At 40.2% G+C, this 72,089-nt stretch overlaps 3 protein-coding genes across 5 annotated transcripts; 2 read left to right on the top strand and 1 right to left on the bottom strand.

Annotated features, from left to right (window-relative positions):
- Positions 1-5,448: 5,448 nt before the first annotated feature.
- Positions 5,449-21,351, top strand: porcn (porcupine O-acyltransferase). Of its 3 annotated transcripts, XM_060930851.1 has the most exons (14): positions 5,449-5,584; positions 7,579-7,774; positions 8,000-8,043; positions 9,123-9,304; positions 9,396-9,526; positions 9,809-9,829; positions 10,570-10,584; positions 10,703-10,828; positions 10,940-11,040; positions 11,163-11,239; positions 11,355-11,418; positions 16,192-16,277; positions 21,005-21,115; positions 21,250-21,351. In XM_060930851.1, exons 1-14 carry the CDS (start codon positions 5,449-5,451, stop codon positions 21,349-21,351), a joined length of 1,392 nt encoding a protein of 463 aa, XP_060786834.1. The 3 variants fall into 3 exon arrangements, with proteins under 3 accessions (XP_060786834.1, XP_060786835.1, XP_060786833.1); XM_060930852.1 differs by lacking the exons at positions 9,809-9,829; positions 10,570-10,584 and having other exon boundaries at positions 21,005-21,077; positions 21,236-21,351; XM_060930850.1 differs by lacking the exons at positions 9,809-9,829; positions 10,570-10,584.
- An 11,666-nt stretch (positions 21,352-33,017) lies between these two features.
- Positions 33,018-34,713, top strand: spryd4 (SPRY domain containing 4). Its single transcript, XM_060930849.1, has 2 exons — positions 33,018-33,171; positions 33,772-34,713. Exons 1-2 carry the CDS (start codon positions 33,030-33,032, stop codon positions 34,311-34,313), a joined length of 684 nt encoding a protein of 227 aa, XP_060786832.1. The 5' UTR covers positions 33,018-33,029; the 3' UTR covers positions 34,314-34,713.
- Positions 34,714-41,902: 7,189 nt separating this feature from the next.
- On the bottom strand, positions 41,903-69,701 carry gls2a (glutaminase 2a (liver, mitochondrial)). Its single transcript, XM_060930848.1, has 18 exons — positions 69,517-69,701; positions 67,837-67,924; positions 61,647-61,768; positions 60,017-60,146; positions 59,843-59,922; positions 59,577-59,740; positions 58,189-58,247; positions 55,576-55,608; positions 55,431-55,489; positions 55,235-55,301; positions 54,432-54,482; positions 54,156-54,332; positions 53,917-54,048; positions 53,112-53,204; positions 52,749-52,810; positions 42,338-42,414; positions 42,201-42,264; positions 41,903-42,113 (listed from the first exon to the last, which is right to left on the bottom strand). The coding sequence occupies exons 1-18, from the start codon at positions 69,699-69,701 to the stop codon at positions 41,924-41,926; spliced, it is 1,833 nt and encodes a 610-aa protein (XP_060786831.1). The 3' UTR covers positions 41,903-41,923.
- Positions 69,702-72,089: the final 2,388 nt, after the last annotated feature.

The raw sequence follows: 72,089 nt of genomic DNA, 5'->3' as shown, positions 1-72,089 counted from the left end.
GTCTAGAATATACAATGCGCAGTGAAAAGCGTACAGTATACAGACTACACATTTGTCATTGTTGTGTGAGGCCCATTTTTTCTATCGTAAAAGTCCCCCAGCGTTAACAGCAAATTACAGTTCTCGGTTAGAAGTATTATTTTCTACAAATGCAGTTAAAAAAATAAAAACAACCCCCCCCCCCCCCCGTTTTCAAAAATTTATATAGTTGAATTGGCACACAGTGCATTATTTACCTAAAATGTATATATACTTTAAATGTGTGTGTGTGTATATATATATATATATATATATATATATATATATATATATATATATATATATATATATATATATCATATCATCTCATTATCTGTAGCCGCTTTATCCTGTTCTACAGGGTCGCAGGCAAGCTGGAGCCTATCCCAGCTGACTACGGGCGAAACGCGGGGTACACCCTGGACAAGTCACCAGGTCATCGCAGGGCTGACACAGAGACAACCAACCATTCACACTCACGGTCAATTTAGAGCCACCAATTAACCTAACCTGCATGTCTTTGGACTGTGGGGGAAACCGGAGCACCCTGTATTTCATACAAAATTTTTTGAAAGATAATTTCAATGGTATACCCTTCATGCTCTTTATTAACACAACCGATTGTTATGTACTATAGGACGAGGAGGCGATTTATTGTAAGTAATGTAGCTTTTAACCATCTCATCTCATCTCATTATCTGTAGCCGCTTTATCCTTCTACAGGGTCGCAGGCAAGCTGGAGCCTATCCCAGCTGACTACGGGCGAAAGGCGGGGTACACCCTGGACAAGTCGCCAGGTCATCACAGGGCTGACACATAGACACAGACAACCATTCACACTCACATTCACACCTACGGTCAATTTAGAGTCACCAGTTAACCTAACCTGCATGTCTTTGGACTGTGGGGGAAACCGAAGCACCCGGAGGAAACCCACGCGGACACAGGGAGAACATGCAAACTCCGCACAGAAAGGCCCTTGCCGGCCACGGGGCTCAAACCCAGGACCTTCTTGCTGTGAGGCGACAGCGCTAACCACTACACCACCGTGCCGCCCCCATATATATATATATATATATATATATATATATATATATATATATATATCCCTAAACTGAATATGACTGTGGTGTGGCAGAGACAGCTGGAATCCTGCACCCTGTATTTCATACAAAATTTTTTGAAAGATAATTTCAATGGTATACCCTTCATGCTCTTTATTAACACAACCGATTGTTATGTACTATAGGACGAGGAGGCGATTTATTGTAAGTAATGTAGCTTTTAACCATATTGATTTTAATATTGGACATATTCTAATATTTTAGAAATGATTAGAATTGGGGTGCAAATATTTGGCAGTAATTATGGACAAGATACTACTCACTTAACAACAACGACAATAATAATAATAATAATAATAATAATAATAATAATGTGTGTGTCTGTGTTTGGTGTTCTTGTCGCTATATAATTCCTTGTACATGAAAATGCACTTCGTAAAGTGATCAGTAAAGTAAATATTATTATTATTATTATTATTATTATTATTATTATTATTATTATTATTAAGTATAACTCCTTTGCTTGGATGAAATCGGCTGGCCTGAAAAGTGAAACTGAAGGCTTTCTTTTTGCTGCTCAGGACCAGTCACTTCCCACCCAAAATTGCCAAACTGTGATTTTAAAGGAAAAATAGTAAATGTAGATTGTGCAATGAATTTAGTGAGACTGTCCAGCATCTTGTCAGTGGATGTCCTGCTTTGGCTCAAACTTCCTACCTCAAGAGGCACAATAGCATGGCCCGTGTTTTCTATTACCATCTTCGGCTTTGACTTTGAGGTCCATCCATGGTATGACCTGGAACATGTACAGGGTATCATGGAAAATGAGTGCTTTAAACTCTACTGGAATAGGCCCATATACAGCTTACAACATTTACAATCCAGCAAACCTGATCTTGTCTTATTTGACAAAACCAATGAAATTATTTTCATCATAGCATTCTCTGTCCCTTTTGACACCAGTGTGACTGACAAGATTTAGGACAAGCACTCAAAGTATGCAGACCTCGCATATACAATGTCTCACTTGTATCCCAGGTACAAAGTTGTCAGACTCCCCATTGTTCTCGGTGCTCTAGGTTTGGTACCTCCTGATCTCTTGACACAGATTAGGAGTGTGCCCGGGTTTTCCACCAGGAGCTCTTCTCACTCTGGACAATGCAGAAGGCTGCCATGTTGGGGAGTCTCCATATCCTTAGGAAAGTTCTTGGTGGGTTTGACTAGGCAGCACTTCCTGAGAGCTGGTCCCATTCACTGTCTGGGCTGTGTGTAGAGGGGGCAAGGGTCCCTGAGCTGATGATGTGCCTTACCAGTCTGATTTGCCAGGATCACCTGACCCCTCTCTGCTGCACTTTAATCTGTATAATAATAATAATAATAATAATAATAAATAATAATAATAGGTGGCATGGTGGTGTAGTGGTTAGCGCTGTCGCCTCACAGCAAGAAGGTCTGGGTTCGAGCCCCGTGGCCGGCGAGGGCCTTTCTGTGTGGAGTTTGCATGTTCTCCCCGTGTCCGTGTGGGTTTCCTCCGAGTGCTCCGGTTTCCCCCACAGTCCAAAGACATGCAGGTTAGGTTAACTGGTGACTCTAAATTGACCGTAGGTGTGAATGTGAGTGTGAATGGTTGTCTGTGTCTATGTGTCAGCCCTGTGATGACCTGGTGACTTGTCCAGGGTGTACCCCGCCTTTCACCCATAGTCAGCTGGGATAGGCTCCAGCTTGCCTGCGACCCTGTAGAACAGGATAAAGCGGCTAGAGATAATGAGATGAGACGAGATAATTATAATAATAATAAGGTGGTTTTGTTTTATCTGTTTCATTTTTAGGACGGTGAAAGTGTCTCTCTCTCACACACACACACACACACACACACACACACACACGGGGATGATTGAAGTGGAAGCTCGGCGTCTGCTCTGATTGGCTGAGTGATGAACAGCTCTGAAGCTGATTGGATGTTGGGTTTCTGAGATGCGGAGAGGTTCTGCAACTCATCGATGGAGACCAGGCACATCAGGAGAAGAGCATCATCTGGCTCTATGATTATATACAACTAGCTGAAACGGGACTGGAATTTCTCCATCAATTCGGCCAAATCAAACGGAGCGAGAAATCTGGGTAAGCAAAACTATGCCCCTTCTTCCAGACCAGACAGTGGTGTATTCGGGGGGAGTTGGGATGCTAATCCTCTGGTTTTCACCTCCCACTTTATCAGACATTACATTACGCTTACTGTACAAGCAGTTATACTTAATTTCATAGCATTTAAGGTTATTATTTCAGCAGAGTTGTTATTGTAAGCGCATTGTGTCTATACTGTTTGCTTTGGGGGAACAGAAACATTATTTAAACGAATCTCTGTGCAGTATATCGTGTCCTTGTATAACTATAAGCGGATTACATTGGTTATGAAGTGATGGTTTATGGTGCCCTGTATACAGTGTACTGTGTTACTGCACGCTTTGTAATGGTGTGTGTGTGTGTGTGTGTGTGTGTGTGTGTGTGTGTGTGTGTGTGTATAGGAGGAAGACTGCTGTTCTGGTAATTTGGAAAATGTGTCATTCATTCATTCATTCATTCATCTTTAGTAACCACTTTATCCTGGTCAGGGTCACAGGGTAAACTGGGTGTGAGGCAGGGACACACTTTAAAGTGCATATCACGGGTAAATTCAGGAGCAAGATCAATGTAATTCTCCTATTTTATATTAAACTTTGGTCAAATATCTGTAACATTCTGCATTTTGTGCACTTTTTTTACCTTGCGCAATACCAGAAAAATTCAGTTGAAATCAAGCCATTTGAGGCGAATTGGTCCGCCTCTGAAAAAACTTGGCATTTGCATTTCCTGGCAAACCGTGACGTCGCGTGCGGGACGCCTCCTTCTGAATCCTACGTCAGCGCTGGTTTGTTTATGAGAAAACGACCTGGTGGTTTTCTGCAAATTTCTTCAATGTTATCACGTAATTATTAAAATGGTTAACAGATGTATCGTAGGAGGGTGTAGCAACACCAGTCATGATGGGATTAGTACTCATCGTTTTCCAAAAGACCGGACAATGAGAGAGAAATGGGAGTGCTTGGTCTACACAGGCTGTGCACTGAAACCGTGCAAAGCTCACGCAGCCTGCTGGCGTTTCCGCAGGTGACATCACGAATCCGGCTCCAGACTCCCTTGGGGTTTTTCCAGATGCGTTTTATTTTATTTTTTTCTGCTGTAGACAGATGGCCTTGTGCAAAATTATCCTTCTGGATGAGCATGTAAAGGGACATTCTTTAATATTAAAAAAAAAAACGAAATTGGTCCAGGATATGCACTTTAATGGGACACCAGTCCATTGCACAATTTTATTCATCACACACTTGTGAAATTCCTCTCTGCATTTAACCCACGTGAGCAATGAGCACACACACATACCCAGAGCAGTGGGCAGCCATGCTAACAGCGCCTGGGGAGCAGTTGGGAGATAGGTGCCTCGCTCAAGGGCATCTCAGCCCAAGGCCATCCCATATTAACCTAACTGCATGTCTTTGGACTGTGGGGGAAACCGGAGCACCCGGAGGAAACCCACGCAGACACGGGGAGAACATGCAAACTCCACACAGAAAGGCCCCCGCTGGCCATGAACCCAGAACCTTCTTGCTGTGAGGCAACCGTGCTAATCACTTACACCACCGTGCACAGCACTATGTACACACACCTAGGACAATTTAGTATAGCTAATCCACCTAACAGAATGTTTTTGGGAGGAAACTGGAGAAACTCGCATGGACATGGGTAGAACATGCAGAACTCCACATCGAATAGGAACCTGAGCTCAGGATCAAACCAGAACCCTGCAGCTGTGAGGGTACAATTCTAGCCACTCTTGTGTTGCATTCATCCATCCATTATCTGTAGCCACTTATCCTGTCCTGCAGGGTTGCAGGCAAGCTGGAGCCTATCCCAGCTGACTATGGGCAAGAGGTGGGGTACACCCTGGACAAGTCGCCAGGCCATTGCAGGGCTGACACAGAAACAACCATTCACACTCACATTCACACCTACGGTCAATTTAGAGCCACCTGCATGTCTTTGGACTGTGGGGGAAACCGGAGCACCCGAAGGAAACCCACGCAGACACGGGGAGAACATGCAAACTCCACACAGAAAGGCCCTCGCCGGCCATTGGGCTCGAACCCAGGACCTTCTTGCTGTGAGGCGACAGTGCTAACCATTACACCACCGTGCCGCCCTGTGTTGCATTCAATCATATCAAATATTTTTTGTCCCACACTTCACAAATTCTCAGTGCACAACATCTAAAGGTAATTTAGTGATCACAACCTGACTTAATCTTTCTCTCAGAAGCTGAAGGACAGCCATGGGGGCTCTCAGTCGGCAGCAATTTTTTCAGGAGCTGCCTTTGGGGTGCTTGCTTCCGACTGCCCAACAGGGTCTGCTGCAAGTGTGGCAGCTGCTGATCATGTGTTTAGCCTGCAGACTGCTGTGGAGAATTGGTAAGATCAAGGAATGAGGTGGGCATGATTTGTAAAGGTAACAGCACCTATCTCAAGAAGTTGAATCAGGATTTAGGATATGGAGGAGTCTTACACCTTTACTTCTGTATAATTCAGTTTGTATGTTATGATGTGACTCTCACAACAGGGATATCATGGAAATCTATCTTGATATTTACAGTACCAGTCAAAAGTTTGGACACGCATTCTAATTTAATGGATTTTCTTTATTTTTATTCAGTAAACGACACTTCATGTCTTAAAAGTAGATGGCCTTTCGATTTCATAAAATCAGTGAAATTTAGTTCCCTCTGAAATTTGGTCATTGTGATAGGTTTATTTCTGTAATATCTGAAAAAAAAGACCAGGCCATTTTGTAGCTGGGAAGTTTTTTAATTTGAGGGAATTTCCTGGCAAATAATGTGCATAAAATTGCTCGCTTTGCACAGTCAAGTAGAGAGAGGAAGTCCGTGTGTGCATGCGCACGCTTACCTTCATGGTCTTCTTCATCTTTTGGGTTTTACGGCAGCTGGGATCCAGTGTTGCATTAATGCCATCTACAGGTTTACTTTGACCGTGCACTGACAGTTACATCATTCTGTCATTAAACAAACAGCTGATCACACCAGGGTGCTCGCTGACCGCTGATATTTATTATTTTGGTCCTGTGTTTCCTTTCTTTCGCAACATAATGCCTTTTCTTCTTGCTTTCCATTACTGTCGTCGGTCTTTCATGTTTCATGCACACGCCCTCCATTGTTCTCTACTGTTTCAAATTTGTATCCCACAATGCCTTGCGCGAACTGGGAAAATCCACCATGTGTTGCATGATGTAGTATCTTGTATTGCATCATGATGAACCAGGAAAAAATAGCGGAGAATTTAGGGCCATGTAGCCCTAAATTCATTAATTGTTCTATTAAAAAAAATCATAAAATTGGAAGTCTGTGATACGAATTCAGTAGCTTTCAGTCCATTGAACAAAAATAACTGGGTGTCAGGGAAAATTCTTTTTATGACCTAAAGTTGAAAAATCTGAAAGGCAGTCTACCTTTAAAGTAATGATGGATGTCATTTCTCTTTACTTAGTTGAGCAGTTCTTGACATAATATGGATTTCTACAGTTGTGGGAAAGGGCTATTTCCTGTATTTTTATTATTTACTGTTTGATCTCAAACGCACTAACAAGGCAAGAAACTGCACTAATTAACTTTTGATGAGGCACAGTTGTTAATTGAAAAGCATTCCAGTTGACTACCTCATGAAGCTGGTTAAGATAATGCCAATAGTGTACAAAGTGTCATCAAGGTAAATGGTGGCTACTTTGAAGAATCTAAAATATGAAACATATTTTGTTTTGGGTTTTTTTAAACACTTTTTTTGTTTACCACATAATTTCATATATGTTCCATATGTCATTTCATAGTTTTGATGTCTTCATTCTTGTCCTACAATGTAGAAAATGGCCAAAATACAGAAAAACCTATGAATGTGTAGGTGTGACCAAACTTTTGACTGGTACTGCATATTTTTCTCTCCTAAGGGTTTAATTTAATTAACCATGCCTAAGTGGCCAGACCTTAAGCATTCAGTATTATTTGCTTGTCAGTTTTGGCAACGTAATGATTGCAAAATAGCTTTTTCTTCACTGAATTTATTAAAAATATGTGCATATACAGCAGACAACAGTTGACCAAAAGAATACAATTTTGAGATGAATGCATTTCTCAATAAAGCAGTGTGAAATGTTGTACATTATTATTATCATCAACAGCATTAAACAATAGTCGTGAACCTCACTTCCTATTTCCAATTAATCCCCTGCCTATTTACACATTGGTTTATTACAAATGTGTGTAGTAGGGTTCTGGTGTTATTTTTTTTTAAAAAAGTGCTACTCACTGATTGTTGCTTATTTTCTAAAGTATAATTAATTTTTTAAAACAAACTATCTTGTTTGCTTGCCGTATGTGTGTTTTTCTCATCACTGACAGGTCGTCTGCCTGCATACATAAAGCACCTCAGCACAATTGCATGTGGCTTTTACACCCTCTACTTGTTCTTTGGGTTGCACATGGTGTGGGTCGTTCTGCTCAGTCTTCTCTGCTACCTCATCCTTTTCCTGTGCCGCCACTCCAGCACTCGTGGACCCTTCCTTTCTATCACAGTCCTCATCTACCTCCTGCTGGGGTGTGTGACTCTCTGTTAGAAGAAATGTACATTTTATGATAGATAAATGATGCTCCTTGTTGTACCGTAATAGCCTCTATACTTTTTCTATAGACAACACCATATGTTTGCAGGATGTTTATATATTATATATTTTCTTAGATAATTCTGCTTTGACCAGTAAATCACAGCTATGGTGCTCCCATATAAGCACATTGCCTAGCAGAAATCTGCACTCTTTTTCAGGGAGCTGCATATGATGGACACAAACAGCTGGCACAAAATTAGAGGTCAGTTTGCATTTTTTTTTTTTATCGTGCTTTTGTATGACAGTCAGAATGGCAAAATTGCATCCTTTTAACTTCTTGAAAGTTAGCCTTGAAGCAAACAATTTAAAAAAATAATTTGTGATGTTATAGGAATTGACAGTAATGAATCACATTTTGACTGCTAACGCTGTAGAAATAGAAATCTTAAAGGGGAACAGAGGGCAATATATAGAGTAAATATAACAATAAAACACACATTAACGAACCTTATTCAAGACTTACAAAAGTTTTTTGTTCTAAGGTTGGAAAGTTATAGTGTTTTGAAAGTAGCTCGAGCAAACTATTTCCGCAGTTTGAACAGCCCACCATGATATTAATTTTATCCAATCAGAATGCACGTTCATTTTCTCTGCATAACACTCATGACGTATGTATGTGCCCAGTTGTGTTGGCTCATTGAGGTTGGGAATAGCACGTGTGAAATACCTGTTTCTGCCTCTTGCGATGATTTCGCAAGTCCACGGGTGGCACCTATCTCATTGCAGCAAATAAATTCTGCTGGACTCGTGAGCAACTCCACGTTACATTTTCCGCACGAGCACCACGCTGTGTCACCTGCACGCAGACGCTCTGCCCCACGCTCACCATGCCCATGGTCAGCATCAGTCTCATCCTCGCCGTCATCCGAGCTTTCTTCTCTTATTTCATCACCGGAGTCGAGAGTACCTCTCCTAGGTTCAAACTGGTACCCTTCTAAGCCATAGCCTGCTTGCAGTGTGTCTTGCGGGATCTCTTCGTATGATTCGACAGAGCTGTCGCTTTCACTTGATGCGCCCGACGCCATGATTACACGCTTATCTCCTCTATTTCGGAGAGTTCCGCTAGTGCAGTGGGTAGCGCTGACATCACGGTCTTTTAAAAATGGCGACTCTTGTGCGGTTTAGCGTATAAAGTATTATATTTACAATTACCAAGATATTTCGTTGTTTTCTAGTATATAAATTTGATAGAATACTTAAGAATACATTACTTTGTCACATCAGCAACTGTATATATTATATTTGGTACCCCTTTAATTAAAGTCTGTCATGTGTACTTAGGTTCCCAGATGGTAGTTGCCATGAAGGCGATCTCTCTTGCCTTTGACTTGGACAAAGGCACAGTGGAAAATGTCCCTTCTCCTGTGGAGTTTATGGGCTATATTTACTTTGTGGGCACTGTCATATTTGGGCCTTGGATCAGCTTCAGCAGCTACAGGGAGGCAGTAGAAGGCAAAGAGTTTGTGAGTCACTGAATCACTGTAAAAGCCTTTCCTAACAGCGCCCAGTCTCTGTCCGAACACAGTTTGTAAAGCTTAAGCCTGTCTTCAACAGAGTGTCTCCTGGTTGGTGAAGGTAACCAGCAGCTGGATAAAGAGCCAGTTATGCCTGGTGATCTCCAACTGTGTCACTCCTTACCTCTTTCCCTACTTCATCCCAGTCTTTGGAGACAAACTACTAAAAAAGTGAGTAGATAGTAGATCTGCTCAAGGAGTGGGACATCAAAATTACAAAATGGACTAATGAAATGGAATTGTGTTGGTTTCATATCATGTAATACATGAAATCGGATTTATATTATATTATGGGGTTTTTTTTCCCTCCCAAGATAATGAAAGGTTATGGAGCAGTAAAACACACAGAGAGTGGGTTTAGCCATTAAACTGCAGTTACATTTTGTTACATATACATTTTGGTGCTTTTCATTTTGATATCATCTTATCTAATTATTACTGCTCTTCCCCCAGTAAGAAGACGCGAAAGAACAGGTAATCTTTCCTTATACTACTACATTACTTTACATTGCATATTTAATTGTGAACACTACAGTATCTGGAAATGCTGGTGAAAATTGTACAAGCATGGGTTGGCCATGGACTAAAGGTTAGAGAAACAGCCTTGGGCCCAAAGGGTCACTGGTTCAATTCCCTGGACTGGCAGGAAAATCCATGGCTAAAGTGCCATTGAGCAAGGCACCTAACCCCAAACTACTCTCCAGGCCCTGTGTGTGTGCATGTTGTACATTGCTGTGGATAAGAGTGTCTGCTAAATGCCTGTAATGTAAACAGATAGGTGAAGGTGAATGGCATGAGAATTTATTATGGTTACCGAGAAACCATTTGGTCTGCAGCAGCACTATACAGGATTTGCTTAAAATCATTCATGTTTTTTTTTTTTTAAGCGTAGATGTCCACAAATTATTAAGGTGTCCAATTCTATGTAAAGATATCAAACTGTAATGGTAACAAAATAAAGGTTTATCAAAATAAAAAAGATTTGGAAAGGGATCATATAATCTGTCTCTTGAGGCATAGTCCATGCTTAAATATATTCATAGCTGCTGAAATGAAACAAATGAATAATTCCAGTTTTATTTAGTCTGAGTTTCTGTTATGTGACAATACATAGTAAGTCTGTGAGTCTGATGTTTCTTAATGACAGCTTTTGTTTTAATGTTTTTCTTCGTTTCTCGTCATTTTTAATTTCCTTTCACTCTGCTGCTTCTTAGAGCTTTTATTGCAAGGTAGGTAACACATATTTAAGTATGATTCTGATTTGTTTCCTTTTTCTATTTTGATTTGAGTATCTCAGGTGACCATTGTTTCTCTCATGTCTTTGGGTCTTCCATTTTTCCCTGTCAGGTGGTTGATGGGCTATGAACACAGCATGGGCTTCCATTTTAGTAATTATTTTGTAAGCTATCTCAGCGAAACCACAACTATACTGTCAGGTGCAGGCTTCACAGAAGAGAAGGACCATCTCAAGTGGTTTGTACAAACACAACCTTCTATACACAGTAACACTGCGCCCTGTTTTCAGCTTAAGTGCACGCTGCTGTATATCTGTCCTAATTAATCACTGTGTTATTGATTCTGCAGGGATCTTACCATGGCTAACCCACTAAATGTTGAGTTTCCCAGGTCGATGTCAGAGGCTGTTATTTCCTGGAACCTGCCGATGTCTCAGTGGCTCAATATTTGTAAGTTTAACTTGGCAGTTGACGTTAGATTTTTCAGCTCATGGCATAATGTCATATTCGAGGCATTGTGTTTAACTGCAATTAGAGTTTTAACTTTAATAGGATTTTGTCTGTATATTCAGATGTGTTCAAGAAGGCTCTCAAATTTGGGACATTTCAGGCCATCATCATCACTTACACAACCAGCACTTTGCTGCATGTGAGTCTCTGCATCCTCTTTTTGCCATGTCACTATGAACAATCCTCAAAGAATTCCCAACATCAAGTTTTTCAAATTTTGTGACTTATCTGTTATTTTAATGTAATACCTTCAGGGATTAAGTTTTCACATCGCAGCCGTGTTATTTAGCCTCGCCTTCATGACATATATTGAGTATGGTGAGTATCAACAGTATATTTACCTATAGTTATATAGGATATCTGTTTAAATATATTTTACTGTACTGGTAATTTAAAATCAGATCAAATACACAATTTATTTGAACTAAATGTTCTTTTTTGTGTCTCGTGTGTATGTGTGTGTGTGTGTACATATACAGTACCAGTCAAATGTTTAGGCAGGCCTATTTAGACACACTAATTCATTGTTTTTTCTTGATGTTTATTAATTAAGACACTTTATGTATTAAAGCAATGATGGATTTTATTTTTTATTTTTTTACTTAGTTGAGCGGTTCTTGACATAATATGGATTTCTAAAGTTGTGGAATAGGGCTATTTACTGCATTTTTATTATTTACTATTTACTGTTTGATCTCACTAATTAACTTTTGACAAGGCACACCTGTTAATTGAAATATACCATGGGATAATCATATAAATATCTAATAAAATCCTGTAAACAGTCAAATTTCAGAGTAGTTTCACATTATTATGAAATACAAACTAGAATCTTCACTGGCTCATGGTCACATTAGAAATAAATCCAATACTCTTTAAATGGGCAAATACAGGCTTTTGAACTTGTATTTAAAAACACAGTATGATATGTGCTGTGGTTAGCTGTAAGATTTGTGTTTAACCTCTCTCCTTAAACACTAAACTGACTTCATACTAGATTTTTTAAATTCTCATACAAGTTGTAAACTAGCTGATGTTTGCACAAAATTGGCACATAAGTACTGATGATACTACAATACCGGTCAAAAGTTTGGACACACCTTCAAATTCAATGTTTTTTTCTTTATTTTTATTCATTAAAAGTCACTTCATGTCTTAAAGTAATGATGGATGTTGTTTCTCTTTACTTAGTTGAGCGCTTCTTGACGTGATATGGATTACTACAGTTGTGGAATCGGGCTATTTACAGTATTTTTATTATTTACTGTTTACTGTTTGATCTCAAAAGCATTAAGACGGCAAGAAACTGCACTAAATAACTTTTGACGAGGCATCTGTTAATTGAAAAGCATTCCAAGTGACTCCCTCATGAAGCTGGTTAAATTAATGCCAATAGTGTGCAAAACGTCATCAAGGTAAACACTGGCTACTTTGAAGACTCTAAAATATGAAAAAATTTTTAAACACTTTTTTTGTTTACCACATAATTCTCTATATGTTCTATATGTTACTTCACAGTTTTGATGTCTTCAGAATTGTTCTACAATGTAGAAAATAGTCAAAATACAGAAAAACCTATTCATGAATGAGTAGGTGTGTCCAAACTTTTACTGATATATATAAATGAGAATATTACATGGTTGTGAAAAGATATGAAGTTTCTTTGAGTAGTGAATGCATTTTTCAACATGAGAAGATAACCTTCATATCTTCACGCCACCATGTAATGTTCTTTATGTTACAGTGGGGCAAAAAGTATTTAGTCAGCCACCAATTGTGCAAGTTCTCCCACTTAAAAAGATGAGAGGCCTGTAATTTTCATCATAGGTACACTTCAACTATGAGAGACAGAATGGGGGGAAAGAATCCAGGAAATCACATTGTAGGATTTTTAATGAATTAATTGCTAAATTCCTCAGTAAAATAAGTATTTGGTCACCTACAAACAAGCAAGATTTCTGCCTCTCATAGACCTGTAACAACTTCTTTAAGAGGCTCCTCTGTCCTCCACTCGTTACCTGTATTAATGGCACCTGTTTGAACTCGTTATCAGTATAAAAGACACCTGTCCACAACCTCAAACAGTCACACTCCAAACTCCACTATGGCCAAGACCAAAGAGCTGTCAAAGGACACCAGAAACAAAACTGGAAACCTGCACCAGGCTGGGAAGACTGAATCTGCAATAGGTAAGCAGCTTGGTGTGAAGAAATCAACTGTGGGAGCAATTATTAGAAAATGGAAGACATACAAGACCACTGATAATCTCCCTCGATCTGGGGCTCCACGCAAGATCTCACCCCGTGGGGTCAAAATGATCACAAGGATGGTGAGCAAAAATCCCAGAACCACACGGGGGGACCTAGTGAATGACCTGCAGAGAGCTGGGACCAAAGTAACAAAGGATACCATCAGTAACATACTACGCCGCCAGGGACTCAAATCCTGCAGTGCCAGACGTGTCCCCCTGCTTATGCCAGTACATGTCCAGGCCTGTCTGAAGTTTGCTAGAGAGCATTTGGATGATCCAGAAGAGGATTAGGAGAATGTTATATGGTCAGATGAAACCAAAATAGAACTTCTTGGTAAAAACTCAACTTGTCGTGTTTGGAGGAGAAAGAATGCTGAGTTGCATCCAAAGAACACCATACCTACTGTGAAGCATGGGGGTGGAAACATCATGCTTTGGGGCTGTTTTTCTGCAAAGGGACCAGGACGACTGATCCGTGTAAAGAAAAGAATGAATGGGGCCATGTATCGTGAGATTTTGAGTGAAAACTTAATTCCATCAGCAAGGGCATTGAAGATGAAACGTGTCTGGGTCTTTCAGCATGACAATGATCCCAAACACACCGCCCGGGCAACGAAGGAGTGGCTTCGTAAGAAGCATTTCAAGGTCCTGGAGTGGCCTAGCCAGTCTCCAGATCTCAACCCCATAGAAAATCTTTGGAGGGAGTTGAAAGTCCGTGTTGTCCTCAGCGACAGCACCAAAACATCACTGCTGTAGAGGAGATCTGCATGGAGGAATGGGCCAAAATACCAGCAATAGTGTGTGAAAACCTTGTGAAGACTTACAGAAAACGTTTGACCTCTGTCATTGCCAACAAAGGGTATATAACAAAGTATTGAGATGAACTTTTGTTATTGACCAAATACTTATTTTCCACCATAATTTGCAAATAAATTCTTTAAAAATCAGACAATGTGATTTTCTGGATTTTTTTTTCTCATTTTGTCTCTCATAGTTGAGGTATACCTATGATGAAAATGACAGGCCTCTCTCATCTTTTTAAGTGGGAGAACTTGCACAATTGGTGACTGACTAAATACTTTTTTGCCCCACTGTATATGGACACATCCACAAAAAAAAGGAAGTTGATCAAACGAATTTTAATTCTGAACCAGTTCGCCATTTTGATAAAGCACGTCTAGTCAGTGGGAAAACACTGGGAGTGACGTAATCAGAGTGATATATCGGAAATTATTATACACACAGGGCACTTTTTAATGGAATAAAAACATTAATTTTTTTCGCAGTCCGGTTTCCATCAAATCCTGCGCTCTGATTGGCTGACGAGCGGGTCCGTATCCTACGATACGGACCCCAGTTACGGACCTCTGGCGACTCGCTCATTCACAACAACAACAACAACAAATATAGTAGCATTTTTTTGGTCAACATTTATCTTTTTTTTTATAAGATTTATTTATAAGATTATCAAAAATCTTATAAATTTTTGCCAGCATTTCTCAGGAGAATAGCATTAATTTTACAGCATGGATAATGATAACGACAGTGTTCACAGCGAAAGCGAGTTTTACTACCCTGAGGAAAAAGAAATAAAATAAAACATTTCCGGAGAAAGCTAAAAACCTGTAACTGCTGCTAATGCTGAGCAAAAACATGGCTGAATCCTGAATGACTCACTTTTGTATAAATAGGGGACTACATAGGCGGCAAAATGTAGTTTTTTTCCTGCCATGGAAGTGCACTTGTATACCGAGGAGGAAGCCATTTGCATTACAGCCGTGAATGAGGATTCAAAATGGCGGCTTGGTTTTCCCTTTTGGGCGCTCTCGTTTTCTGTTAGAATTTGGTAAAGAAAAAAATTAATATATTATTTACCAGCTTAAGGTCGGTCTGTATGGTGAAATACCGTGACCTCGGCCTTGAATACTGACCTCGGCCCAGAGGGCCTCGCTCAGTACTTTCAAGATCTCTGTCACGGTATTTCACGATGCGGACCTCCCAGCTGGTAAATAACATATATGTATTCTATTCCCTTCTAGCATGTTTCATTCATTTGATTTGATAGCATGCGATATTGTTAGCATATCGCTTATGCTACATGTATTATGTCACTCTACCCAATGGAGAATGAACGTTGAATATGGTTTATGATATTGCATGGTTGTCAAGACAACATGACGTCACATGTCGAAGACATAAAACTTCCATGCTAGCAAGCGACTGTGACAATTTGTAAACAAACATAGCCACCAGGTTTGCTTCATTACATACAGAAGAGTTTGAGAGAATTTTGAAAGAGAAAGACGTGTTGAACACGTGAAAGGAATGTGTATGTGTCATAAGAATAAGAATAATATTGGCTGGCTTTTGTTGTGGTATATCAGATATATGCCATTCAGCTAGCATGATATTGAACTTGTCTTCAACTCCTTCAGTATCATGCTAGCTAAATGAAATATATCTGATATACCACGACAAAAGCCAGCCAATATTATTTAAATGTCACCCAGATCCGTGATGTAATTTGTATAAAAATTAGTTTTTCAACATGAGAAGATAAACTTTATATCTTCAAGTCACCGTGTGATTTTATTGTATAGATACATTCACAATCAAAGTATGCAAATTTATCAAAACAATTTATCAGTTTCCTCACGAGTGACATAGAGATTTTTGTCATGGTTGTAAGTTCTATGAAAAATACGAGTGGCATATTTCCCAGTAAAACACTTGTCTGTGTATTATCTTATCTTATCTTAACTTATCTTATCTTATTTTATTGTGTGTGTGTTAATAGTGTGCCGTTGTTCAGTATTTGACTGTCATGTTAATGTTTGCAGAGTTGAGGAAAAGACTGTCCATCATCTTTAATGCATGTGTCCTTTCCAAGAGATGTCCATCAGACTGTAAACACCAAAACAAGAAGGTGGGCAAAGATTTTATCAGACTGGCAAGTTCAATTTAAATCCAAAGTAACATTTGCATTTTTATGCTTGTGTTGTGGCTTTTTTTCTTATTGCTTTTCTCAGGCAAACCTACAGCTACTTATGTGTTCTACATACAGTACTTAAAGGGGAACTGAAATCATTTTTAAACTTGCTTTATTTCTTAATTAACATGTTATTCAGTTACGTTTTAGGTTTTAGTAACCTTATATCGTGACTCATATTGGCAACTAATTGCAATTAAATATTATACTTATCGGCCTATTCAGTTTTTAGCCATGTTGAATTTAGTTTGTTTGGTCCACGGCAGGCGTCGCTTATCCGCGTGATCTTCCCGAGACTTGTGCGAGACTTTTAAATGTGAAGTGTCAGCCAGGTGTCAGTGCCGCCATTTTGAAAACTATTTTCCAAATGAAATATTGCACAAAAATGAGTTTAAATGACGATTACTGCCTACTTTTTTCAAACTTTCCTGATTGCTATCAAAACAAACAAAACTTCCGGCTTGATTACATCAGCATTCGAAAGAGGGTGCACGCATCTTTTGACAACATTGGCAGACATTGGTCACTTTGATTTCCGCTGCACGTTTTACTTCCGTCCTACAATGTCTCGCACAGGTCTCAACAAATCTCGTTTACGGCCATTGCTTTGACATATGGACTGATATATTACATCGCATATTTCAAACGCTCATAACTTGCTACAGCAGTGACAAAATAGCTATCAAAAATGCATTCCTATATTTAATAAAATGAGAGAAATAGAATTTTGATAATAAAATATTTGCCTTCGGTTCTCCTTTAAATAATTATATTTTAAAAAGTGTTTCAAAATAGAGCTTATGAAAGCTGTTTATGACAGCTGAGTGAGATGTTGTGTACACTCACCAAATAATACATTCTGTAGTCACCACTGTGGGGAGCTGCTGAGTATCAGGGATGAGAATTTTCCGCGGATCTGCGGAATTCTGAGTTTTTCCCGCTGAAAATGTCATTTTTGTGAAACGTGTAAATCCGTTGAGAACATTTCGGGGGGTAGGGGTCGGCGCGAGGCGAGGCTTGTGGTGGCACAAGCAGGCAGGACCGACCGACCACCCGCCAGCATCTTTTGGCAGCGCTGTAGGTGCATTTGGTAATTATGAAGTGATCTCATTAAATCAGTCTCATTAAATTTGAAGGTTAATAATCAAATTGAATCAATCCCATTGAATCGTTTAATTTGACTCATTTGAATTGAATCATACCATAGAATCAGTCTCATTGAATCAGTTGAAGTGAATCATTTAATGAATCATTTAATGAATCGTTTAATGAATCATTTAGTGAATCATTTAGTGAATCATACCATTAATCCTGGTGCTTAATAATAAATTACCAAACAGCTAGATTATGGTATATTCCAAATCATTACGATCACTTACAGTACCATATTACATAACTTATACACACCTTTTTGAATTCTTTGAGAGATTGGGTGACTTCAAAGATATTTATTGGAACACAAATAAATCACAGTTTGTTTAATAAATGAATTTATTATAACAAAGATAAAAATAAATGAATAATAGCAGATTAAATATGTACAGGGAGGTGTGGTCATATACTTGAGTATGTAGATGTATAAGAGCGTGTGTGTGTGTGTGTGTGTGTGTGAGAGGCTATAAAGTTTGGAATGTTATCTGTGAAGGGGGGGAGGTGAGTCCCCTCGTGTTTTGCCTTGAGACAAAGGAATTCCACCTACTTTATAACATTATCAAATTCACTGAAATCTTGATGCGGTCAAGATGTATAATAAGAGAACTAAATATGTTAGTAGTAAAGAAAAGCATGCACAGCCTATCTATTAAAAACAATTGAGAGAACATAGAACCAAAATAAATCAACACGCTGCGTGTTTTAAAAGTGTAACAATAAACCTGGGTTTAAATTCACACTATTTCAATAAAAGCTAAATTCCTAAGACTGATCTTTATTATGCCCAAATATATTTTACTCAATATCTTGCCTCTAGCAAGGTTCTGAGAAGATGTTCGCCGTTGTAGAGCTTCGCTGTTCATGAAGCACGTGAGTCGATTCCGTGAGTCGATTCCGTGGACAGAGAACTTCTCTTGATCCGACGCGTCGTGGCTCATGATGAGAAGGAAGTCTCTGATAAAAAAATTAATGTGCACAGCGCTTCAATCCGGAGGAATTCTGGTTGCTCCTAATTACAAATTAAACTGCGTTTGGGCGGCAGTCGTGACGTCACTTCTAATACGAATGAACCGGCTGTAACTCAGGTTGAGTTTAAAGATCGCGCGACTCTGGAGTTTACCTTGGCCAAGGGTAAGAAAGAAAAGCGCCAAACTCTGATTCTTGCAAGAAAGAAAAGAAAAGACGTCTTTGTCTTGTTTTCTGGTCTCTTTATGCGTCCAGACCGCTTGGAATCCAGACACCAGAGAGAAAGAGCTAGGAGCTTCCAGGCGGTTTATGCCTTCCTGGAGGATGACGTAGATAATCCCGCCCCGGCGTGACGCAGGTCAACGCGGAAGTGGGCTGATGGGAAATGTAGTTTCTTAGTGGAATGTACCTACAGCGCTCATCGCAAAATTAGTTGCAGCTGTGATAACGGAAATTGTCATTGCTTTCTTCAATATTTATGCTCACGACAACTCATGACGATTTCCGGCAACGTTTTGGCGCTAGTTTCATCTCACTTCTACAATTCACGGAGAAACAAGCGATACGTACACGGTTTTGATCACTTCTTAAGTTCTAGTTATTTTGGTTAGTTTTCAAAGTTACTTTGCCAATATGGCAAAAGTTTTGGACCGCAAAAATGAGTATCGTGCCAGGGAAATCGATAAATCGAACGGGATAAAGAGCTGTTTCCAATGGGCATGGCTCGATAGTAGCGTTACCGTGCAGATAGGGACACAAACTGTGACAACGTGCCTGACGGAACATATCTGAAAAGTGGACGTGCCGGGAAAGGTTCTGTGTATTCTGTGCTCAGATATGATCAATTATGGAAACAGAGGAGCTAGAAACATCCAGGAGCACATCAAAACAAAAAAGCACAAAGGTACATTTTACTTAAATTGTCAAAGATAGAGTCAGGAGGAATCTAATATATCGTTACGGTTACCTCCATTATCGCTCACGATATATATATATATACACATCTCATCTCATTATCTCTAGCCGCTTTATCCTTCTACAGGGTCGCAGGCAAGCTGGAGCCTATCCCAGCTGACTACGGGCGAAAGGCGGGGTACACCCTGGACAAGTCGCCAGGTCATCACAGGGCTGACACGTAGACACAGACAACCATTCACACCTACGGTCAATTTAGAGTCACCAGTTAACCTAACCTGCATGTCTTTGGACTGTGGGGGAAACTGGAGCACCCGGAGGAAACCCACGTGGACACGGGGAGAACATGCAAACTCCACACAGAAAGGCCCTCGCCGGCCCTGGGGCTCGAACCCAGGACCTTCTTGCTGTGAGGCGACAGCGCTAACCACTACACCACCGTGCCGCCTCTATATATATATATATATATATATATATATATATATATATATATATAAAAAAAAATGTGGGAAAGTTGGCAGACATTTCAGAGTTTTTTTTAAATGTCCCACTCTCATCCCTGGAGAGTGGTATTGATGCAGACAGTGAAGAAAGCAGGGTGAATGTACTTCATTAATCTGAAAATATTTCATGTTAAATGTAGCCAGTTTTACAATTAACCACACATTTTGTAAGACTACATTGAGAAAAGTCATTGTGGAACTTTCATATAATTTTTATGGTGAAATAGAGGTGGGTGGGCTTTTTTTTTTTTAATCCCACTTATGTCCATTATGTCTGACCAATCCCTGCTTCTCCCACAGTTATTGTTTTTGTATCCATCCACAAAAGCTTCTAATAAAATACATCTCATCTCATTATCTCTAGCCGCTTTAAAAACCACAGCAACCATGACCTGGATAAAGTAGTTATTAAAGATGAATCAATGGACAAACAAGTCCAAGTTTATACTTCCAAGTTAATCAATGTGGCCTTTCTTTGTATCTGACTTTACTATGTAATTTTTGTTGTTGGATCCCATGGGATCCTCATCCCAGTGCACATTTCTGGTTCACAGTTTCATATTCAATGTTCCAAGTTTTTAAATGAAATACAGACGGACACATTCGAATTATTTTTTATCGGCCATCCGGTCCGATGCTTTTGAAATACAGACGGATACATGCGAAAATTACCAGTAAATGTCCGCCAGTCCGGCCTTATTTCCCACACTGGTGTACTATGATGTACAGATTTATTATCTCAAACATTTGTTCCACTGAAATTTTTGTCTTTAACACTGTAAACTAAAAAAAGCATTGAAGCTGATGATGTAGCTTGTGTATAGCTCTTAGTTGAAATGCAGTTTAACATATCAATAAACTGATGATTAATAATAAATTGTTTATTATCATTTAACTGCACTAATGTAATTGCCTAAAAATAGCAATGCCATTAATCAGCTTTCGCTTTAAAACTGTGGAAAGAATGATTAGTCGTGGTGAGTCAATGCAGCGAAGGAATTTTTTTCTTTTTCTCTGACTTAATCATTTTTTCTCCCATTGTCCTCAAAACACCATAAACATTGTAGCTTCAGATGGTTGTACTAATAAGCATGTTTGTTGTTTTTTTCACCTGTGTATTCTCTCTAGGCATTTTGGGTTTATTTTATTAATGGCACATTTAGTGTGCTAACTGTGCTGCACCTCACCTACCTGGCTTCAGTCTTTGGCTCCAGTGCTGATGATATATACTCAGATGAGGTAAATGAATTGCAGAATTTGTAAATGTTTTTAAAATTGTTTAAAAATATTTTCAAACACAATTATGATCTATGGAGATGCGTAGCAAATATAAAATGATCAAACTCTGAGCACTTTCATAATTTGGTCCACAGGATGGCATGGCCAGTCATACCATTCATAAATGGAGTGAATTGAGCTGGATGAGTCACTGGCTAACCTTTAGCCTCTGGGTTGTATATCGCATTATTATGTAAACCCAGGCTAAGAGAATAGATGGACTGGGAGCAAATAACAAACCTATAGAGGATTTATCATTTGCATCTACAGTGGTGGAAGCAAAGCTCCATATGATTTCACTGTGAATTCCTCATGTACCAGAGTACTAGAGAAGAAAATCTTTAAAGGAACAGTCCACCGTATTTCCATAATGAAATATGCTCTTATCTGAATTGAGACGAGCTGCTCCGTACCTATCCGAGCTTTGCGCGACCTCCCAGTCAGTCAGACGCAGTCAGACGCGCTGTCACTCCTGTTAGCAATGTAGCTAGGCTCAGTATGGCCAACGGTATTTTTTGGGGCTGTAGTTAGATGCAACCAAACTCTTCCGCGTTTTTCCTGTTTACATAGGTTTATATGACCAGTGATATGAAACAAGTTCAGTTACACAAATTGAAACGTAGCGATTTTCTATGCTATGGAAAATCCGCACTATGATGACAGGCGTACTAACACCTTCTGCGCGCTTCGGCAGCGCATTGATACGGAGCTCAGATATCAATGCACTGCCGAAGCGCGCAGAAGGTGTTAGTACGCCTGTCATTATAGTGCAGACTTTCCATAGCATAGAAAATCGCTACGTTTCAATTTGTGTAACTGAACTTGTTTCATATCACTGGTCATATAAACCTATGTAAACAGGAAAAACGCGGAAGAGTTTGGTTGCATCTAACTACAGCCCCAAAAAATACCGTTGGCCATACTGAGCCTAGCTACATTGCTAACAGGAGTGACAGCGCGTCTGACTGCGTCTGACTGACTGGGAGGTCGCACAAAGCTCGGATAGGTACGGAGCAGCTCGTCTCAATTCAGATAAGAGCATATTTCATTATGGAAATACGGTGGACTGTTCCTTTAACAAATCTGGACTTTATCTGATCGTAAAGTCCAACTTGAGTCCGGATTGTGTGGCACATGAGCACCATACAAGTGTCTCTGTGGCTTCTTTACACATTTAAAGGCCACAACAAGCAGCAAGACCTAGAAACTGCGTTCATTCATTTTATTTATCATGTATATGTCATAGTGCATAGTTATATTGTTAGAGTACAACCCCGATTCCAAAAAAGTTAGGACAAAGTACAAATTGTAAATAAAATCGGAATGCAATAATTTACAAATCTCAAAAACTGATATTGTATTCACAATAGAACACAGACAACATATCAAATGTCGAAAGTGAGACATTTTGAAATTTCATGCCAAATATTGGCTCATTTGAAATTTCATGACAGTAACACATCTCAAAAAAGTTGGGACAGGGCAGTAAGAGGCTGGAAAAGTTAAAGGTACAAAAAAGGAACAGCTGGAGGACCAAATTGCAACTCATTAGGTCAATTGGCAATAGGTCATTAACATGACTGGGTATAAAAAGAGCATCTTGGAGTGGCAGCGGCTCTCAGAAGTAAAGATGGGAAGAGGATCACCAATCCCCCTAATTCTGCGCCGACAAATAGTGGAGCAATATCAGAAAGGAGTTCGACAGTGTAAAATTGCAAAGAGTTTGAACGAATCTGGAAGAATCTCTGTGCGTAAGGGTCAAGGCTGGAAAACCATACTGGGTGCCCATGATCTTCGGGCCCTTAGATGGCACTGCATCACATACGGGCATGCTTCTGTATTGGAAATCACAAAATGGGCTCAGGAATATTTCCAGAGAACATTATCTGTGAACACAATTCACCGTGCCATCCGCCGCTGCCAGCTAAAACTCTATAGTTCAAAGAAGAAGCCGTATCTAAACATGATCCAGAAGCGCAGACGTCTTCTCTGGGCCAAGGCTCATTTAAAATGGACTGTGGCAAAGTGGAAAACTGTTCTGTGGTCAGACGAATCAAAATTTGAAGTTCTTTATGGAAATCAGGGACACCGTGTCATTTGGACTAAAGAGGAGAAGGACGACCCAAGTTGTTATCAGCGCTCAGTTCAGAAGCCTGCATCTCTGATGGTATGGGGTTGCATTAGTGCGTGTGGCATGGGCAGCTTACACATCTGGAAAGACACCATCAATGCTGAAAGGTATATCCAGGTTCTAGAGCAACATATGCTCCCATCCAGACGACGTCTCTTTCAGGGAAGACCTTGCATTTTCCAACATGACAATGCCAAACCACATACTGCATCAATTACAGCATCATGGCTGTGTAGAAGAAGGGTCCGGGTACTGAACTGGCCAGCCTGCAGTCCAGGTCTTTCACCCATAGAAAACATTTGGCGCATCATAAAATGGAAGATACGACAAAAAAGACCTAAGACAGTTGAGCAACTAGAATCCTACATTAGACAAGAATGGGTTAACATTCCTATCCCTAAACTTGAGCAACTTGTCTCCTCAGTCCCCAGACGTTTACAGACTGTTGTAAAGAGAAAAGGGGATGTCTCACAGTGGTAAACATGGCCTTGTCCCAACTTTTTTGAGATATGTTGTTGTCATGAAATTTAAAATCACCTAATTTTTATCTTTAAATGATACATTTTCTCATTTTAAACATCTGATATGTCATCTATGTTCTATTCTGAATAAAATATGGAATTTTGAAACTTCCACATCATTGCATTCCATTTTTATTAACAATTTGCACTTTGTCCCAACTTTTTTGGAATTGGGGTTGTAATGCTGCATGATTGGATGATGAACATGATTTTAATCAAAGGACACTGTATTACACATGTTTAAAAAGTATTCTCATTTAAACTTTGCATTGACTTTACACAGATGAGGGAATTTAAGGTCTTTTTAAAGCAGTGTTTGATTAATTAAACTTAACAAAATACCATTTACACCATATTATTCTACCAGTGATTTTATAAATAAATAAATAAATAAATAAATAAAAAGATTGCATTGGTTTGAATTGTAGTTCACATAATGGTTCAAAATACTGGTGCAATAAGTGTAAATATATTTCAAGTGAAAGGCTAATACCACAAACATAAACATTAAAAGTGCAATAGTCTACTCATTCACAGGTTTTTCTGTATTTTGACTATTTTCTAAATTGTCAAACAATACTGAAAACATCAAAATTATGAAATAACACATGGAACATGTATGGAATTATGCGGTAAACAAAAAAGTGTTCACAAAACATGTTTGATATTTTTAATTCTTCAAAGTAGCCAGCATTTGCCTTGATGATGCTTTGCACACTATTGGCATTATCTTAACCAGCTTCATGAGGGAGTCACCTGGAATGTTTTTCAATTAACAGGTGCCTCGTCAAAAGTTAATTAGTGCAATTTCTTGCCGTCTTAATGCTTTTGAGATCAAACAGTAAATCATAAAAATACAGTAGTTAGTCCTCGGGGTGGCACGGTGGTGTAGTGGTTAGTGCTGTTGCCTCACAGCAAGAAGGTCCTGGGTTCAAGCCCAGCGGCTGGCGAGGGCCTTTCTGTGTGGAGTTTGCATGTTCTCCCCGTGTTCGCGTGGGTTTCCTCCGGGTGCTCCGGTTTCCCCCACAGTCCAAAGACATGCAGGTTTGGCTAATTGGTGGCTCCAAATTGACTGTAATGTGAGCGTGAATGGTTGTCTGTGTCTATGTGTCGGCCCTGCGATGTACCCCGCCTCTCGCCCATAGTCAGCTGGGATAGGATCCAGCTTGCCTGCGACCCTGTAGGACAGGGTAAGCAGCTACAGATAATGGATGGATGGATAGTTAGTCCTATTCCACAACTGTAGTAATCCATATTACATCAAGAAGCGCTCAACTAAGTAAAGAGAAATATCCATCATTACTTTAGACATGAAGTGACTTTTAATGAATAAAAATAAAGAAAAAAACATTGAATTCGAAGGTGTGTCCAAACTTTGGACCGGTATTGTAGTATCAGTACTTATGTGCCAATTTTGTGCAAACATCAGCTAGTTTACAACTTGTATGAGAATTTTGAAAATCTAGTATGAAGTCGGTTTAGTGTTTAAGGAGAGAGGTTAAACACATCTTACAGCTAACCACAGCACATATCATACTGTGTTTTTAAATACAAGTTCAAAAACCTGTATTTGCCCATTTAAAGAGTATTGGGTATATTTTAATGTGACCATGAGCCAGTGAAGATTCTAGTTTATATTTCATAATAATGTGAAACTACTCTGAAATTTGACTGTTTACAGGATTTTATTAGATATTTACATCTTTATTCTATGGTGAGTTATTCTTCCCCTTGTACTAATATTTTAGTCATATGCATTTTAGTAAACTCGTGTATTCGTATTTTTCATTATCTTTTTGTGTTTTTGTTCATTTATTTACACCACTGTAGTTTAAACATTATTTTTATTGTGGTAGATTAGATCGATCAGCTGATTCGTATTGAGATGTGCCAAATGGAGCAATCAGCTCATTAATATTTAATCATTTTCACAAGTTATGTGTTTGATAATCTTGGTTACATTTAGACATTTTATAATGATGATGATGATGATGATTTATCCATCCAGTATTCATTCTTTCTTATTTATAATCTCTTTTTGGTAAACAACAAATAAAGACTTTATATTATGCATAGTTTGTGTGTGTTTGTTGGAGGAAGAAATGGCAAGCTTACCAAATGGCTCCATCATCAGGGGTCAGTTTTGGACCACAGGACTGCTGAGGGCTGGATAATTTGAGTTGTCAGAATATTTCCCAACCTGACAGGGACACTGGGTGTTTAAAAACCCAACAACACACTCATGTGCTTGATAAGCTTCTACCTATGGCGACACGGTGGTGTAAGTGGTTAGCACAGTCGCCTCACAGCAAGAAGGGTCTGGGTTCGTGGCCAGCAGGGGCCTTTCTGTGTGGAGTTTGCATGTTCTCCCCGTGTCTGCGTGGGTTTCCTCCGGGTGCTCCGGTTTCCCCCGCAGTTCAAAGACATGCGGTTAGGTTAATATGGGACGGCCTTGGGCTGAGGTGCCCTTGAGCGAGGCACCTAACTCCCAACTGCTTCCCGGGCGCTGTTAGCATGGCTGCCCATTGCTCTGGGTATGTGTGTGTGCTCATTGCCTATGTGTGTGTTCACTGCTTCAGATGGGTTAAATTCAGATAGGAATTTCACAAGCATGTGATGAATAGAGTTGTGCTTCTTCTTCTTCTCTCTCTCTCTCTCTCTCTCTCATCCTGGAGTGCTCTCTGTCCTGTACATTTCTAGTCTTTGTCTTTTCCTTACTCTAACACACCCACTTCACCTCAGGAAGTGTTGTTATTTAACTGATTAATTGAAACAGGAAAACTCTAAAATATATAAGCATTTAGCAGGGGATACATCCACCTGTGACACAAAGCAGTGCTTCTCAAGTGGTATCCATGAAGCATAACCAGTTACAGTAGTGAACATCACAACCCACCATTTATGAGCACACACACAAAAAAAACTTCTATAGGAATCCTATAGAAAACTTCATGGAAATCCTGTAGAATTTTAGTTCATGTAGAACCCAAGTTTGACAGGAGAACAGTTCTATAGGCACATTCTATTCTATTGCATTCTTCCATGCAAACTGCATTGTTGATCAGTATCTAAAATTTGTCACCTCGATATGCACATATTTGTAAATACTTGCAGTATATTTTGGAGTAAAAATTATTAAATATTTTAAGATAGATAATTGTGCATCCTGCTAATGGATTTATACTGATCAAGATAGATGCAGTGGTTTATTTCCACTAAAATGCAGTTACTGCAGGTGGTGTGAAGTTTCAACTAGTATGAAATGTATAAATGTAATAAATGACCTTATTTTCCCAAAGAAAAATAAACCTACAACTGTAACTCATTTTTAAGTTGTGTTTTTGTTGTTTTGCTTATTTCAATTTAATATCATTTCATGATTTGTGCATCTCTTACATGTAATTAAGCTCCTATTTGTTAAGAAATCCATATTGTATTTAAAATTATTCCTACTTACTCCTCCTCCAAATAATTCTGGTGATCAGGTGAGTTAAGTTGAAACCAGTTGGCTGAGGCACTGAAATTTCATGACATGGTCATGACATTTAGCCATACTTACAACCTAAAGTTCAAAAGGACAAATCGTATTGCATGCCAGCAAGCTGTATATGGTCTGGGGTCCTCTGGGCTCTCTCCAGTTCCTTTAATATGGTTTACCCAACAGTGGTGCCACCACCATCATCTCATCTCATTATCTCTAGCTGCTTTATCCTGTTCTACAGGGTCGCAGGCAAGCTGAAGCCTATCCCAGCTGACTACAGGCGAAAGGCGGGGGACCGTCTTGAATGTGAGTGTGAATGGTTGTCTGTGTCTACACAGACAACCATTCACACTCACATTCACACCTACGGTCAATTTAAAGTCACCAGTTAGCCTAACTTGCATGTCTTTGGGGGAAACCAGAGCACCTGGAGGAAACCCACGCGGACACAGGGAGAACATGCAAACTCTGCACAGAAAGGCCCTCGCCAGCCATGGGGCTCGAACCCGGACCTTCTTGCTGTGAGGCGACAGTGCTAACCACTACACCACTGTGCTGCCCACCACCGTCATATAAAGAAAATATTCTTGAGTAAACACAAAAACACCAAGCCAATAAATAATGTTCAAATGTAGATTTCCAGTAGAACTTGAGTTTTAATAGAAATTTTCTGAAACTTCTTGTTCTATAGGGCACAATTCAGTCTCTTATAGAACTATGCTGAAATCCTATAGAACACCAGAGTTCTATAGAAAGTCCTATAGAGTTCCATAGGGCCCCCCTTATCAAACTGAAAACGTTTTGTCAAAAACAATTGGTGGTATTTTAATCACGTCAGCTTATGAGGACCTTATTTGTTCTGTCAGTGGAAATGGAACAGAAAGCTCTGTAGGTAAACAGACAAGTATTACTGGACACATAAGGGGTAATGTACAGTGAGTTTTCCTTATTGAGAAATAAACCACGACGCGAAACACCAACTCGCTGTACATTATCCCGTTTGTTAGTAGTATTAATTACTAAAGAAGTCAATAATTTGACACAAAATATTGATTTAAAAATTATTTTATTGCTTCCGCAAAAAGAAATAGTCCCTTTGATTCTACAATTGGAACTGTGTCCACCGCAATGTAAACTGTAGCTCTCTTAAGATTAGCCTCGGCTAATTAGCGTTATAATTCACCTTAAACTGGATATTAATGTTAATATTACAAAAATCTTGCTGGAGTTTTCTGGAGTAACTTTTATTTTTTTATTTATTTTTGTCAAAAGGTGTCGCGAATGTGCTAAAGTTGTTAATTTGATTACTAAAACAACTAGATTTACCGGACTTCTTTCTGTGGATTGATTTGATTGGACAAACTCCTCCAGAGTTTACGAGCAGAACTACGCCCATAGCAACCGTCTCCGGTCCGCTTTTCAGAAATAACAGACTTTTTTTCGCAGTGCGGTTTCCATCAAATCCTGCGCTCTGATTGGCTGGCGAGCGAGTCCGTATCCTACGATACGGACCCCAGTTATAGACCTCTGGCGACTCGCTCGTTTACAACAACAAACATAGCAGCTTTTTTTTGTCAACATTTATCTTTAAAAAAATAGATTTATTTATAAGATTATCAAAAATCTTATACATTTTTGCCAGCATTTCTCAGGAGAATAGCATTAATTTTACAGCATGGATAGCGATAATGACAGTGTTCACAGCAAAAGCGAGTTTTACTACCCTGAGGAAGAAGAAATAAAAGAAAACATTTCAGGAGAAAGCTAAAAACCTCTAATAGTAGAGCAGGTTAAGCAAACCATCGTGCACTTTGTGATATAAGCATGAAATTTGGCATGATTGTTGCTTATAGGTCACTTTTTCAGACAAAAGTGCTAGCCACGAAAAAAATTCAATATGGCGGCCATTTTTCAAGATGGCCACCAGACGCATCCTCGTTTCATGTTTTTGTTAAGAAAACACAGAGCAAATTGTTATATAAACATGAAATTTGGCAATAATGTTCTGTGTAGGTCATGTTATCAGTTAAAAGTGCTAGCCCTCCAGAAAATTCAATATGGCGGCCATTTTTCAAGATGGCCGCCAGACGCGTACCCATTTTGTGGCTTTGTTAAAAAGCCACAGTGCATATTGTCATATGAACCTGAAATTTGGCAATAATGTTCTGTGTAGGTAATGTTTTCAGTTGAAAGTGATAACAGACCAAAACATTCAATATGGCAGCCATTTTTCAAGATGGCTGCCAGACGCACATCCCCGTTGTGTGGTTGTGCTCATGTGTGCCCCTAAAATGGACTGCTATTGCCGGGATGGCAATGAGCTCTCATTGCTTACAAAATATCCCAAATGGCTTGCGAACCACACAGCCTCTGGCAGTCAAGTGTCCACCCTAGCCTTCCAGAGCCGGCAGGGGTGATTTTGCAGATAGACGTGGTGCGAAAGGCGGGTATCTGGCGCCTCAAAACCAGTTGCTCTTGGCAGAAGAAACTGAGTAATGGCACTAACTGGAAGGGGATGAGGAGGACGAGTAATGGCACTTACTGGAACAGGACTATGAGGACGCCAAGTAATGGCACATCTTCTGGCAGTTCATAGGGCGTAAAAAGAGAGTGTATGTCGCTCACTACCAGGGCAAACTGGTGACAGACACTGCTGTGAAACTCAGCATGGGGTTCAATGTCAGCTAAACATTGAGTTAGTATCCCAAATGCAAGTGCTCGAAGGCTGGAATAAGGTGTACTCCACTGTGCAGTTGCCCTTGTGAGATTTTTAAGCAAGGAACAGTGACTGAACTTTGGGCCTAGCCATGCTGGCGATGGCAAAGTAATCCAAATTCAAATGGTCTACCAAACTTCACTTTGGACAGTGGTACATATCCATTCATAAATCAGAGCTGGCAAACCATTTTTTGGTAGGGGGTATTGTCTACCTAAAACTGTGTAATTGGGTGCTGGGGGAGGGGGGTAGCAGTTCAGGAATAAAAGATAGATCTCAGCAATGGATATTTTTGTCGATGTCATAGATTTGACCAAGTTATTTTTCACTGTTGAGCATTAGCACTATTTTCGTTCATTTGTTTTTCTCTGAAAGGCCTATGAGCATGCTGGAAAATCATGTGACCAATTCATTTGGGACTATTTGATGGAAGGATCAATCAGCAAGAAACAACTCTTGGAGCTTAGGAAAGATATGGGAATTTTCCCAAAAAAGCATTGGAATGTAAGGGTTTCACAAGATTATCCACTGTGAAAAATAGGTTTTTCATCATGCCAGATTGGCTAATTGTGCAATCATTCTGTTTTTCTGCATGTAATTCAGTATTATAATGGCAATAAATCAAAAATGTTTCATTGAATTCATCTTTTGTACTTTGACACCAGAGCAAGACCACTAACGGGGGATTTTTTGGCGACCATCTTGAAAAAATGGCCGCCATATTGAATTTTTTGGGGGGCTAGCACTTTTAGCTGATAACATGACCTACACAGAACATTATTGCCAAATTTCATGTTCATATCATAATTTGCACTGTGTTTTTTTAGCAAAACCACAAAACAGGGACACGTCTGGCGGCCATCTTGAAAAAATGGCCGCCATATTGAATTTTTTCGTGGCTAGCACTTTTTTCTGAAAAAGTGACCTATCAGCAACAATCGTGCCAAGTTTCATGCTTATATCACAAAGTACACGATTTGGAGCAAAATCTGCCTTAACCTGCTCCACTATAACTGTTGCTAACGCCGAGCAAAAACATGGCTGAATCCTGAATAACTCCTATTTGTATAAATAGGGGACGACATAGGCGGCAAAATGTAGTTTTTTTTCCTGCCATGGAAGTGCACTTGTATACTGAGGAGGAAGCAATTTGCAAGACAGCCGTGAATGAGGATTCAAAATGGCGGCTGGGTTTGCCCTTTCAGATGCTCTCGTTTTCTGTTAGAATTTGGTAAATAAATAAATAAATAAATATTATTTACCAGCTTAAGGTCGGTCCGTATGGTGAAATATCGTGACCTCGGCCTTGAATACTGACCTCAAGACCTCGGTCACGGTATTTCACGATACCGATCTCCCAGCTGGTAAACATATATGTATAATTCTGTAATTGACCAGTCAGAATCTACTATTCAGTATTCGTGTAATATATTTAAATAAGGGTCATACAATAAATTCGTGTCATTTAAAGGAGACACTGTACGGAAAGTATGAACCGGAACGGGACGGTACATTACAATAACGTTATGTTTTCTAAATATTCAGGGATTTCATACTTAACATCTTGTACTTACACGTATCACTGTCATGTATTCTTTGATTATCCAGTATTATTATATCCCACCACATTGTATGTTAATACGATATTTTCAATCGAAATTGATCTAAAAGCCCGGAACTCCAATTATGGAATATACCTCGGCGTGACGTCACAAAGAACCATTCATATAGAAAGGCTTCACTGTAGTTGTTACCAGAAGATTCAGATTTGTATTTTATGTGCAATGAATGTAGAAGAAACCTTTATTATTCATCACATGCACACTTAAAGCATGTAAAATGTGGTTTCACACTGATTTGTGAAAACGTGGGTCATAAAACAGAAGCAAAGATAAAAAAAGATAAGAAATTGAAAATGTATACAATGTCAGCTGAAGAAACGAAAAGGTAGAGGTGGGGAAGAGGCAAGAAATTATAAAATAGATGAATAAATAGTTAAGTTATATGTTTTGACAATAAAACAACTAAACAGTATATTTTGTTTTTCTTCTAACTTTATCATACGTAACGGGACAGGTTCATCTATAAAGGCAGGATGACAATGGAATAGCATTTTATCTCATCTCATCTCATCTCATTATCTCTAGCCGCTTTATCCTTCTACAGGGTCGCAGGCAAGCTGGAGCCTATCCCAGCTGACTACGGGCGAAAGGCGGGGTACACCCTGGACAAGTCGCCAGGTCATCACAGGGCTGACACATAGACACAGACAACCATTCACACTCACACCTACGGTCAATTTAGAGTCACCAGTTAACCTAACCTGCATGTCTTTGGACTGTGGGGGAAACCGGAGCACCCGGAGGAAACCCACGCGGACACGGGGAGAACATGCAAACTCCGCACAGAAAGGCCCTTGCCGGCCCCGGGGCTCAAACCCAGGACCTTCTTGCTGTGAGGCGACAGCGCTAACCACTACACCACCGTGCCGCCATAGCATTATATATATATATATATATATATATATATGGGGCGGCACGGTGGTGTAGTGGTTAGCGCTGTCGCCTCACAGCAAGAAGGTCCTGGGTTCGAGCCCCGGGGCCGGCGAGGGCCTTTCTGTGTGGAGTTTGCATGTTCTCCCCGTGTCCGCGTGGGTTTCCTCCGGGTGCTCCGGTTTCCCCCACAGTCCAAAGACATGCAGGTTAGGTTAACTGGTGACTCTAAATTGACCGTAGGTGTGAATGTGAGTGTGAATGGTTGTCTGTGTCTATGTGTCAGCCCTGTGATGACCTGGCGACCTGTCCAGGGTGTACCCCGCCTTTCGCCCGTAGTCAGCTGGGATAGGCTCCAGCTTGCCTGCGACCCTGTAGAAGGATAAAGCGGCTAGAGATAATGAGATGAGATGAGATTACGTGACGGTTCTGGTTATGGGAGATACGCAGCATGTAGTACTTCGACTGTCCTGTAGGTGGCAACAATGTCCCGGTAATCCGGCTGGGGACCTATGAAGGAGAAGCACATGGGCCATGTGGAACAAGATGGCGTTATCATCTCGTTTGTTTTTGTGCAGTCGTTTTGCCCGAAGTGCAGGCGCTGTCCTACTCATTAATAAACAACCGACAGTTCTGAACACTTGCAGATGTTATGTTGCTGTTAGCTACCGAAATCGTGAGTACAATAAATGTTGCTTGTCATGATTTTGTAAATAAGTACACAGAGAGGTCACTAGTGAGCATTCCAGGAATGTGACCATAAACAATCACTTAGTAACTGTCATTTTTAATAAATCCTATTCGTCTTTAATTCTTTTCGTTTTCTTCTGCCGTCCACTTCACCAAAAGTTGTCCTTGTCTGGATTCGGCTGTTAATAATAAGCAGTGTTGAAATAGATAAAATCCGTACCTGTGACAGACAGCACATCAGATAGAACTAAAGAGGAGACTTGTCATCTCAAATGACAATGTAATTACTTAATGCTGAAGTTCAAGCAAAACGAGGCAGAACTCAGTGCTTTTGATCTTTGGCTCATGTATTGAGTAACAGTGCATTTTGCCTGGTGTCAACACTTATTTAAAACTGTACTACAAATTTACCACAGTGGTTTATTTGGTAAGGCCTGTGTGAGATTACTACAAACCTCAAAAATGATTAACATATTATAATAGCATGGTAAATCTGTTTTCTACTTCAGAGCTTTACTCTGCTGGACTGTCCATTGTGAAGCTGAAATTATCTGTCTGAACCCAGTTCTTTCTATCCATCTGTCAGAGTTGCAGTTCAAACTGGATGAGCGTACAGCCCACAGCAGTCTTGATCTCTTCAAGAAAGACACAGGTGTGATTTACCGGATGCTGGGCCTAGACCCAAGCCATGTCCAGGATTCTCCTCTGCGCTTTCGGGACTGGGCTGTTGTGTTTGCCGACAGCCATGTTGACTCTGGACATCACTACTGGGAAGTCACGGTGAAAAAGTCGCAGGAGTTTCGCATTGGCGTTGCAGAAGCGGCGATGTCTCGTGAAGAGTGCATTGGCACGAATTTGTCCTCGTGGGTCTTCTCCTATGTGCACAGTAAGTGGTATGCCATGACCACCAACAAGCAGGTGCCTGTGTCGCTGGTGGGGAAGCCAGATCGAGTGGGGTTGCTTGTAGACTTTGAGGCTGGCAAGCTCAGTTTAGTAGATCCCCAGACTGAAAAGGTGGTGCACTCGATAAAGACTTATTTCCCCTCACCGATCTGTCCAGCTTTTGCACTGTGGGATGGTGAAATACTCACACACTCTGGGTTGGAGGTGCCATCAGGGCTTAATTAGGGTTTACACATGCGTATTTCAACTTTTTTTTTTGATAAGCAGCAATAAACAAAGTCTGTGTCCCAAGTGAAAGCAGAACCTCGTGTCCCTGGAATATTCAGTTTACTTGGAGACTAAGCAGAGCGTTTAGCCAAATCTCCAAATCAACCTTGTTGGGATAAAAATACTGATGAACCATATGACGGACTGCATATAAACAAAACATTATTTGACACATTAATACATGTAACATGTATCAACATTTATATGCTGTTATATGATTGGTTCAACAAAACTCTTGCGTCTTCTACTGATTCCAAAAGATAAACATATGGCAATGTACATGCTATGTCTTTATTCATGTGATCTCTGTGTGCATTTTCATGATTTGTGTTCAATAAAAGAGACTGTATAGCAGTGACCTATCTTTATTAAATTTCATTTGCTCTAATTCAATATACATGTATTACATTAGACACGCAGTCTCATTGGTACTGTAATGAATACAAACTTGTGCTTTGTTTGCTCAGAATTAGATTTTTATTTTATGTTTGAGCATTCAGATGTTATAAAATAATTTATTTTCACGACACTGACTGTATATAATTGTATCTAGTACAAACAATACACAGCCCTTTACAATTCACCAAAGGAGTCAAAATGAAGTCAAACAGGAACTTCTCAACTGAGATTCTTCCTAATCAACATTCATAAGAGGGAATATATTTTTTAAAATATAAATACAACCTTGCTGCATTATTAAATATACACAAACATATGCACATGTATTTACAAATAAATGTACAACACCTGAGTGCTTTGAAAGTACAGTAGTTTACATACCATATCTCAAGAGTTGACATGAAAGTGTTACATTACAGATTAATGGCAAGTGTTTTACTGTAAATTATGAAAGGTTTTAGGATTAAAGCCAAAGAAATCCCCCAAAAGTAAACTCCTTTATACTGAGAGAGGGGCGGTACGGTGGTGTGGTGGTTAGCACTGTCGCCTCACAGCAAGAAGGTTCTGGGTTCGAGCCCAGTGGCTGACAAGGGCCTTTCTGTGTGGAGTTTGCATGTTCTCCCCGTGTCCGTGTGGGTTTCCTCCGGGTGCTCCGGTTTCCCCCGCAGTCCAAAGGCATGCAGGTTAGGCTAATTGGTGGCTCTAAATTGACCGTAGGTGTGAGTGTGAATGGTTGTTTGTCTCTGGGTCAGCCCTGCGACGACCTGGTGACTTGTCCAGGGTGTACCCCGCCTCTCATCCATAGTCAGCTGGGACAGGCTCCAGCTTGCTTGTGACCCTGTAGAATATCTTACTCACTCCAAGATTCAAATATTGTGCTCTGAGTGAAAATTACGCAAGAGAATCCAAGATTGTGATGTCACTTACACACCACATGACTTGCCGAGGCTGAGATCTAGTGAATACATTGCTTCTAAATTGTTGTAAATAACCCTGAAGATGCCCAAGTGTCACAAAGGGAAATCAATTTGTGTCATCCCCAATCCTATAAAGGATACTACAAGCCTCAATGCCAGGCAATACCTGATTTGCCCGACCAAGATGCTTGGGCAGAAATATTTTTGCGAGTTAGGCCCGTTCGGGCACACCTATGGTCGGCTTCTTTAAGCACAAAAAATTATTTTCGAGGGAATACATTACAAAAAACAAGATGTGTTAACCGGCATCCTCGCCTCCCCTGTGATCGCCATTTTGTTTTTTCTTCCTGATTTGTAATGACGATTCTGATTGACTTGCTTCAGGCGTGCATGCGCATTTGTGCTTTTCATCACTACGAGTGGTTGCTGGTGCCCTCTACATTTTCCTGGGTTGACTTCAGGACGTACACACACGTGTGTACAAAAAGCTAGTGGTAAGTACATTCAGTGAATGGAAAGACATGGTTTTGTATCTCAAATAGTAAAGCACACCCTCTACAGTAAATATATATCATTTACATAGTGAATTATCCCATAGATAAATCTATCTTACCCCATTTATCATTTGACATTGGCTCATCATGCATACTGAAAAAAGTGACTTTTTGGTGCAGTAAACTCAGAGTAACTGTCATAATTTCTACCTTGTATTTTTAAGATTCAGTAAGAACTAGAGTTTCTTAAGTAAAATTAAACATTTTATTAACGTAATATATGAATTATGGGGAAGAGTTTTACTTAGGTTTCCTCATACTATTTAAATGTTTAATAGTTGTATGTACATAAACCTCGAAATACTACATAAACTTTACTCTGAAAGTGTAGCGTTTTGAAACGCATGCACGACTCATGCGCACAGTACAACAGGACTGGCTCAGACTGGCTCTGCTCCGGACGTTACAGGATCTCAGAGCAAGGTGTAGCATGTACAACAGTCATTTCGCAGGTAAGTTCAGGGGCGTCACTAGGCCTTTTTTACTGGGGCACGTGCCCCAGTAAGAAAATGTTGAAAGATTTTTGTAACAAACTAGTTTCTTTGGCAGATCATTTATCTACTGTAAGTTGTAGGACAGAGTGTGTTTCAAACTTCTATCACCTCTTCTTTCTAACTAATTTTCTGATTGGTCTGGGAGATTCTCACTGTAAACATAGCGTGCGTGCGGCGTGCCGTGAGTCCATTTAGCCTACTGGAGAGATGAGTCTACTCTTTGGACGAGTCAGAGAACGGGCTCTGGATGAGTTAAGGTAGCGCGACGTTTTTGCAACAAAACTAAGCAAACCATATTCTAACAAACCCATTAAACTACATCAAATTAAACAATATTAAATTACTTTTCCAGATGGATATCAGACAATTCTTCTCACGAAGCAGAGACAGGGGCAGGGAAACAGTGACAGAGGAGGAGGAGGGTGAGAGAGGTAAGATTAAGGTTGTAGGCTATGTGCTAGTCAGTCATAACTAACCAGCTACGTTCGTGAATCGTGAGAGTTTAGGTGACACATTTAGCATCAGCATGCTAAAAAATATTAAAAGCCCAAATGCCAACAATACATTTTTTGGGGACTGGGATGTGTTTTCCGTCTCGTTGACCTATTCCTCGCATAACTTCATCCATGAGAGCATGAGAATTATCCACTTTGTATAGGTTGCATAGGTTTGCAGTGCCCCAGTAAAGCTTAATTCCTAGTGACGCCCCTGGGTAAGTTATTACCGTTCTGTTTTAAATTTGTGATAATATATAAGTCTGCATGTAGTTTGACGCAAGATATGTCACTGTTCATAAGTTAATTTAAAGTTAGCATAACGCCACATTGGTCCGTGCTAGCCTGGGGGGGGTGTTTCTGCAGTTTTTCCCTCTTTTATATATGGCACAGTCTATGGTTTTTCCTGATAAAAATAACTAAAGTTAGGATATTAAAAAAGCACCAACGTAATGGTACTACGACGTTTATCAACTGACGTCAACATAAGAACGTGTTTTTTTTTCTCTGGAAAACTTTTGGCGACAACAGTGAAGTAACGTTCCATTAGTGCAGGGCTTTTCAAAGTGTGGGGCATGCCTCCCCTAGGGGGCCCCAGAGTTCTTCAGGGGGGCGCAACGTGAGGAAAAATAAACCAGAATAAGTTACTGTTGCGGACATTTAGCGAACTTCAGCTAGCCTTTGCCAGAGACAAAATGGATCGATTTTTAGTACCTAAAGCTACAGTGAGTGAGGAGACAGAGTCTGGGCCAAGCAAAAAAAGAAGGAAGTATGACCACGATTATTTAAAGTTTGGATTTTCATGGACTGGATCTGAAGATGCTCCACTGCCACAGTGCGTTGTCTGCCAAGAGGTGCTAGCTAACGATGCTATGAGATGTTTTACACATTTTAAACAAGATGTTTTTAAAAAAAGCACAGATGTTTAAAATGTGTAAAAAAATGTTTTAAAAAAGCACAGATGTTTAAAATGTGTAAAAAAAAAGAGGTTTTAAAAAGCACAGATGTTTAAAATGTGTAAAAAAAAATGTTTTAAAAAGCACAGATGTTTAAAATGTGTAAAAAAAAAGAGGTTTTAAAAAAAGCACAGATGTTTAAAATGTGTAAAAAAGATGTTTTAAAAAGCACAGATGTTTAAAATGTGTAAAAAAAAAGAGGTTTTAAAAAAGCACAGATGTTTAAAATGTGTAAAAAAGATGTTTTAAAAAGCACAGATGTTTAAAATGTGTAAAAAAAGAGGTTTTAAAAAAGCACAGATGTTTAAAATGTGTAAAAAAGATGTTTTACAAAGCACAGATGTTTAAAATGTGTAAAAAAGAGGTTTTAAAAAAGCACAGATGTTTAAAATGTGTAAAAAAGATGTCTTAAAAAGCACAGATGTTTGAAATGTGTAAAAAAGAGGTTTTTAAAAAGCACAATGTTTAAAATGTGTAAAAGAAAAAATAAAAATGTGTACAACAACCATTTTTTTAAATACGAATGGAATATTAAGTATAGCAACAACAAAAATTGTAGGGGGGGGGGCGCTGTTGTTTATTTGCTCTCTGAGGGGGGGCTGACTCTCCCACACTTTGAAAACCCCTGGTTTAGAGCTCATAAAACATTATAGGTTGAAGCATCCACACACTGGTCAAGGCTGGTCACTACCCTGCTTGTACTCAGACTGTCCTTGTTTATTTAAAAGTTGGGGGGCAATTCATGCACATTTGTCTAGAAATCATACACAGACTCAACAGTCAGGGCAGATAGTTTCATTTTCGTGTCTTGTATGTAATTCATGTAGTTTTAACACAGAGAAGCAATATTTTGAACACCTCGGGACTCATCTGAAAAAGCACGAAACTGTTAATTGTGTTTTTAAAGATTGTGACTACAGTACAAATTCTGATGCAGTACAATATAATGCACTTTTACTATTAATGCCGTACTTGTAGATTATGTTTTTTTTTTCATTTAAATAGGGGTATACATAATCCTTACACCACTGCTCAAAGTTTAAGAGGCTGTTTTTGTCCTGACCCTCTCCCAGAAGTTGTTTTGAGCATGTTTGTGTGTGTTAAACATTCTTGAATATCTGAGTATTATATTTCTGTAATGAATGTTGAAACTCTGTTTCAGAGGGTTGTAAGTTTTTCACTGCATATTTGAAAAGCACTATATAGATCTATACTGCATGTACAAAAGTATTGGGACACCTGCACAATCTAATGCAATTATTTCCAGTACAACAGCTCTGCCAGCTTCTACTTTTGTTAAGCTTCTACATGCTCAGTTTTTATTTACATTGTCAGAAAGATGATAATTTGACTTTATGTTTATTACTGAAGTTGTGATGGATGGTGCTGGTCTACCGTTATAGTGCATTATATTGACAGTGTTCCTAATATTTTGCCCCAATAGTGTATATTGGATGCAGTGTATACTATGTAATACTGTCTGTTTGTTCTTTTTATGTCAGTCATGCCAATGTTAAATTTGTGGCTGCCCCATAAAGGATTGGGCAATTCAATCCACAATAGTAGTGGATTTACTTTGATGGTTCTTGTTTGTTAAACTGTTTAAAATGAAAAATAAACAGTTTAATTGCATTGTAATTTAGTTGTGTGATATGTGATAAAGATATATTAAATGCATAGAGTATTGGTTAAATTTATTTGGTAACATTTATCAAAAGAATAATGACAATGATTACCTAATTTTAATGAGTAATGTAACGTAATGCAACCAAGTAAATTAAAATGTCAAGCACAAGAAAATAATTAAAATCTACTAAATTACTTCATAACAGCAAATACTACAGATATATAAAATGTACTTAAAATTTTGAGTAAAATGATGTTCCTGCCTATGAAAAACAAGTAGACTTTACTTACTTTGTTTAAATAAATAGAACTGAAAACTTAGATGTAATTAAGTAAATGTTACTTAATATCTTCACAACTGTTATGTTTTATGGTAAGTAAAATTTACTTAATACTGGCAAGTGAGTGTTACTTGATATTGCAGCATTAAATTTTACTTAAATCATTTGTGTGCAAATACAGTATATTTTTTAAGTAAATCTTCTCATCTCATTATCTCTAGCCGCTTTATCCTTCTACAGGGTCGCAGGCAAGCTGGAGCCTATCCCAGCTGACTACGGGCGAAAGGCGGGGTACACCCTGGACAAGTCGCCAGGTCATCACAGGGCCGACACATAGACACAGACAACCATTCACACTCACATTCACACCTACGGTCAATTTAGAGTCACCAGTTAACCTAACCTGCATGTCTTTGGGGGAAACCGGAGCACCCGGAGGAAACCCACGCGGACATGGGGAGAACATGCAAACTCCACACAGAAAGGCCCTCGCCGGCCCTGGGGCTCGAACCCAGGACCTTCTTGCTGTGAGGCGACAGCGCTAACCACTACACCACCGTGCCGCCCCTAAGTAAATCTTATGAGTTATTTTTTTCAGTGAAGGGAGGGATGATGAGAAGGGAGGGAATGGGTGGATTAATGGATAGAAATTATTTTCATCATCATTATCATTTTTTTTCAGTGTTGAGATGTCAAAGCAGGGGTCAATATTCAATGATATGAAATCAAAATCCAAGCCACCTCAAGATGAACCTCCTCCAAAGTCATCTCCAAAACCAGGCCCTAGTAAGCAGGGTGCATTGACAGAAAAGTCAATAGCCTCAAAAAAAAATTACAAAGTGTGTTTTGTATCCTAAACTCTGTATAAAAAGACGTATTACGTACTAGTACTGTACATAAGTCTTACATATATTGATTTATGCTTGTCTTGTTCTTCTGTTGCAGAAATAAATGTTGTTTTTAAAAATAAATGTTTTTTGAGATAATTTGCCCTGTAGGGCAAAAGGTGTCAAAAGTTAATGTTGAGGCCTGTACTACTTTGAAAGAGCAAGCGGTGAAATGGCTGTGTGTCATTGCTTCCGGTATTACTGTAATCACTTACTTTGTTTCTTCCTCTCTGGGCTCATATTCTCGTTCAAACATATATGGTTGAATTGCTTTTTGTTCAGGCACATTTTCCATGTTTGCACAGCAAAACTACAAGAAAACTTCCAGAAAATTTCTGAGTTGATGACTCTGTGTCACTAAGGCAAATGGTGTAATAGTATGCAAGGTATGTCACAGGCAGATATCCAGTTTCAGTGCAAATGGCCACACCCAGGTCAGCCTATTTTTAGCAATATTGCAACTTTTAAATTGCATAAACTGTTGTTATAAACTTTTATTTTTAATTAAAACATGCAGGGGCCACATCAGGGCACTTTGCCATAATTGACAAATGGAATTTATTTTTGGGGTTTTGTTTGGCTTTGAACCTTGGTATTGGTAAATATATTGATAAATAATTACGGTCCCAAAGACGTCAGGTCCACTGTACTATTTACTCCCATCACACCTAAGTCATGTTATAATCATTTCCTGGTGTCATATTACCTTACTCAGGTTTGTTGACTGCTGGAATAGGGGAAAAGACTAAGGATTACACACAAGCCTTACAGATGCAGCCTAATACACATTAATAGCTGTGTCTGTCTGCATTTTTTAATCTATTTTGAGAACTCAGCCTGCGATTAAAAAGTACATCAGTAATATTGACCTTTCATCTAAATGGCAGACTACTAATGTATCATTTCACTACCGTATATTCCTCTTAGGAATGCCTTTCCATGAAATACTGGTGTCATCTATCACACAAACCCCTCCAGAGTATCCATCTTGCTCAGATCATTTGCATCCAGTTCTGCCTCACCGTGCGCGTCTGTGCTGATCTCTTCAGGCACCAGGGTGTGGGAGTAAATGCGCTGATATTCCTTTAACACCTCAACCACAGTGTCCTGTCCAAACTGTATAGCATCATCCAGGGGTGTGTTTCCCCACCTGAGCAACAGGCACATAGAGGAGGGGTCATTTTTATCACCATAAGTGTTAAGATGATCAGAGAAACGTGAGGTCTGAAGTCTTTACCTGTCCTTAACATGAGGATTTACTCTGCACGTCCCTGTTAAGAACTTAACAGCTTCCAGATGACCTAAAATACAACCAGTCACTGAATGCAGCATTATCCATAAAAATCACTGAATGAGTACGTGAGAGTTGTTTACCTTCTACAGCAGCCAAATGCAAAGCCGACCGAGAATCATAATCCCTCAACTCCATATCCACTGCTGACAAAGCAAACCTGCAAACGTTACATGATAATCACTGACAATAGTAACATACAGTCAAGCTGGAAAGTCTGCACACCCCTTTAACCTTCTCCACATTTTATTATGTAACAGACTTATTCTACAATAGATTGAGTTCATTTTTTGTCACAAAATTCTACACAAAATAGCCCATAATGACAAAGTGAAAGCAGGTTTTTAGACATTTGTGCTAATTTATTAAAAATCAAAATGTAAAATATCACATGTACACAAGTGTGCACACCCTTTGATATAACACCCAAAAGTGAGCTGAGGTGTATTTTGTTTCCACTGATACTGCTTGAGATGTTTCTACAACTTAATTGGAGTCCACCTGTGGTAAATTCAATTGATTGGACATGATTGGGGATTGCCAACATCTGCCTATATAAGGTCTCACAGTTGATAGTGCATGTCAGAGCAAACTCCAAGCCATGGGGTCAAAGGAATTATCTGCAGACCTCAGAAATAGATATTGCGTCAAGGCATAGATCCGGAGAAGGGTACAGAAAAATTGCTGCAGCTTTACAAGTCCCAAAGAGCACAGTGGCCACCATCATTAATAAATGGAAGAAGTTTGGAACCACCAAGAATCTTCCTAGACCTGGCTGCCCGGCCAAAGTGAGCATTCGGGGAAGACAGGCCTTGGCCAGGGAGGTGAGCAGGAACCTGAGGGTCACTCTGACCTAGTTCCAGTGCATCCTTGTGGAGATGGGAGAACCTTTCAGAAGATCAATCATCCAGGCAGCACTCCACAATTCAGGCCTTTATGGTAGAGTGGCCAGATGGAAACCACTCCTTAGTAAAAGGCACATGACAGCCCGCTTGGAGTTTGCCAAAAGGCACCTAGAGGACTCTCAAACCATGAGAAACAAGGTTCCCTGGTTTGATGAAACCAAAATTGGACTTTTTGGGCTGAATACCAAGCAGCACGTCTGGAGGAAACCAGGCACCACTCATCACCTGGCTAATGCCATCCCTACAATGAAGCATGGTGGTGGCAGCATCATGATGTGGGGATGTTTTTCAGCAGTGGGAATGGGGCACCTACTCCTGATCGAGGGAAAGATGAATGCAGCTAAGTACACGAGATCCTTGAAGAAAACTTGCTTCAGAGCGCTCTGGACCTCAGACTGGGGCGAAGGTTTACCTTCCAACATGACAACAACCTGAAGCACACAGCCAAGAGAACGAAGCAGTGGCTTCGGAGAAAGTCTGTGAATGTTCTTGAGTGGCCCAGCCAGAGCCCAGACCTGAATCCAATTGAACATCTGTGGAAGGAGCTGAACATGGTTGTGTACCAATGTTCCCCATCCAATCTGACAGAGCTTGCAAGGATATGCCAAGAGGAATGGGCAAAAATGTCCAGAAACAAGTGTGCCAAGCTCATAGCTTCTTTCCCAAGACGCCTTGAAGCTGTAATTGCTGCCAAAGGTGCATCAACCAAGTATTAGGCTAAGTGTGTGTACAACCCCGATTCCAAAAAAGTTGGGACAAAGTACAAATTGTAAATAAAAATGGAATGCAATAATTTACAAATCTCAAAAACTGATATTGTATTCACAATAGAACATAGACAACATATCAAATGTTGAAAGTGAGACATTTTGAAATTTCATGTCAAATATTGGCTCATTTGAAATTTCATGACAGCAACACATCTCAAAAAGTTGGGACAGGGGCAATAAGAGGCTGGAAAAGTTAAAGGTACAAAAAAGGAACAGCTGGAAGACCAAATTGCAACTCATTAGGTCAATTGGCAATAGGTCATTAACATGACTGGGTATAAAAAGAGCATCTTGGAGTGGCAGCGGCTCTCAGAAGTAAAGATGGGAAGAGGATCACCAATCCCCCTAATTCTGCACCGACAAATAGTGGAGCAATATCAGAAAGGAGTTCAACAGTGTAAAATCGCAAAGAGTTTGAACATATCATCATCTACAGTGCATAATATCATCAAAAGATTCAGAGAATCTGGAAGAATCTCTGACTGTAAGGGTCAAGGCCGGAAAACCATACTGGGTGCCCGTGATCTTCGGGTCCTTAGATGGCACTGCATCACATACAGGCATGCTTCTGTATTGGAAATCAGAAAATGGGCTCAGGAATATTTCCAGAGAACATTATCTGTGAACACAATTCACCATGCCATCCGCTGTTGCCAGCTAAAACTCTATAGTTCAAAGAAGAAGCCGTATCTAAACCTGATCCAGAAGCGCAGACGTCTTCTCTGGGCCAAGGCTCATTTAAAATGGACTGTGGCAAAGTGGAAAACTGTTCTGTGGTCAGACGAATCAAAATTTGAAGTTCTTTATGGAAATCAGGGACGCCGTGTCATTCGGACTAAAGAGGAGAAGGACGACCCAAGTTGTTATCAGCGCTCGGTTCAGAAGCCTGCATCTCTGATGGTATGGGGTTGCATTAATGCGTGTGGCATGGGCAGCTTACACATCTGGAAAGACACCATCAATGCTGAAAGGTATATCCAGGTTCTAGAGCAACATATGCTCCCATCCAGACGATGTCTCTTTCAGGGAAGACCTTGCATTTTCCAACATGACAATGCCAAACCACATACTGCATCAATTACAGCATCATGGCTGCGTAGAAGAAGGGTCTGGGTACTGAACTGGCCAGCCTGCAGTCCAGATCTTTCACCCATAGAAATCATTTGGTGCATCATAAAACGGAAGATACGACAAAAAAGACCTAAGACAGTTGAGCAACTAGAATCCTACATTAGACAAGAATGGGTTAACATTCCTATCCCTAAACTTGAGCAACTTGTCTCCTCAGTCCCCAGACATTTACAGACTGTTGTAAAGAGAAAAGGGGATGTCTCACAGTGGCAAACATGGCCTTGTCCCAACTTTTTTGAGATGTGTTGTCATGAAATTTAAAATCACCTAATTTTTCTCTTTAAATTATACATTTTCTCAGTTTAAACATTTGATATGTCATCTATGTTCTATTCTGAATAAAATATGGAATTTTGAAACTTCCACATCATTGCATTCCGTTTTTATTTACAATTTATACTTTGTCCCAACTTTTTTGGAATCGGGGTTGTACATGTAACCCCTAAATAACCTATTTTTGTCAGTAAAATAAAATTGCATATTTTCTAAAAATCTGCTTTCACTTTGTCATTATGGGCTATTTTGTGTAGAATTTTGTGACAAAAAATGAACTCAATCTATTGTAGAATAAGTCTGTAATGTAATAAAACATGGAGATGGTGAAATGGGTGTGCAGACTTTCCGGCTTGACTGTATGTGAACAGTTTTATCAAACAAAGAGATGACATACATGATGGTGTTTTCAACTTAACCTCTATCCACCATGTCTGTAGTGTAGGTGTGATTACCACAGACATGGACATTGTACTAAGAAGTGAACAGAAAAGCTGTTTATGTAAAACACAGTTATGATGTAAGTCTAAGAGCAGCAGTTGTTACTGCAGTCCATGAAAATTTATATGAACGATGTATTTTTATGGGATGCTTTCATGGATTTCATGGTCAATGATATTTATAAAATAAGCATGCCATCTGTATAATTTATCCTTTTACAAATGGGACTGATTATGCAGCAGCTCAAAACTTTAAAGTATAATTAGTGTACCATTGTTTGAAAAACTACACGGTTCCACATGGTTTGAAAAACTTTGCTCCTAAAACCTTTCTAGAATTTGTAGAATAGAGCTGCATATTTTAAAGTTTAGAGACAAAACTCAGCAATTTCAACTTATTCCATTATATATGGCTTTTTAGTAAATACATTTTTTCAGTGTTAAAAAAACCCCATGGTAACTGCATGGTCATCAAGATTTGGTTGACTAAACTCTGGAGTATTCCTCTAAGCCTGATTATTCTATCCACATTCACTGGATATGAGCAATTGCACATTCTGATTGGCTACTCCACTACTAGGACATCAGCTCATATTGCTGTGTTTCAGTCACGTGAGTTTTCTTAGTGGTTTTACCAGAAGTGAAATAGCTGGTGGTCTAAATGGCTGCCGTAGTGCAAACAACTAGCGATAACTTTTCAGAGTATGCTCGTAATCTAGAAGCCGCTGCTGGCTTTAGATATATTCAGAAGATTGCTGTGTGCAATGAAATAGACCCCTACAGTCTGGGAAAGAAGGATTTGTCATACGATCTCGAAAACTACCCTTCAGTTGAGTTCCCAGACATCTCGAACTACCTGGTGTTGCAGACGTCCTTCTACACTGCAAAACAGATGAAAGCGTGGAAGAGTATGGAGGCTTACAACTTTTCTGTATGTGGCTGGGTAAAGGACCTTGCTATCAAGTTGCTGCCTTGTTTTTGCCTGTGTATGTATGGGTTTTTTAAAAGCTTTTCGTTTGCATCTTTACAACGAAGTGCTGCAAGTTGAAGTGTAAACAAACAACAGTTCGCTTGACAATCGACACCGATTGTCTTTATTGTTTATTTTAGTACTTTTGTGACAAATGCTCAGTGCTTGTACACTAGGATCACCTACAGCAATGACACACTTCTGGACATTGGCAAAATTCACCATGGGCCCAGTCCAGTCTTTCTGGACTGTAGCTTTCTTCTCCTCGCTGACACCGACCAGAGCCACACCGACACCATCCGGCAGGATGCATCATCATCAGACTCGAGTAGGCGAAACGGCCGACGAGCCACACACCCAAAACGGAGGCGCGGTAAGAGAGGCAGGCTACATGCTAGGCTAAAGGCTAGAGCTACAAGACCACCGCTACCTAGCCTTCTGCTAGCTAACGTTCACTTGCTCGAGAATAAGATGGATGAGCCGAGACCCAGGATAACATCTCAACGTGAGATCAGAGAGTGTTGTGCCCTGATTTTTACAGAAACCTGGACTACTGCAAGCCTGCCAGACCCGGCCATTGAACTACAGACCCACTCCATGCACCGCGGAGACCGCACATCTGCTTCCGGTAAAAACAAAGGTGGTGGTGTGTGTTTATGTTAACAACAGATGGTGTACGGATGTACAGGTGGTTGAAAAACACTGATGTGCGGACATTGAAGTGCTGATGGTGAAGTGCAGACCCTTTTATCTACCGAGGGAGTTCAGTGTTGTGTTTATGCTGGCTGTTTACATCCCGCCGCGGGCCGACCGCACTACAGCGCTAGGACTATTACATGACATCATCGGCAAACACGAGACCACACACCCAGATGCCATGTTCGTCATGGCCGGGGATTTTAATCATTGCAACCTCAGGACTGTGCTACCGAAGTACCATCAACACGTGAGCTTTCCGACAAGGGACAACAACATCCTGGACCATGTCTACAGCAACGTGAGAAATGGCTACAAGGTTGTGCCCCGCCCCCACTTTGGACAGTCTGACCACATCTCTGTGTTCCTCTACCCAGCTTACAAGGCCCTTCTCAAACAAGCCCCCCCAGTGAGTAAAACTGTTAAAGTCTGGAATGAAGGGACTGATCTGGTACTCCAGGACTGCTTCAGTTCTACAAACTGGGATGTGTTTAAGACTGCTGCTTTGAGAGAAGACTGTTCTGTGGATTTAGAGGAATATGCATCTGTGGTCACCAGCTACATCAGCACGTGCATTAATGACATTGTCCCCACCAAGCGCTGCAAAATATATCCAAACCAAAAACCTTGGATTAACAGTGAAGTACGCTCCATGCTACATGCACGCTCCACTGCTTTTGCCTCTGGTGACGCAGATGGATATAAAAAGGCCAGATATGACCTACGCAGATCCATCAGGGAAGCCAAGAGGCAGTACAGACTGAAGCTGGAAGGATATTACAACACCTCAGACTCCAGATGCATGCGGCAGGGCCTGCAACACATCACCAATTTCCAGCAGAAGAACAGCAGGGTCGCAGCCAACCACAACACATCACCAGATGAGCTGAATGAGTTCTATGCTCGCTTCGACACCCTCAACACCAACCAATGCAGAGGGATTCTACCAGCAGAGGCAGCACAGAGCTCTTCACCTACTGTGACCATAACCGAGGGGAGCAAGGTCTTCAGGAGGACTAACCCCCAAAAGGCAGCCGGCCCTGACAACATCCCCAGCCGTGCTTTGAGGGCCTGCTCCATACAGTTAGCAGAGGTCTTCACAGACATTTTCAACCTGTCCCTCTCCATGTCGTCTGTGCCCACATGCTTCAAGACCACCACCATAGTGCCCCTCCCAAAGAAAAACAATATAACATGCCTGAATGACTATTGCCCAATTGCACTTACTTCAGCTGTAATGAAGTGTTTTGAGAGGATAGTCATGTCACACATCAAAAAGGACATCCCAGACACAATAGACCCCCTTCAATTTGCATATCGTCAGAACCGTTCAACTGACAATGCCATCAATGCAGCCATCCACACAGCCTTGTCACACCTGGAACACAGGGACACCTTTGCTCGAATGCTGTTTGTGGACTACAGTTCAGCCTTCAACAGTCAGTGCGTTTACATGCACATAGAGAAAATCGAATTTCTGCCGTAGCTCGACTGAAATCGAACCGAACTGGATTTCTCGTAATCGAGCTACGCGACCTAGATTATGCGATTGTAGCCAAGCTACTTAGTGCATGTAAACCCTATCGAGCTACGTAGTCGAGCTACTTACTTCAGCACTGCCCCTTCCGGAAGTGACGAGTGACGAGACCACAAGCGGGAAACACAACAGCCTCGGTCGGCATGACAACAGTAGTAGAAACGTGCACTTCTGGAGCAATGAGGAGATAGAGTTCATGCTCATTCAGCTTAAGGAGTTGAATATATATATATAATATATCTCGATGTTGCTGTCCTCATCGTCGTTCTTCTTGTGAACATGGAACTGATAACTTTGTTTATACTCTTGAATAGCTCTTCTTCATGACGACAACCAGAAGTGTACCAACACGATGGGGCGTGTAGCGCCACCTGTGGCTCGGGTGCACAATGTACCTCACACAGCAGCTTGATTTCCTTGTGTGCATGTAGGATTGGATTTCTCTGGCACCCCTGCTGGGACCCTTAGCTCGATTACCAACAGTAGCTCGATTTGGATGTGCATGTAAACGCACTGACTGTCATCCCCAGCAGACTGACTGAGAAGCTCTCCACCCTTGGACTGACATCCTCCCTCTGCTGCTGGGTCCTGGACTTTCTCACAAACAGACCCCAGGCTGTCAGAGTCGGTACTAGAACATCCAGCACCAAGACAGTGAGCACGGGGACCCCCCAAGGCTGTGTGCTCAGTCCACTCCTGTACACTCTCTTCACCTATGACTACACCCCCTCCCAGAATAACACTTCCATCATCAACTTCGCTGACGACACCACTGTCATTGGGCTGATCATCAGCGGAGATGACAGAGCCTACAGGAAGGAGGTGGCTCGGCTGGTCTCCTGGTGCCGGGAAAATAACCTCTCCTTGAATTCTGAGAAGACCAAGGAGATGATTATTGACCCAAGGAAGAGGAGGAGAGACCAGTACGCCTCGCTGCACATCGACGGGACACAGGTGGAGAGGGTGAAAACATTGAAATTCCTCGGAACTCACATCAGTGAGGATCTCACCTGGACACACAACACACAGCAGACCATCAAGAAGGCTCAACAGAGACTCTTCTTCCTGAGGAAGCTGAGGAAATTTGGACTGTCCACCAAACTCCTCAGCAACTTCTACAGGTGCACAGTGGAGAGTGTCCTGACAAATTCCATCACTGTGTGGTACGGGAACTGCACAACTCAGGACACAAAGGCTCTCCAGCATGTCATTAAAATGGCACAGTTCATCTTTGGAGCTGTCCTCCCCCCACTACAGGACATTTACAACACCCGGGTCACAAAAAGGGCACAGAGCATCATCAGGGACCAAACACACCCACAACACAGACTATTCACACTCCTACCATCTGGCAGACGCTACAGGAGTGTGGAAGCAAGGACTATTAGACTGACGAACAGTTTTTACTCCCAGGCCATCAGGCTTTTGAACCACGGATTATAATCACCATCTACCTCTATATTTGCAATTTTGCACAAGACATTGCACATTGCACAGTACCTCTATGTTTGCATATTGTTTGATTGCCTTTTTTATGTTATCTTTGTTTATTTTCATTCTACTTTTATATTTTGCATTCCATATGCACTTTATATTTTATATTTCATATTTTATATATATTTCTTTTTATATTAGTAAGCATAGTTTGGTCGGGCAGTTGCAAAATAAGAATTTCATTACCCAATAATAAACCGCTGTGTCTGTTATTGTGTATATGACAAATAAACATCTTGAATCTTGACTCTCACTTGTGGTCACTCTTATCTTTCAGGTAAATCATTCACAAAGATCATCAGAAACCCCTTTAAAGACCTGGATCTGAGTTAAATAAGACAGAGAAGTGATCACAGTGCATTGTAACTGTATGGCTGAGTAAGAATTTTGTTGCGACCTTCATGCATATGGACTTTGTGAGGAGTAAACAAAAAAACAGCTGGGGACTTTAGCGCTTCGTGACTAAAAAAGTACCATAAAATAATGACATATAGCAAGAAAAGTACTTGGAAAACACTAAGGACATAGCTGAGAGGGACATACAAACCTTTCACAAAGCGATCACTGCAAACTTGAGCATGCTTCGACTCGGCTCTCTTCGATTTCACTGAGAGGTTCAAAAGCCACCTTTTTTTGACGTCTTTTAGTGAAATCCTGTGTTTGTTCACCCTTTTTTATTAGTTCACGGGGTACCCTGAAGAAACTTTTATCAGTTTCATGGTTTGATCGATTCGAACAACCTAAAACAACACAAGCATAAAGCATTTTTCATGTGAGCAATGCACCTTCTCCGTAAAAAACACTTTGTCAATTGAGCTTTGGTAGACCACCAGCTAAAGTTTTGAATAACTAATGAGGCCGATGTGATGTCACGTGAAACCCAGCAATACTGCGAGTAGAGAAAAACAAAATGGCGGAGCATGTTGCTGAACCAACCAAGAACGAAATAAAAACTCTACTCAAAAACAAAAACCCCCCAAAATAAAAAAAAGCAACAAAATATGGAATAAAAGTATTTGATGGTAAGAACATATCTTTTTTTCAAGAATTATTATTATCGCATTTTTCACAAATTGCTACTGTCATTTCGCCGGTTTGTTTACATTCTAAGCAGAAATTTGTCGTATGTTTTGTATAAAGTTTTTATTTATTGAATTTGCAAAAAAATAAAAATGCTCTGTTTCTCAAAATCCAGTGAATGTGGAGAGAATAAAACAATTATTCCACTCAGTCTCGTCGTACATGGCTTATAGCCGACTCGTCACTATGTGCCTCGTCAACTATCAGCTCATGTACGACCCGATTTCGTGGAATAACTCATCTCATCTCATTATCTCTAGCCGCTTTATCCTGTTCTACAGGGTCACAGGCAAGCTGGAGCCTATCCCAGCTGACTACGGGCGAAAGGCGGGGTACACCCTGGACAAGTCGCCAGGTCATCACAGGGCTGACACATAGACCCAAACAACCATTCACACTCACATTCACACCTACGGTCAATTTAGAGTCACCAGTTAACCTAACCTGCATGTCTTTGGACTGTGGGGGAAACCAGAGCACCCGGAGGAAACCCACGCGGACACGGGGAGAACATGCAAACTCCGCACAGAAAGGCCCTCGCCGGCCACAGGGCTCGAACCCAGGACCTTCTTGCTGTGAGGCAACAGCGCTAACCACTACACCACCGTGCCGCCCCTCGTGGAATAACTCATCTTGCTGTGAGGCAACAGCGCTAACCACTACACCACCGTGCCGCCCCTCGTGGAATAACTCATCTCATTCATCTCATTATCTCTAGCCGCTTTATCCTTCTACAGGGTCGCAGGCAAGCTGGAGCCTATCCCAGCTGACTACGGGCGAAAGGCGGGGTACACCCTGGACAAGTCGCCAGGTCATCACAGGGCTGACACATAGACACAGACAACCATTCACACCTACGGTCAATTTAGAGTCACCAGTTAACCTAACCTGCATGTCTTTGGACTGTGGGGGAAACCGGAGCACCTGGAGGAAACCCACGCGGACACGGGGAGAACATGCAAACTCCACACAGAAAGGCCCTCGCCGGCCCCGGGGCTCGAACCCAGGACCTTCTTGCTGTGAGGCGACAGCGCTAACCACTACACCACCGTGCCGCCCCTCGTGGAATAACTGTTAAATGTTTTCAGTGGCAAATTGTTAGTATCACTGCAAACCAGAAACAGTTTTAATCACTGTAAAGAAACCAGCCCATGAAGTTTAGTGTTCAAAATTTCCAGCACAAGAAGATTATTTTTACCTCCTGAGCGCTGAGACATCTCCACTGTATGCTGCAAACATCAGCTCAATTACAGCCTTGTTCTGTAAAAACATACAGTATATACTCAAACTATTTCATTCATGCATTTATCTTGAGTAACCACTTCCAGAGCCTATCCCAGGAACAGTGGGCATGGAGCCCGGATGGGATGCCCATCAACTGCAGAGCATAATCAAGCCGTTCTAGTTCCATAGAGTGTTTGAAAGCTCGTATTTGAAATTGTGACAGCTGGATACTTTTAATGTGAATGTTGGCAGTGTCATTTGATTTGGTGCTATGTAAAACTGCTTTCACATAGTAAAAGTAATTGGTGTCTAGGAGAAATGGCTCAGTGAGTCTCACCCTCTGATGGCCAGACTGTCTGCGAGGATCCAGTTTCTTGGCAAAGTGTCTCAGATTGTCATAATTATGGAAGTTAAAGAGAGAAACCAGCTCCTAAGAAACACCACACACAAAAACACACATAGTACACTGCAAAAAATATCTTAGCAAGTGAAAATATCTTGAAAATAGATGAAACAATCTAGCATTTCCTATTAGAAGAATACAAGACACCAATTCTGAGATTATTAAACCTAGTTCTAGATTGCAACCAACTTATTCTAAGATGTCTTATCAAGTAAAAATATCTGTCTATGTGGCGGCACGGTGGTGTAGTGGTTAGCGCTGTCGCCTCACAGCAAGAAGGTCCGGGTTCGAGCCCCGTGGCCGGCGAGGGCCTTTCTGTGCGGAGTTTGCATGTTCTCCCCGTGTTCGCGTGAGTTTCCTCCGGGTGCTCCGGTTTCCCCCACAGTCCAAAGACATGCAGGTTAGGTTAACTGGTGACTCTAAATTGACCGTAGGTGTGAATGTGAGTGTGAATGGTTGTCTGTGTCTATGTGTCGGCCCTGTGATGACCTGGCGACTTGTCCAGGGTGTACCCCGCCTTTCACCCGTAGTCAGCTGGGATAGGCTCCAGCTTGCCTGCGACCCTGTAGAAGGATAAAGCAGCTAGAGATAATGAGATGAGATGAGATATCTGTCCATGCAGCAAGAGACTTTCACTAGTATAAAGTCATTTTTCAATTTTTTGCAGTGTATCATTATACCATTAGAGTTAGTCAGTAGTATCAGTGGTGTGTATGTGTGTTTAAGAAAGTGTGTGTACCTGACAGAAGTGCACGCCTCGTACACTGTTGCCCACACGATCAATCGGTGGGGACCAGCACATCACTCCCATGATATTAGGAACTACCAAAAGTATAGCACCAGACACTCCTGACTTAGCTGGCAAGCCCACCTTGTGGAGAGAAATATTAAAACATTAACAATAAGGTCTTTCAGAAGAAATCCACAAGGTAAACATTTCAGATTTAGAACGTGTTTGAGCTTATGTGGAAAACTCACATGGAAAGCAAACTGGCCAGAGAAGTCATTCATGCCACAGGAGTACATGAGACAGAGAGTGTTTCTCACAGCCTCTGCACTCAGCACACGCTCGCCTGTGATTGGACAGATTCCTCCGTTAGCTAGAGTGGCAGCCATGACGCTCCCTGACTCGCAAGTAACCTCGATGGAACATAGCTGGTAGCAGACAGAAGGCCAGACATTAAAAAAAAACCTTATACAACGTATATTTGTTCATTGTATTTTAATGTTCTTCAAATTAAAATGTTTCATTACCTGAAAGTAGAAATCGAGAGCTGAGATCATGTCTGAACTATTCGGGAAACACTATAGAGTGCAGACAATTTAAGAAAGTCATTAAAATATAAAATATGTAAAAAAAAATATGAAATGCATATTTATAAAATATGGACGTATTCAAAGCTATTAAAGGAATATGCCTGCATTTTTTTAACCCAATCTCTAGCTACCACATCAGTAGAGTATCAACAAGAATTTTAACACATTTCCTTGTACTGAAAATGAACAGAAAACCTGTGTTGTGACAGTCTTTAGATGAAAAGTAATTCTGTATATAAATATATTGTCTTTCATGTTCTCCTTAGGTCCTCATCACCTCCCAAAGACATGCATGAAGATGAATTGGCTACAATAACCTTGCTTAGAGGTGTGAGTGTGTGTGAGTGTGTATGTTCCTTGTGCCCTGTAATGGACTGCTCTCCCATTCAGGGTGTAATCCTGCCTTGCACTACCACTCCTGGTAGAGGCTCTGGATCCACTGCGACCTAGGATAAAGTGGTCCTTTATGATGAATGAATGAATTGCTTGAGTGTTGGAAAGCTGGATAAAAGTACGTACAAACAAAGCTCTTTGGCGAGACATACTCACATCTCTGTCTTATACTAAGATTTTTTCTTAGAGTTTCAACTAGTCCATTTGAATTTGAGTCAACAAATTGAAAATTTCCAAAATGTGTTGAATTATTCTTCATGGTAATCGTACATAATCTACAGATTGTAATGGATAAAGATTAGGTTAGAAAAAAATGCTTGAGTAGTTTTAATAAATATGAAACATACTTTTTTCTCCTTCAGATAATAACTGATTGCAAAGTTTCTATCGCCTGTCTCTTTTTCTGACTGAAACCTATGGATAAAAAGTCATTATAGTGAATCGATTGTCCATGAAACACATTTGTGTGTAATGCTACAAATACAATGCATGTCTATCACGAATAAAGCAGGAAGGTGTTAGAATCCTAATAAGGTAACTTACGTGGCATTACTGAAACCCACATACTCGCCACCTGCCATTCGCTTCATATAGTCCATCATCTGTGGGATAGATGATGATAAATAATCAGTGAGAAATGGCTAGTAAATTTAAAGTTGCCTTTAAAATTTTTGACGATTTGACTTACATAATCAAATTTCTCAGCCTTCTTGAACCCAGGCTGAAGAAAAAGAGAGAAAATAAACTGTTGTCATGTGTGTACAATGACACAATGAAATTAGCTAATTTATATATACAGTATAAGTACTGTGCAAAAGTCTTAGGCACCCTATTTTTCATACAAACTTCGACATGATGGAGTCAGTACAAAAACATTTTCAAGTTCCAAATGTTCATTTTCGAGCACAAAATTAAATGTTACAGAAAAAAAAGTTTGTATTTGAGCAGCGTATTACATAAAAGACCACTTTTCAGATTAAAAAAGAAAACATAATGAAGGCTACTGGGTTTTGGTGCAGAATTAAGAAGCGAGTGTAACAGTCAAAGTGTCCAGAAGAACTGTGGCTGGTTCTGTAAGATGCTCAGTAAAACCTACAGCTAATTTCCTTATCAAACTGCACTCAGTGTACCTAAGACTACTATTTTTTTTAAGCAAAGGGTCGTCTCGCACCAAATATTGACTTTATTTCATTTATTAAGGCTTTCTGCTGTTTACAGTATTTTTTTTGTAATGTTGAAGCATTTCATTTCATTAGTTTTAAGCCATTTTTGGTCTACAGCATTTCTTTACATGTGCCTAAGACTTTTGCATAGAACTCTGTGGGTGTTGGTATAATATATATATATATATATATATATATATATATATATATATATGAATAAATGTCCATAATACCACTGTATATACGAGTTATAAAGATGGCATAGGTTAATAATGCAAATAAAACAGTTGTAGCACTACAGTTGCTGGGATAATATGATATATAAGTATAAAAAGTGAAGAAGAGCAGCCAGCAGTTCTCTATTTTCATGTAAAGTGGTAAAGTATGTTAAAGTGCAAAGCTGCAGCTCACATATACAAATGGAATATGTAGTATGAGATACTATCTCTGTGAGGTTGATGTGATTATTGGTTTGTGCCTGTGTATGGAGATATTTGATGAGATCCAGCCATCTAATTTCTATACCACTTGTCCGTCGGGGGAAGCTGGAGCCAATCCCAGCTGACTTTGGGTGAGAGAGGTTGCAATCTATCGCTAACACAGAGACGAAGAACCATTCACACTATGGGTTATTTATATCTAATCTGCATGTCTTTGGACTGTGGGAGGAGACTGCATCACCCACAGGAAACCCACGCAGGCACGAGGAGAACATACAAACATTCCATTATATTACAGGCATTTAGCAGACACTCTTATCCAGAGCAACATAAGGGCATTTCATTTCAGCTGATCCAGGGTATCAAACCGGTGACCTTTTGGTCCCAAAGCTGCTTCTCTAACCTTTAGGCCATGGCTTCCCCACAAACTCAAAACAGAAACATCCCAGTCAACCATGAGGTTCGAACGCAGAACCTTCTTGCTGTGAGGCGACAGTGCTAACGGCTGTAGATTGCTTGGATCATTAAGGGAAACTCTCTTTTTTGATCAGCTACTACTTGTGGAAAATTTTCCATTGAATAGGACATCAAATAAGCTTCATCCAGATATATGCATTACTATGTCATAAGAAAAATTCTATGTAGCAGGTGTATATATATATTTGGCTCTCACTCCAATGTTTTTATCCTGCCACATTCTCCATGTGGAATGTCATATTTGGACACAGGGTGGCAGTGTGCACATTTATTACTCGATTACTTGGCTGAAGGAGTTCTTTGAAGAAACACTATCACATTGCCACCACAACTCATCATAAATCACTATTTCAGTCTTGACAGCCATCCTAACTGTCAGAGACCAGTAATGCTTTTCTAGCTATCAGGTGAGGCAGTATAGGATACTCTGTGTGTCAGCTGTAGCAACACAACACTTTGCTGATCTGTTTTTCCTCTTTGTAGTTAGGCCATAAAAAGTGAGGTTAAGACTCCTTGAAGTGCAGCGGGGGCTGACATACACTGTAGGGAGAGGTTAGAGCAGTGCAGCCCGACTAGGGAAAGTCTCTGCCTTAAAAATACACCCACTTATCTGCTGCAGTTCTCTCTCAAAGGCCTTTTTAGGCAATTCAATTTGGACATCTCAAACTAATTTTCTCATTTGTATTGCCTGAGAATCAGAGTAGTGGAACTTTATATATAAAATAGTCTCTCTCTCTCTCTCTCTCTCTCTCTCTCTCTCTCTCTCTCTCTCTCATTCATCTTTCCTAGTTATCTGCTGCTGTTCTATGGCACACCCTCTCTGACACACCTCTTGCCAACCCCCAGTAACTGGCACTTATTATAGAAGGGGAGAACCGACCTCGTGCTCACCCACACCTCATCAGCTGTTCTAACAGAGACTGTAAACAAAAGGAACAGACGTAAACCTGTCCTCACCACTAAACTGTGTTCCTGGATTGTTCTAGCGACCACTTTGGTGCTGCAGCTGGAGTCCAATGCACACTACTGATGTATGTTTTCAATGTTATAGATATTGTGAATAGGCCACTCGCCCGAATTCAGCTTGGCTCCAGCTTCCCCTGTGACCCTGACAGATCAGCGGTTAGAGATGATGGATGGATGGATGGATGGATGGATGGATGGATGGATGGATGGATGGATGGATGGATGGATGGATATTTTGAATAGCAATGTTCCTACCTTTAGAAGAGAACTGATCACTATGGCCCCTGCATTAACCATTGGGTTATGAGGCTTTTCTAAAAAGCACAGACATACAATTTACTACAACTGCTGACACATGAGTTAGGGCACATCACTTGAAGTGTGTTTCAAGTTAGGCTTGGTTTAATAATAGCAGTATATGCATAATTAATTGTAATAGTGCATGCAAAATGGGACACTGGTACACTCAGAAAACAAAGTACAATCATTGTACCTTTAGGGGTACAATTGCTTGTCACTGGGGCAGAATCCTCTAAGGTACTTATTTGTACCTTTTATACATATATGATTAGGAACATATATGCACCTTTTTGGCCCTAAAAAGGTACACATAGGTACCTTGAAGTCCAATAATTAGTCCTAGGGGTACATTAGTGTAGACTATGCCTTGGGAGCAGAAATGGACTCCTACTGTTTGCCTATTTCTGACAGTGTAGGTTAGTGCTTGAGATTCTGAGCTTGTGATTGGTAAGGTGTGACAAGCTCACTGTTGGCCTTTAAGCAAGAACCATAAACGTCACAGTCACTTTGGTTAAAAGCATCTGGAAAGTTAATAAATTATTTATGCTGTACGAATATGCTAAAATGTGCTATATTATCATTAAAACCATTGAAAATGTTTGAAACCTGTTTTTCTGTTTACCTTTAAACTGTGTAAACATTTCTCAATATTTACTCAGTAATTACCTTCTGTTAATATTTAAAGGTTTTACAATATTTAAAGAGTATATCCTATAAGTCAATATCAGTTATGAAAATAATGGGTTAAAACCTGCTTTGTTATACAGTATAATAACAATATGTCTTATTTAAAAAAAACCTTTTTAATGCTACAAAAAATGAAAATTGATAAATATCATATAAATTTTAACAGTATTTTAATTCGATTAAATTTTTTCAAAAGGTTTTTTAAAAACACTAAAATATCTATATTTTGTTGTTAAAGTAACAACTCCTATGGTTCCCAGTTTAACAAACAGTGATATTTTTGTACATTATTCAGGTGGTATAAATAAAATGTATGCCTTTAATTATTATTTTGACACTTATCTGTTATATTAAATTACATTTTAATGGGCTAAATTACCTTTCATGTTAATCAAATTAAAAAGTATTTTTGACATCATTCTTGAATATACAGTACATCTGAATTAAAAGATGTAATTTGAGAGATCATTTGAGACATTATAATGTTCACTATAAAGCCATTAAATAGTATAACATTTGTATAACATTTGTCTCATGACATTTTTCTTGACTGAATGACTTAGTGATTGATTCTGTTTTAAAAATCCTTTTCGTCTTTGAACTTTACATCGGTAAAACAGGTAAGAAGGTCAGTAATTGATATAATTCATTCTCACCATCCTCATTTAGACTTAATTTGTTAAATGTGACGCCACTGGGCTCTGTTCCCACATATCTATGCACATGCTCCGTCCTAAGTTCATGGACAGCCAGAGCATACTCAAGAGGCATTATGCACGACTGCATACATAATGGTTCCCTTGTGTCTCCAACAGAATGCCTGGAGAGAGAGAGAGAGAGAGAGAGAGAGAGAGAGAGAGAGAGAGAATATGTGATAGATATAGAAACCAATCTGTGGAGAGTGTTTGAGATATTTTCTCACCTCTGACCATCAACAGTGCACAGAGACACACCCCAAAGATCAGGGCTAAATTTAGCAAGTTGAGGAATGTAGTTGGCTACCTGTACATACACACACAGCCATGAAAAGGTTACTGATATATTCAAGGTACTCGAGAAGAACCAGTGATTATTTGCCCGTGTGTGTAGAACTTACTTGGCCTCCTTGCTTAGTTTGTGCATTATAGTACAGTTGGTTAATATTGGATGCAAATGTCATGAAATCTGGGATGATGAACTTCTTCTGGAAGGCTTGAGTGAGCAAAATAATATTACTACCAGCACATCTACAGCAAAAAAAAACATAAATAAATGTTTAAATGGTGACAGACACAGACAAACTCATAGATTTTATTGTGACTAATATGTGTCGCATAAACAATATTTGTTAGCACCTTAAAATCTCAGTTAATTATTCATTTATTTATTGTAAAGCATATTATCAGTAACGTCTATGAATCATTTGTTAACTAAAATGAAAGTCATAGAGAAAAGTACAAAAAATGACCTGGTTAAGAGGCCCTTGAAGTTTCAGGAGTTAAGAAAAACATTAATCAGAGCTGATGGCAACATGTAAAAATCTATGTGTGAGACAATGCTTACTGTAAATCATTAGAGAAAGGATGTGAGTGAAAGGGATAGAACAAGCATCTTGTTAATAGCATAACCTAGCTCAGCTGTAGCCTATATTAAGCGCGTGCACACACACACACACACACACACACACACACACACACACACAAAACAGGTGACTCATTGTTTGCTGCTACAGTACATGTGTGTGCTCACCAAATGAGATGACGCTTTAGATTTATGTGCTGGAGTATGTATGTGCCTGTGTGTAATACTTAATAGAGTATATATGTAATATTGTAATTAAAACTTAACTTAAAAGTGTGGTATTAATCTACAGAGCTCGGGAACTGGATTAAACATTTTCTTACATATACTGTATACAAACTTACTTGCACATAGTGCAATGCTCTCCATGTTACATACTGTGCATGGTCAGAATACACAGTCAATTAAAGACTTTTTTAAAAATTCTGCATTTGTTTCGATGTGAATATCAGGAAATGAAAGGAGAAATTCTGATCAATCATGTCATATTCCTCCTCTGATTTCAAACCTAAATGTCTTCTGTATATAGCAAAAACAATAGTATCAGCCTTACCGTTCCAATACTTTTGGAAGGGGCTGTGTGTGGAACATTCACCATACAAGTTCCTAATGAATTAGCCATAACGCTAGAAAGGATAACATTTGAAAGAGACATTCATATAAAACTATGATTTGCCTTACAGCCAGAACTACTGTCAGAGCTGCTGTTGTAGAAAATTAATCAACACCTTCTGACAAACCAGATTAAAACATCAACCAGTTTTGTGGTACACTGTGTTCTAATACCACAGTCTTGCATCCAGTAAACACTCTTCCCCCCCTCCTGACTTCTTTTTACACCATGTTGTGGCCTAACCCTTCTTGGGGTGTCAGAAAAAAAAGCCTTGATCTGTGGGAGCAGACATAACAATAATAGTATATGTTCGAATAAAGCTCAAGCAAAATCATCAGGTATTATTTTCCCACTACTGAAGCCCCTGCTGATGGCTTTTATATCACTATAACAGGTTTGAAAGCTGTCTGTTTTATTTTCATGCCATGTTGGCTTTGATGATTGAATGCTATGTGAAAAAAATCCCTCCAAATTCCACATGATGTAGCTACAGTCCTATATGCATGCGCGCGCGCACACACACACACACACACACACACACACACAGACTTACTTCCTGAAGAGCTCTTGGTTCATCATTGCTGTGCCAGCAGACTCACGAACTGCATGATGGAGCTGCTGCATGCAGTCCCTCATTCGAGGGTCAGAAGTCAATAATCCTGTGCTCTCCAGTTCCTGAGAAACATAACCGCACAAAACCCATTCCTAATAAATAACAAATGTACATGCAGAACAGAGAATCCAGTTATCACTTAGACGTCTGTTACCGACAGTTGAATAATAGCTTTCTAATGGAAAGTTAATGGATTTAATGGATTTCAGGCTTTTACTTACTGTCTCAAAAGAAAAAGTTCCAAAAAGAATAGTTATGCGTATACATTTCCACAAGTCTCTTGTAGATTAAAGTACACTCCTGTTCACTCATAATGTCTTTTGAGTTCCTTAGTAATCAGTTGTTAGTGATCTGTGATATGATAGTGACATGGTCTGTTTAAAGAATTACATCACTGCTATGATGTGGCACAAATACATAACATCTACAGTCTATTATAGGATATTCACACATATGTACACACATGTACATACACTTGCCTCACAGATAAAAACAAAAAAACAAACAAAAAAACAATACAACCAAAAACCTACAACCTCCAAAAGCTGCAGATTCCACCACCCTACAGGAAAGATTTTGTCAAAGTTGTTGGTGATGAATGTGAAATTCCTAGAAGCAGGTGATAGGGCTTGTAACTGGGCTACCTACATTTATAAATCACATACACGTGTCTGCCAAGTGAATCAAATGTGACCATGATTCTCTTTCATGGTCAGAGTGCCTTGGTTAAGCAAATACTATTTCTTGTATATGGCTTGTATAATGTCTATAATCATTTATTTGTTTTTACAACCCCGATTCCAAAAAAGTTGGGACAAAGTACAAATTGTGAATAAAAACGGGATGCAATAATTTACAAATCTCAAAAACTGATATTGTATTCACAATAGAACATAGAAAACATATCAAATGTTGAAAGTGAGCCATTTTGAAATTTCATGCCAAATATTGGCTCATTTGAAATTTCATGACAGCAACCATGGGCGCCGCCAGGGGGGGAAAGGTTAGAACAATTCTAGGGGCCCAGCACTGCCATGGGGCCCTTTAAGGGGCTGATAATATGCTTTTAATGATTTTAATAAGACTTTTGAAATAACGACAATGCAATATTCCATCTGGTAAAATGAGCTAATTGAACAAGGTTGTCTATTTCTTGAGTTCTTCCACATATTGTCATTTAACCCTCCCCCTTTTGCGAAATGGTACGGTCCAGTTCTGGTAGAAGCGCGATGCGTTAAATCTGTGTGCTGATCAGTGCAACGCTACTTGCTGCTGTGTCGCGGTGCAGCAGCCAGCCAGCCAGCAATGGAGTGCATACAGTCTATGATCGCTAAATATGAAGAGTGGCTGTCAAAAACGTAAAGAAAGGCAGCTGAAAGCTGAGAGGGACTGGAGAGGCAGGCAACTGGTCACTCAGTTTTTCCCAAAGAAAGGTAGCTATTGCTCACATGTGTGTTCAAAATATTAGCGAATGGTAAATGAACAGTATGAACATGGTTGGATTAGCCTATCAAGAGAACACTTTTACAGTTTGTACAGTGACATTTTTTCCATTTTAATAACTGAACTGACGTGTGATAAACAAGATGAAATATTATGTTATGCTGGTGCTAATAACTAGTGCTAATAGCCAGTTTCATAACTAATGGGGTGCCCTAAATATGCACAGACCTCCGCCCTACCAAACCACTGAAACCCCCTTTGGAGAAGGAGGTAAGCAGCAATACAACCCATAAATGCTTTAGGATTGAAGTTTTTAAATTTTAAATTAGATTTAAGTTTTAGAATTAGTCACTGACCAGTTTTCATCTAGTCCCTGGTAGGTTAATACATAAAATGTAATAACAAAGTCACAAACTCAAGGTCCATGGGCTATCAAAAGTCAAATAATGACAATAGTGCAATTGTGACGAGGGTGGGCAAAGTTGGGGGGCCCAAAATTTTAATCTTTCATGGGGCCCAAAATTTCTGGCGGCACCCCTGACAGCAGCACATCTCAAAACAGTTGGGACAGGGGCAATAAGAGGCTGGAAAAGTTAAAGGTACAAAAAAGGAACAGCTGGAGGACCAAATTGCAAATCATTAGGTCAATTGGCAATACAGTGGTGCTTGAAAGTTTGTGAACCCTTTAGAATTTTCTATATTTCTGCATAAATATGACCCAAAACATCATCAGATTTTCACACAAGTCCTAAAAGTAGATAAAGAGAACCCAGTTAAACAAATTAGACAAAAATATTATACTTGGTCATTTATTTATTGAGGAAAATGATCCAATATTACATATCTGTGAGTGGCAAAAGTATGTGAACCTCTAGGATTAGCAGTTAATTTGAAGGTGAAATGAGAGTCAGGTGTTTTCAATCAATTGGATGACAAATCAGGTGTGAGTGGGCACCCTGTTTTATTTAAAGAACAGGGATCTATCAAAGTCTGATCTTCACAACACATGTTTGTGCAAGTGTATCATGGCACGAACAAAGGAGATTTCTGAGGACCTCAGAAAAAGCGTTGTTGATGCTCATCAGGCTGGAAAAGGTTACAAAACCATCTCTAAAGAGTTTGGATTCCACCAATCCACAGTCAGACAGATTGTGTACAAATGGAGGAAATTCAAGACCATTGTTACCCTCCCCAGGAGTGGTCGACCAACAAAGATCACTCCAAGAGCAAGGCATGTAATAGTTGGCGAGGTCACAAAGGACCCCAGGGTAACTTCTAAGCAACTGAAGGCCTCTCTCACATTGGCTAATGTTCATGTTCATGAGTCCACCATCAGGAGAACACTGAACAACAATGGTGTGCATGGCAGGGTTGCAAGGAGAAAGCCACTGCTCTCCAAAAAAACTTGCTGCTTGTCTGCAGTTTGCTAAAGATCACATGGACAAGCCAGAAGGCTATTGGAAAAATATTTTGTGGACGGCTGAGGCCAAAATAGAACAATTTGGTTAAAATGAGAAGCGTTAAGTTTGGAGAAAGGAAAACACTGCATTCCAGCATAACAACCTTATCCCATCTGTGAAACATGGTGGTGGTAGTATTGTGTTTTGGGCCTGTTTTGCTGCATCTGGGCCAGGACGGCTTGCCATCATTGATGGAGGAATGAATTCTGAATTATACCAGCGAATTCTAAAGGAAAATGTCAGGACATCTGCCCACAAACTGAATTTCAAGAGAAGGTGGGTCATGCAGCAAGACAACAACCCTAAGCACACAAGTCATTCTACCAAAGAATGGTTAAAGAAGAATAAAGTTAATGTTTTGGAATGGCCAAGTCAAAGTCCTGACCTTAATCCAGTCAAAATGTTGTGGAAGGACCTGAAGCGAGCAGTTCATGTGAGGAAACCCACCAACATCCCAGAGTTGAAGCTGTTTTGTACGGAGGAACGGGCTAAAATTCCTCCAAGCCAGTGTGCAGGACTGATCAACAGATACCGGAAACATTTACTTGCATTTATTGCTGCACAAGGGGGTCACACCAGATACTGAAAGCAAAGGTTCACATACTTTTGCCACTCACAGATATGTAATATTGGATCATTTTCCTCAATAAATAAATGACCAAGTATAATATTTTTGTCTCATTTATTTAACTGGGTTCTCTTTATCTACTTTTAGGACTTGTGTGAAAATCTGATGATGTTTTGGGTCATATTTTTGCAGAAATATAGAACATTCTAAAGGGTTCACAAACTTTTAAGCACCACTGTAGGTCATTAACATGACTGGGTATAAAAAGAGCATCTTGGAGTGGCAGCGGCTCTCAGAAGTAAAGATGGGAAGAGGATCACCAATCCCCCTAATTCTGCACCAACAAATAGTGGAGCAATATCAGAAAGGAGTTCGACAGTGTAAAATTGCAAAGAGTTTGAACATATCATCATCTACAGTGCGTAATATCATCAAAAGATTTAGAGAATCTGGAAGAATCTCTGTGCGTAAGGGTCAAGGCCGGAAAACCATACTGGGTGCCCGTGATCTTCGGGCCCTTAGACGGCACTGCATCACATACAGGCATGCTTCTGTATTGGAAATCACAAAATGGGCTCAGGAATATTTCCAGAGAACATTATCTGTGAACACAATTCACTGTGCCATCCGCTGTTGCCAGCTAAAACTCTATAGTTCAAAGAAGAAGCCGTATCTAAACACGATCCAGAAGCGCAGACGTCTTCTCTGGGCCAAGGCTCATTTAAAATGGACTGTGGCAAAGTGGAAAATTGTTCTGTGGTCAGATGAATCAAAATTTGAAGTTCTTTATGGAAAACAGGGACGCCGTGTCATTCGGACTAAAGAGGAGAAGGACGACCCAAGTTGTTATCAGCGCTCAGTTCAGAAGCCTGCATCTCTGATGGTATGGGGTTGCATTAGTGCGTGTGGCATGGGCAGCTTACGCATCTGGAAAGACACCATCAATGCTGAAAGGTACTGTATATCCAGGTTATAGAGCAACATATGCTCCCATCCAGACGATGTCTCTTTCAGGGAAGACCTTGCATTTTCCAACATGACAATGCCAAACCACATACTGCATCAATTACAGCATCATGGCTGCGTAGAAGAAGGGTCCGGGTACTGAACTGGCCAGCCTGGAGTCCAGATCTTTCACCCATAGAAAACATTTGGCGCATCATAAAACGGAAGATACGACAAAAAAGACCTAAGACAGTTGAGCAACTAGAATCCTACATTAGACAAGAATGGGTTAACATTCCTATCCCTAAACTTGAGCAACTTGTCTCCTCAGTCCCCAGACGTTTACAGACTGTTGTAAAGAGAAAAGGGGATGTCTCACAGTGGTAAACATGGCCTTATCCCAACTTTTTTGAGATGTGTTGTTGTCATGAAATTTAAAATCACCTAATTTTTATCTTTAAATGATACATTTTCTCAGTTTAAACATTTGATATGTCATCTATGTTCTATTCTGAATAAAATATGGAATTTTGAAACTTCCACATCATTGCATTCCGTTTTTATTAGGGCCCAAGCACCACTCGGTGCAAGACCCTATTGTTTTTCGAAGGATTATTATTATTATTATTATTATTATTATTATTATGCCGTGTTTGGCCTTATTTGAGGCATTTCCCATGCACGAAAACTCATGAAATTTGATACACACATCAGTCATTGTCCTCGCTACTCAGCCACAGACTTTTGGCTCCGGGCATGGCCCAGGGACTTCATAGCGCCCCTTTTTCCATTTCCCATTGAAATGAATGGGTAGAACTTTGGAATGATGATGTCATAAGGCCATTTGGAGTGAAATTACACATGGTCATTTTTAACATACTCCTCTTAGAAGGTTCATCAAATTCATATCGAACTTGGCAAACATAATGCCAAGATATTGCTGAAGTTGAATTGCTAAGGGACTTTTGATATGTTGTAATATGTTGAAATAATATAACATATAATATGCCAAGATATTGCTGAATGTTGAACTTGATATCTTGTAATATGATTCTGATTCTGATGCATTGGTTCGTTTGCATGCATGTGTGAACGTGGACCACACACAGTCTGTATGCTACAATGTAACAATTTTACTGCCTGGTGTTGAATTTGATATCTGTAGGATATTGCTGAATGTTGAACTTGATATCTTGTAATATGACTCTGATTCTGATTCTCTTTAGCCGTTATGGGCCTGTCTGACGAACATTTGATGAATATGACTTGTGACTGTTTTGTTGGGTGGTGGGATGTTCTGGGTTGCGGAACCACACGTGCAAGGGCCCGTCAAGGCCGCTATAGTGGCTTTAATTTACAATTTGTACTTTGTCCCAACTTTTTTGGAATCGGGGTTGTACAATCATTTGAAACTTTTTAAAAATTTCCTCATGAATTGAATTTTAACATTTTGTGTCAATATTTTGTATATATTTACTTGTGTGCACGTGTGTGTGTGTGTGTGTGTGTGTGTGTGTGTGTGTGTGTGTGTGTGTGTGTGTGCGCGTGTGCGTGCGTATTTTGCATGCTTATTTGTGTGAATAGTGTGTTCTGTCACCTTTAATCACTCCACTTATTTGGTTCTACAACTTGCAGTAAAAAGGAAACAAACAAACAAACAACAACAAAAAAACCCAGAGTCATCACTTCTCATAGTCTCACTACCAATACTTACACTGATGAAGCGACCCACTGAGATTTTCTCCTCTCCTTGAGTAATCGTGTAAAACAGGAGGTCCTCCAGGTGAGACCCTGCACCCTTACTAACACAACCAAATCACAATTGTGAAAAACAACAACCCATTATGTGACACCATTCAAGCTCTCCCTATCAGATTTGGTTATGTTTTTAACAATAGGGAGTGAATAGCAAAAGAATATTATAATATTTAGAATACTTTTTAAGTAAAATTCACTTACATTTGAGTGCAAATGTTTGCCCATCGTTTAAATAACTTACAACAGGCAAATCTATAAGAATGGACAAAGACATGCCAAGCAATCTGGCACAAATACAACATATACTACAGATATTACAATTCCAAAAGCTGTTCAGAGTATATGCAAAGTGGGCAGACATTCATTCATTCATTCATTCATTTGTTCATTCATTTATGTTCTATGATGCTTATCCACTGCAGGTCACGGGTGAGCTGGAGCCAATCCCAGCTGACTTTGGGTGAAAAGCAGGGTACACCCTGGACAATTTGCCAATCTATCATGGGCCTACCACAGAGAGACAGACAGCCATTCACACTCACACTTATCAGCAATATAAAGTAGCCAGAAGACCTAATTTACATGTCTTTGGACTGTAGGGGGAAACCAGAGCACCCAGAGGAAACCCACACACACGCAGGGAGAACATTCAAACATGTCCACACAGAAAAGCCCCAGTAGACCTACAGGTTCAAACCCAAAACCCTGCTTGCTGTCAGGCGACAATGCTAACCACTGCCCCACCAGTTGGGATTATTCCACAAAATCAAGTTGTACATGAGCCGATAGTTGATGAGGCGCATAGAAGCAAGTTAGCTATAAGCCATGTATGACGAGATTGAGTGGAATAACTGTTCTATTATATCCACATTCACTGGCTTTTGAGAAACAGAGCATTTTTATTTTTTGCAAATTCAATAAATAAAAACTACACAAAATGTTCAACAAAATCATTTCCACGTAGAATGTAAACAAACCGGCAAAATGACAGTAGCAATTTGTGAAAAATGCTATAATAATAATTCTTGAAAAAAAATACGTTCTTTCCATCAAATACTTTTATTCCATATTTTGTTGCTTTTTTGTATTTTGGGGGGTTTTGTAGACTTTTTATTTCGTCCTCAGCTGGTTCAGCAACACGCTCCGCCATTTTGTTTTTCACGGTATATGAGCTGATATCCTAGTAGTGGAATAGCCAATCAGAGTGTGTGACTGCTCATATCCAGTGAATGTGGATAGAATAATAGAGAAGATTTATATCACATTCAGAAAGGATCACTTAGAAGCAACAAATATTAGCATACATTATTTGACTTTTTAAAAAAAAATTAATTGTGATCATGAAGGAACATCTGGGAAACCTGACATTCTAAATGTCTTGTTGCTATTAAATCGATTTTGCACTCAAATGTATATCATGATTAACTTGGTGATTAATTTAATTCATGCATGACCCCAGTATAACTACTTTGCATTACACATTAACCTACACAACAACAAGAATAAGAAATCTTAATACACTTTCCAAAGTCTACTTTTGAAACTGTATACTACAATACTGTATAGTATGTAGACCTACACCACGCTGGTTCTGTGGTGGCCTACTGTTTGTAAATAACACATGGGACTGTATTACCTCTCTGTCTCTGTGTCCAGGACCATGTGCTGATGACATGGATGTTGTGTGAGTGCTGCACTCGTGCGTATCAGCCCAATCAGGCGACTTCGGAACAAAGGTCCATTTCCGCTTGCCAATTTCCTGGCTTGTCTAATAACCGAAGTACCAGCGCTAATTGGTCCTAAATGCTTTAGACAGAGCATTATTAGTCTGAGGAAGTTGACAAACAACAGTGAGAGCCACTACAGTAAATATAACGCGTGTATATGTTTCGGCTGTCTGCAAGTATCCACAGATTGATTTGATTTTTCCAGCACTTTCTAAACACCGAGCAGTCACACAATGTTAACTGTCAGTTCCAGTTCCGGAGGCGATCTAGTTGCATGTGACTTCTTACTATAAGTAGAGCTGGAAATACAGAAGGAGGAGGTGGCAGTACCAGTGTTGTTGGGCCAATGACCAAGAGCGTGGAGACTTGATCTAATCCCAAACTTGGCAATGATGATGAATCACTCCCTCTGGGAAAGATATCAGTGAGGTGTTGTATTAACTTTGCACTACACATGGTGTGATAGAGACCAGTAACCCATATTACACAACATCTAAATAATATCAGCATAATAATAATAATAATAATAATAATTATTATTATTATCAGTTAATTGAATATTAATTTATTAAGTCATTTGCATATTGAGTATAAGTATTATTGAGAATATGTGGGTAAATTAATCAAATAAACAGTAAATTAAATTTTAATTCAAAAGGTTTAACTTTGGGGCGGCATGGTGGTGTGGCGGTTAGCACTGTCGCCTCACAGCAAGAAGGTCTTGGGTCCGAGCCCAGCGGCCGGCGAGGGCCTTTCTGTGTGGAATTTGCATGCTATCCGCGTGGGTTTCCTCCGGGTGCTCCTGTTTCCCCCACAGTCCAAAGACATGCAGTTTAGGCTAATTGGTGGCTCTAAATTGACCGTAGGTGTGAATGTGAGTGTGAATGGTTGTCTGTGTCTATGTGTTAGCCCTGCGATGATCTGGCGATTTGTCCAGGGTGTACGCCGCCTCTCGCCCATAGTCAGCTGGGATAGGCTCCAGCTTGCCTGTGACCCTAGGACAGGATAAGTGGCTACAGATGATGGATGGATGGTTTAACTTTGCTAATGCATTAATTGTTAAACAACAACCAGTTATTTTACTATGTGATCAAATTTTGGTTATGTTATATGCTATTAAAGGGCTGATGACACGAACATGACTCTATGCAATTTCTTAAATAAACTATACAACATGGCAAACATGTTAGATTTCTGTTATAATTACGTGAAAAGAAGCTGTTGTTACGCGAATATCCAACTTTTAATTGCACAGCGCAAGAAAACTGGGTCTGTGGCTCGCGGCCATGTTGTGACGTCAGCGGAAGAACACGCTGTGGTTCACTGGCTGTTCTACTCTGGTTCTACTCAATGGAAATGGCACATGAAAACGCCGGTGAACTCTCTAGCTCTTCCTCTTCTGGGAGTCTAGAATTGTGTTGTGAGTGGGATAGATCGGAAGAATCAAGTGATGACGAACACGGGTGCATCCAACTGTACAGGTTTGAACCTGTTACTGTGCAATCTGAGAGCGACTCCGACCTCGAGATGGACAGCGGACAGGCAGACAGCCCAGCATTGAACACCACAAGGTTGGATAACAAGGATTGGTAGGTCAACCCGTATTTGTTCAAAATGTTACGGAATCAATATTTTAATATTGTGTATTGTTGTCTTGCATGTGCAAACACTGCTTATATCATGTAAGCCGTATGCTACACTGAATACATAGTTCCTAATGGAGCATGCAAACGGCTAACATAATAAGCTTACGACTATGCCTGATCCGTGATACATTTAGGATAATATTGGCAGGCACGTCTTCTAGTTTATGGCTTCTTAGTTTTATCCTTGAATGAAGCAAAATATTTGATAACCTACATCAGCGTAAGCAAATGACAATCTGTAGCCTACTTGTCTGGCTAAGTTAGTTTTCCCTCAGTGTTTGCTTTGAGAAACAAGGCAACCTTCACAAGCCCCCTCCTTGAACTGCCACCTTATTGTGGTGGAGGGGTTTGTGTGCTTGAATGATCCTAGGAGCTATGTTGTCGGGGGCATTATGCCCCTGTCAGGGTTTCCCAAGGCAGACAGGTCCTAGGTGACAGGCCAGACTAAGAGCAGTTCACCAAAACCCCTATGGAGAAAAATCCGAGGACCGTGACGTCGCCCGGGATGACGCAGCCGGGGCCCCACCCTGGAGCCAGGCCCGGGGTTGGGGCTCGTATGCGAGCGCTTGGTGGCCGGGCCTTTGCCCATGGGGCCCGGCCGGGCTCAGCCCGAAGAGCTGACGTGGGCCCGACCTCCTGTGGGTTCACCACCCACAGAGGTAGCAGTAGGGGACTGGTGCAATGTGGATTGGGTGGCAGTCGAAGGCAGGGGCCTCGACGACCTGATCCCCGGACACAGCGGCTGGCTGTTGGGACATGGAATGTCACTTCGCTGGGGGGGAAAGAGCCTGAGCTTGTGCGGGAGGTTGAGAGGTACCGGCTAGAGATAGTCGGGC

This window comes from Neoarius graeffei, chromosome 10 (assembly GCF_027579695.1).
Source record: "Neoarius graeffei isolate fNeoGra1 chromosome 10, fNeoGra1.pri, whole genome shotgun sequence".
NCBI classification, from domain to species: Eukaryota; Metazoa; Chordata; class Actinopteri; order Siluriformes; family Ariidae; genus Neoarius; species Neoarius graeffei.
Note: the sequence above shows the minus strand (reverse complement) of the source record. Positions and strands in the feature narration are given on the sequence as shown.

What these genes read in the sequence shown, in the direction of transcription:
- gls2a (XM_060930848.1), bottom strand. Translation starts at nt 69,701, where the DNA reads ATGCTCTGTCTAAAGCATTTAGGACCAATTAGCGCTGGTACTTCGGTT. An exon ending in CAGTGGGTCGCTTCATCAGT is followed by an intron (nt 61,769 to 67,836) that starts GTAAGTATTGGT and finishes TATGTTTCTCAG; the next exon opens with GAACTGGAGAGCACAGGATT. An exon ending in GTGGGTTTCAGTAATGCCAC is followed by an intron (nt 55,302 to 55,430) that starts GTAAGTTACCTT and finishes TTTTATCCATAG; the next exon opens with GTTTCAGTCAGAAAAAGAGA.
- spryd4 (XM_060930849.1), top strand. Translation starts at nt 33,030, where the DNA reads ATGTGGAACAAGATGGCGTTATCATCTCGTTTGTTTTTGTGCAGTCGT. An exon ending in TGCTGTTAGCTACCGAAATC is followed by an intron (nt 33,172 to 33,771) that starts GTGAGTACAATA and finishes TCCATCTGTCAG; the next exon opens with AGTTGCAGTTCAAACTGGAT.
- porcn (XM_060930851.1), top strand. Translation starts at nt 5,449, where the DNA reads ATGGGGGCTCTCAGTCGGCAGCAATTTTTTCAGGAGCTGCCTTTGGGG. An exon ending in GAGAAGGACCATCTCAAGTG is followed by an intron (nt 10,829 to 10,939) that starts GTTTGTACAAAC and finishes TTGATTCTGCAG; the next exon opens with GGATCTTACCATGGCTAACC. An exon ending in CATGACATATATTGAGTATG is followed by an intron (nt 11,419 to 16,191) that starts GTGAGTATCAAC and finishes TAATGTTTGCAG; the next exon opens with AGTTGAGGAAAAGACTGTCC.